This window comes from Phoenix dactylifera, chromosome 14 (genome assembly GCF_009389715.1).
Source record: "Phoenix dactylifera cultivar Barhee BC4 chromosome 14, palm_55x_up_171113_PBpolish2nd_filt_p, whole genome shotgun sequence".
NCBI lineage: Eukaryota > Viridiplantae > Streptophyta > Magnoliopsida > Arecales > Arecaceae > Phoenix > Phoenix dactylifera.
The window spans coordinates 4027975-4100063 of record NC_052405.1 but is presented as its reverse complement, the minus strand read 5'-3'; the positions used below and the strand labels follow the sequence as shown (position 1 = coordinate 4100063).

The 72089-nt window shown below is 39.1% G+C and overlaps 4 protein-coding genes across 17 annotated transcripts in view; 2 read left to right on the top strand and 2 right to left on the bottom strand.

The window, feature by feature from the left end:
• Nucleotides 1-5139, bottom strand: part of LOC103718341 (protein LAZY 1) — a 6197-nt gene extending 1058 nt beyond the window's left edge. Inside the window, exons 1-4 of one of the 2 annotated variants that reach the window (XM_039133373.1) lie at nt 4973-5139; nt 4710-4776; nt 3754-4532; nt 4-300 (exon numbers count right to left, since the gene is read on the bottom strand). In XM_039133373.1, coding sequence (XP_038989301.1) covers nt 37-300; nt 3754-4532; nt 4710-4776; nt 4973-4978 — 1116 coding nt within the window. In that variant the 5' untranslated portion in view covers nt 4979-5139 and the 3' untranslated portion in view covers nt 4-36. The remainder of the gene's footprint in view (nt 1-3; nt 301-3753; nt 4533-4709; nt 4777-4972) is intronic. The other variant, XM_008807116.4, reaches the window with a different exon arrangement.
• A 16702-nt stretch (nt 5140-21841) lies between these two features.
• Nucleotides 21842-43183, top strand: LOC103718335 (6-phosphogluconate dehydrogenase, decarboxylating 1, chloroplastic-like). 12 transcript variants are annotated; one of them, XR_005514726.1, is made up of 8 exons: nt 21842-23542; nt 26130-26209; nt 27212-27442; nt 29348-29560; nt 34058-34196; nt 34291-34803; nt 40388-40544; nt 40626-43183. XR_005514726.1 is itself a non-coding variant. In XM_039133369.1 (3 exons), exons 1-2 carry the CDS (start codon nt 22066-22068, stop codon nt 26204-26206), a joined length of 1554 nt encoding a protein of 517 aa, XP_038989297.1. In that variant the 5' UTR covers nt 21842-22065; the 3' UTR covers nt 26207-26209; nt 27212-27615. The 12 variants fall into 12 exon arrangements, 4 of the variants coding, with proteins under 4 accessions (XP_038989297.1, XP_038989298.1, XP_038989300.1 ...); XR_005514731.1 differs by lacking the exons at nt 40388-40544; nt 40626-43183 and adding exons at nt 35362-35444; nt 35547-36060; XR_005514732.1 differs by lacking the exons at nt 40388-40544; nt 40626-43183 and adding an exon at nt 35547-36060.
• A 10092-nt stretch (nt 43184-53275) lies between these two features.
• Nucleotides 53276-55840, top strand: LOC103718332 (cytochrome P450 78A4-like). The gene is made up of 2 exons (XM_008807109.4): nt 53276-54393; nt 54976-55840. Exons 1-2 carry the CDS (start codon nt 53443-53445, stop codon nt 55576-55578), a joined length of 1554 nt encoding a protein of 517 aa, XP_008805331.1. The 5' UTR covers nt 53276-53442; the 3' UTR covers nt 55579-55840.
• Nucleotides 55841-68535: 12695 nt separating this feature from the next.
• On the bottom strand, nt 68536-70259 carry LOC103718331 (F-box protein At1g67340-like). Of its 2 annotated transcripts, none has more exons than XM_008807108.3 (3): nt 69876-70259; nt 69625-69787; nt 68536-69535 (listed from the first exon to the last, which is right to left on the bottom strand). In XM_008807108.3, the coding sequence occupies exons 1-3, from the start codon at nt 70163-70165 to the stop codon at nt 68813-68815; spliced, it is 1176 nt and encodes a 391-aa protein (XP_008805330.1). In that variant the 5' UTR covers nt 70166-70259; the 3' UTR covers nt 68536-68812. The 2 variants fall into 2 exon arrangements, with proteins under 2 accessions (XP_008805330.1, XP_038989296.1); XM_039133368.1 differs by having other exon boundaries at nt 69872-70241.
• Between the last annotated feature and the right edge of the window lie 1830 nt (nt 70260-72089).

The following is a 72089-nucleotide window of genomic DNA, read 5'->3' as shown; positions in this document are numbered from 1 at the left end:
TACCAGGTCATGCATTTTGATCATGCTGTGAGAGGCTCACTTACAGTCTGCATCGGTCTTGATCCAATGCTCGCGGTTGGCATTAGAGCCGCTTCCACTGATGGCGAGAGGTGGAGCATTAGAGCAAGACTTGAAGTTTGGAGTTCCTTCCTTTCTGCAAATGCTCTTGGAAGCAGCTATCGCGGCGCCCCCGCAACCATGGAAGTCATTTCCTCCACCATTCTTCTTGCCTGACCTTGCAGTTTTCTTGGCTGCAACGGAGTTCTCAGGGTGAACTTTCCGGTGGAAGATTTGCAGGATCTGTGACATGAAAAGCTTAATACATGAGGCTGATGAATTCTGAAATTTTGTTTGGAATTTGATTAAAAAGCGAAGCATGTCTTATAATTTGTAGCTGTCAGAAGATTTATCTCAGTTACTTCATTCAGAGTTACATGAAAAGATTACAAAATAACACATTCAGATAAACATGGTTGCAGAATCGCTTAGAAGGTATACATTCTTTTCATCTGTTAAGTTGAAGGTGGTCAGCGTATTTGTTAGCTTCAAGAGAACCACAACTAAGGCTGTAAAAAAGGCCTGAAAATATTCAGGCTGTACTCAGAGTTTAATTACATGGTGAAAAATAAAATGAGACCAACCTGACAAAAGACCATGGACAAACCAAAGGAATAAGGACATAGAACAATTTTATGCCCTTACTAAAAGTTGATGCTAGGTTTTGGACATTTATGTCACCAGGATCTTACCTACTCATCATGTGCATCTATTGCACAGACCATTTTGATCACAGGACTACAGTTGCTTGCTTCCACATTCTAGGGTACATGTTATAACCCAAGATTTCTTTTAAAAAAGCTAACCGGAAGGTATTATTTGAGCTCCTTAGTTTTGTACAAGTATCTAAAATCTACCTAGTGCATAACTAATGTGGAACTAAACATACACACCTGTACGGGTTTTCACATACTCTTTCCATTTAAGTCATGGCATCCTCACCAGGCTAAGAGTCCAAATTCATTTAAATCTAATCATAAGCATCACGATCGGCCTATGACTAGCCCTAATGGGCATGTGTCGTAATATCCTCTAGTTTACATAGGTCATAGGCCGGATCCGCTCTGATACCATTTGTCACAACCCATATTTTTTTCTAAAAAAGGTTAGCCAGAAGATGTGATTTGGGTTTCTTGGTCCTGTACAAATTCTCAAGATTTATTTCATGCATAGTCGATGTGGAACTAAACATACGCCCACATGGTTCCTCACGATACAAATCTAAGGTTTCTAAGCCATAGTATGCTCTTCCTAGGGAACAGGGCTATCTACTAGATTTGGATCTTCATCCATCTTAGCCTTGCAAAACCATCCCACTCACAGGTGCATGGAACTTGAGTTGATAATGATAGCTTCAGATGACTTGAATTAGGAAGCTAGTCTTGTCCATCCCCCAATCAAACATGATGAGCTAATTGCCAAGTACATAACTAGCTAATCCAATCTAATCATGGTTTAGCAGTGTGTTCACTATTTGGACAGGTAACAGAGCCATCTTTGACCATTGATCAAGCAAGGTGCACAGATTATGGATGTGGATGTCTCAATTTTGGGACACCTTGACACATTAAGGCAGATATAACTAGACATTTTATTACTACAACCTAGTCTAACTAATGCAACACGCTGGTCAAGGGCGAGGGATGGCTGGGGATTGAGCGGTTGAGACCACAGATCATACGGTTGAGAATGGACCCATGTGTCTAAGATCTTAAGATATCCGGAGTTTTTCATGTCACCATAACTAACAAAGTGTAGGTCAAAAGACCAACAATGCCCCAAAAAAATATGGGTTAAAAGGCAAAAGAAAGATTCATCTTTTTTTTCTTGTACGAGTATACTATTAAATTATGCAATGGTCACTTCAAAATCTATACTATAAAGTAAAAAAATATATAGAGTACTTTGAAATTTGTGCAAAATGTAACCAGATGATCGACTTCATGAAAGAAAATTCATTGTTCTATCGTATGAAAAGTACAATCCCAAACTCGAGCCTCAGAAAAAAAAACTAAAACAAAAAAAACAAAACTGCTCGTCATTGTCCAAATATAATTAGCACAACTTAAAACTGTTCTTTTAAGAAAACTTTTTTTTTATATATAATTTTGTGTGTCAAAAAGGCAACTTTAAATGCTAAGACAATCTAATAAAAAAAGAAAGTGAAGACATGAAAAGACATTGATAGATGTTTTGCTCACCAAGCATGCAATAGTCAAGTGGCCGGCGCTCTCCTTTGTTTGGAAGGTCATAGGTTTATCTTGCCCAATATCTTTGGGTTATTATGGCTGTAGTATGTTTGAGGCATCTAAATAGTGTATTGGCTGCACCCTCATCTATCGAGATAGAGATTCTGGTTTAATCTTAATAGTTGTTATGTGCAAGTATTTTTCTCAAGTAATTATAAAGCAATTATAGCCGGTAATACTCCCGATCATAATTATTTTCAAAATAATAGAAAAAATGTGTTGGATAAATCTTGGTATGATCTCTACTTAGATTTATTATAGTATAAATTACAGATGAAGCTCCGACTCGGCCTAGTTAGGCATGGATCTTATAGAATTGGACTCCCCGTCGAGTCGAACAGATCCAATAAAATCCAATGACAAACATCTTAATTTATTTCTCAAAGTATATACTTGGAAGTAAGCAAGTTATGCAAGAAATGGATCAGATCTAACCAACTTATGGCCTCACACATGATATCATTGGGCTCTTTAAAAGAAAAGGGGAAAAAATGATTTCATAAAAGGAAAAATAAATGTAGGTTTATGGTGCTATCTTGGGTTGGACCTGGTATTGAGTATCATATACATAAGGTAGATCAAATCCTTTCTATCTAGCCTTAAGGTTAATAATAAAAAACAATAGATTGATATGTCACTACTTAGAAAAAGAAATGTGTGATAGAATATGCTTGTCACAACCTTAATCATATAACACTTTGTTATAAGAGGCTAAATCATAACATACTAGGTAACATATCTTGTAGGTTAGCATAATTCAAAAATAATTTTTATATTTTGTTAAAAGATATTATGACCAGTAGCACATCTATAGTTACAACTACTGCGATAATTATTCTTGACAAAATGAATTGTTAGCCATCTGGTTGTAAATATTTTTCAACATCTTGAATCAAAAAATTAGAGACATGCTTGTTAAGAGATTTGATCATTTGACATAACTACAAATCAAGTAAGATCAATAATATCCAATTTGAATTGATTCTTTATCTTGTAAAAATAAATGACATTCATCTCGTAGACTTAAATCAAACAAATTTCAATTTTAACACCTATGGCAATTTCAACGTGTTTCTCTTTTTTTTTAGTTTTTCTTTTTTTGGGGGGGTGTTATTGGCATGGTTTGATATGATTGAAAGTCATATAGATTAATTCACTCTTCTTTAGATTTACCCAGTGCACTTGCATCAATATTTAGCTTTTTTTTGTACTCTATATAAAATTAATATATCTGAACAATATAATCTAATTAGGAGGTGAAGGGTGACACAGCAAACAGCCTTCCACGGATGACACGTACAAGGAAGGCCAGTGTTTGGTAATATGTGTCCAACAATGTATACACCGAGAAGGCTGTCTGCTGTTCGGAGAACAGACAAGAATCAGAGAGGAAAGAAGAGTTTATGCGATCCACCAGATGGACGGTGGTGATGCACATGATCCTCACCTTCTGGAACGGGGTCTCCGCCGCCGAGGCCTCCCCGGGCCCGCCGCCGAGGCCTCTAGATCCGCGACGCTTCAGCTTCTTCATCAGGTGCATCCCGGCCGTCGACCTCCCGTCCCCATCGCCGATGGCGGTGACGCCGCCTCCGGCTGCCGTCGTTTCCTCCCTCTTCCCACCGCCCTCCTCCGCCATCCGGCTCCTCATGAACAGCTCTCCAAGCGAGGCCCTCCGCTCCCTCCGCCCGGCGGCCGCCGGCGCCGTCTCCGCGATCTCGATCGGAGACCCGAAGAGGAATCCTTGGAGGGGGCACGCCGACGATCCGGCGCTGACGTGGCTGGGCCTGGCGGAAGAGAGGCGGTCGCCGCCGCCGCCAGCGGCGGCGGTGGCTTTCTCCGTCTCCGCCGCCAGCACCTTCTCCAGCTCCGCGCTCACCACCATCAGATCCGTCTCCGTCGTCGCCTCCGCCTGCTTCTCCGTGATCGCCTCCACCGTCGCCCCCGCACCGAACCCCGGCGTCGCCGCCTCCTCCTCCTCCTCCACCGCCGTCTCCTCCTCCTCGATCGGTCCCGTCCCGATCCCTAGAGTCCCGATGGCGAGCAGCCCTCCGAAAAGGTCCTCCACTGCCTGTTCCCTTCCCCCTCCTCCGCCGCCTCCCTCTTCGACAAACTCCACCGCAGCCGGCAGGCGGAGGCTCCGCGACGGGAAAGCGTTTAACTGGTGTCGCCGGCGGTTGTGCTCCTCCTCAAGCGACGGCCGCCCCGAGAGGCAATTGCACGTGCCGCCTGGGACCCGAATCGGCTCAATTTAGCAAACTACAATATATCATACTAACGTACGCAGACAACGGTCCGCGCGTGCATGTGTTGTAAGATGTGCCTTAGGGTACACTTTTAGTCCGCTTAAACCCCAATACGACAGCTTACAGGAAACGAAGGAGACGATAGAACTAGAATGCTTACCTCCCGGAAGGTCTTTGAACCCATCGCCGCTATTCTGCCGGAGCTTGCGGTGCATCCAACCCAGCAGCTAATACAGTAGCAAAGGACCAGTTAATTATGATTAGCTTTCCATCAAAACTTAACTAATAGAGTACCCACCAAATAAATAATGATGATATTAATCTCTCTCTCTCTCTCTCTCTCTCACACACACACACACAGTGAGAGAGAGAGAGAGAGAGAGAGAGTTGGAAATAGGTGGAGCAGGCACCAAAGGCACTAACCTTCATCTTTGAGAGACTTCACTCCAAGAGAGAATGGGGGAGGGTGAAGAGAGTATTAGAGGGACATGGATGGGGATAATAGTACGTAAAGGGGAGAATAGGAGTGGAAGTGGGGGGAGGGACCAAGAGAGAATAGTTTGTTTAAAGGGAGGGGGTGGGTAGAGGGAAACAGAGAGAAGAGTACAAAGAGTGGGGGAATAGCACCGGGCTCAAGATCAAATCATAAGTGCAAACTGGAGGAGGTGGTTGTGGGTTCCATGTTGAGGGAGTCCGGGCAGTGCGACATGGGTCCCTGCATGCATTGTACCCTTTCTTTGTACACGTGTGAATGAACGGCAAGGTATGGGCTTAGCATGGTGAGGATAAGGCAAGATAAATTATTATATGTAAGGTAGTTCATGGTTACAACCATGTTGGGTTTTTTTTTTAACTCGAGACATGCCAAAAGATCAACAGTCTCTTAGCTTTAAGGAGATATTCCTTTTGAGTCTACAGTTCGAGCTTTTCATGACATGAAGTGTGAGTGTTCGAAGAAAACAGCCATCTACTGCCTTCGAGTGATATGAGATCTACATAGTTCTTAATACTTACAAGTAGCCAACTCGTTATGACTTCGATGATTCATCAGAGACACTGCATGTTATTTGTAACAAGAATATTGCAAGAGAGCTTTGGAGGAGCTTGCATTATATATTCTGAATAGATATAATGTAATAAGTGGTCTTCTCTTCGTAGAATAGCAAGCTAGCAATTGCATTTAGAGCAGTCTTATGCCACATGACCAACATATAGTGCATGCCTCGACTAAATCCATGCGCCCATATGAATCATGCACATGTCGCATGATATATATTCAGATGACGCTATCTTTTCAAATGCAAACAATAGATCACCTCGGATTAGAATGTCACATGATGCATGGCTTGCATGGTTATACATGAGCCACCATCGCGCATGGCTTGACTGAGCTGGTGGACCTTCATAACTCACATGCAACACGTACCTCACATGCAACATGACAAGCACTCAGTTGAAACTTTTTTGCGTGAATGTTGGATCCAGAAGCAACGTTGTCTTCCACAAGAGCTACGTATCCAGTTCAGCATGGCGTCATACCTGAGGAAAAGCTACAGTCGTACATGGACAGATCATGGTTTGATGCACATAGTAAACAATAGATTTAGTTTCTATATTACATTCTTTATGCAAGCATACAGAAAACAGCATTATTGCTGCTGTGCAGGGCAATAATGCCTATATCGATCCTAAGTAAGAGCTCGGTTTCCACTATTATATGTCATATATCGTGCATCACTTTTGAAAGCTATTCATCTTTTAATGACGATCATCGAATACTACACAGCATTCTGCGGTGCAAACAGTATACACAGAAGATCCTACACAGCAACTCAGTATACAAATAGTTGTAAGCACCGAGCACAGCACTCTGTAGTCTTTTTCCCTTGCTGCAAGAAAGCTCATGCATCTCTGCAGATGATACATGAACACTTATGATGTACTCTTGGCATTAGCTAGTGTCAATCTGAGTGGAGCAGCATGCACCAAAGTACAGTTGGCTTCATGAATTGTATAGTCCTTTTCCATATGTGAATAGCATTATTGGAACTTCTTCACCCATCATAAATACATGTATATTCCATGTGGATTTCATCATAGTTTGTGTACATGTCGAGCACTAGCTAATTATTGGATTTGATATCCAAGATGATAGTGGATTAATCAATGTACAGGCTATGTTCACCTTTTTTTTTTTTTTTAATTAGAATATAGATGGTTTACATATCTGTTTGCTATTACTTTTGGAGGGCTAAAAAGTATTTTTTAGAGAGCCAAAAACTCTTTTGAATTTGAGATGTTTGGTAAAAAAATAGAAACAACTTTCTAGCTCTTTCAAAAGCTAAAAAAAGATCTAGTAGGACGAAAGATCCAAAGTTTGAGTCAATGCAATAAATTATTTCAAAAAACTAAAAATAGTTATAAGTTAACAATACTTTATAATAATAAATCTACATAATTAAGAGGTAAATAATTAAGCCTAATATTGATTGCTGACCCATTTCCAGTCAACTTAAGCTTTTGAGGTTTATTAGCTAGCTACTATAGTTTCATAGCTCAATTTGCTAGAGATCATGAGTCCAAATTCCTTCTTAATCAGATGTTTATATAATTAATCTTATTATTTTATGGACTTATTTCATTTTTCTTTTTGATTTATTTATCCCTTCATGTAAATGGTTTAGAGTACACGGTGGAATAGATATTGCCGATATATTTTATCCTATTAGTTTAGGCTTTTGAAGTCAATTACTTAGCTATCATAAACATCATAATTACTACATTATTTAATTTAATCAAAAAAAAGAAAGAGATAACAAATCAAGAATATATTTCAAAATTTATATTTCATCCACCATACAAGAGAAAAATTGTTTTTCTTAAAAAAAAGTGCAAAATTGGCTCTCGAACCTTTACTTAATATTGATGTGATTTTGCAACAACTTGATATTACATGCAATCCACTTTTCCACATAGTCAAGTTCAAACAAATAGAGAAGATAAATAGGATCAATCAAACATTGAATCATTTCTTTTGCTACCAATTGCATATCCACATTGAAATTTCATTTCACCATGCATGTATATAATAACACTCATTTTTTAACAATAGACTAAGTCAACCCCCACCCCCTCTTCCCTCTCTCACCCACACACATAGCTCCTACCCTTGAAATGTTAGGTTTTGTGATGAAAACCTTTAAGGTTATCAAATTATTATTTTCCTTTCTTTATGTTTTAGTCTTAAAAAACCTTCCTAGAGATCAAAAAAATATTGCAGCAAATAGTCAATTTAAATGATAACCCTCCAAAGCATGAGGAATCTTAATAAAATGCAAGCTTCAAGAGATTTAGGTAGACAACATTGCTTGCGTGCATCAGTGACCAGCACTCGTATATGACTTGTATCACACAGTCAATTTTCCTTTATATAATTGATCAAAACATGGTCTCAAAAAATGGGTTCTGGAAGTCTTGCTATGATAAATTGTACCTATACAAAACCGATGTGCGTCGATGAGTATTATCCATTCTTCCACTCCAAAATAATTATCTTCTATGAGAATTTTTCATGAAAAAATTTCCCCTTTGCATGCTCACTTATAGACATTCAGTAAAGCAAGCAGACAAGTTGCACCCCCACACAATTCTAAACCATTTTTTTCCCTTAGAAAGGAACAGGAGGATCCCCTTGGAGAAGCAAACAAAAGCTACAAAACATGGGAAACAAAAGGATCCTGCCCGAACTCCACAAAGGAAACATGAGAAAGGAGAGAGATATGAGAAAGGAAAAGCCACTAGCGAGCACCTCAATCAAAACTACCAAACAATAACAAAATAAGCAAGAAGATAAGATTTAGTTTTGGACCAATGCTTAACAATTGGAGGGAGGTTTTGCCTGATTTGGATGGCTCAGTGGCACCATTGCTTACATGGCATTGCGGTCCAACTTGTTGGTCTTTATCATTGCAATAGTGCCATGTACGCATACTATAGAGACTACTTGACTTGTGGGCACAATCATTGATTTGTTAACCATCTTCTCGAAGGCCTCTTAATTATTGATAAAGATGATAATGGACCCTGTATTGGTTCACTATTGATAGATCCTCCGTAGAGTAGTAGGTATCTATTAGTGTGCAAGTATTTAGAAGAAAATATTCTAAATTCTTTTCGACATTTTATGTTATGTACAAAAAAGGATGTACATTATGGAAAACAATAAGCGACAAAATGCGCACCATTAAACCCTCAAAATGGAGTTGGAGCCACTCTTGTCTAGCCAGATCATTTAGAATAGATCGAAAATGCATAAAGTTGTTGGCATATCAACCATCTATACAGCAGAACTGATGTATCACAAGTTAGATGATTTTTGCAATGCTATGTCTCGATATTGTATTAGAACGAAAAAGTCCAAATACATTGGAACTAAAAAAAAAAAAAAAAGAAGGGAATCAAGTCATTTAACTCTCAATTATAAGCTTTCCAATCATGACCCCTCACACACACCTCTTTTTCTTTCTCTTTATCTATTAGGGTCAGGGCCGGCTAACCCACCCCGAAATTTCTTTCTCAGGCTCTGGTTTGAGCTTAGACCTGAAAATTTTAGAAAATCTAGGCTCGAGCCATATCTGAAACTTAGCACATTTGGACCAAAAACTGGACTGACTCGATTTGGCCCAACTGAGATTAATTATCCGAATTCCATGCCAGTGAAAGAAAGCTTAGGATCAAAGTAGATAGATGACGTAACTGTTAAAATAGACAGAAATGTTAAAATGTAACGATCTTGGAGAATAAAAATCTGTTTAATCTTGAAGATGCTTAGAGCATGTCTAGACAATATTTCTTCAGATTCAAACAAATAGCAACTGCAATTTCTGACCATCCCCGTGTGGGTGAGGAACTTCGGGAGTCTTTTGTTTAAGACTAACTATATTAATTAGTGGAATGAAATCTCGATCTACTCTTCCATCTATCCACCATATATTACAATCACAATTTGTAGCATCTTAATCATTTAATTTTCCTCGACTTCATGTTACCTCTCCTTATACAAAAATTCTGGCAAATATAATCCATTGAAAAAAAAGATAATTTTAAAATTAGAGAATATTTCCCATTGATTCTGTTGAAATATTTGGGGAAGAAGAGAAAAATAAGAGAAGAGAGAGAGAGAGAGAGAGAGAGAAACGTAAATTTATTTCTCTGTTGTTTCTTCCTATGCATTCGGTACAACTCAGGAGTTATATATACTCGTATACAGACTCCATACATAAAAAATAATATAAGTGATACAGGTTATCGTGTGATCCCTAAAATCACTCTAATAAGATTATGCTAAAAAGGAAATTAATATATGTTGACACAGAATTATGCTAATAGAGAAAAATATTATGAGTGATGCTTTTATGTGATCCCTAAAGTTATTCTAACAGATTCTATTCATCAATTTTGTAGAAGATGCTCTTACACCTTTTTTTGTAATACTGTTGACTTCATAAACTTAAATACCTGATCATCAATCTCTATGTTTCTTTGTTAGTTTAAGTTTGTTCTTGTACTTGAAGACATCAAGTGTGATTCAACCCAAAGAAAGGAAGAGGAGGATGTGAATGAGCCAACGTCATTACAAAGCTCATAAGTGGTATGCCAATGATTACTAAAATTCTAATACCCAAATTTATAATTAAGAAGAACATGAGAATTGGATAGTATGTTAAATGTTTGTGTTAAAATTAATGTCGCTATTCCATTCAAAAAGACATGTTCAGGCAGTTTGTTGATGGGGGATGAAAAATCCCTTGTTTTGAGATTTATGATAAGTTAAATAGTTTATGTTGAAATATCTTCAAATCCAAGTAAACAAGGATTAGCAGCATCTTATACACTTGAACTTTTAAGTATAAGCCATGAAAGAATGTGCCAAGGTGACAACCATTTTAAGGCTTGTTCAGAAGTTAGAACAAATTATCCGGGATAAATTTCACAAGCAATGAAAAGTCTGGAATGGAGCAATGATGTATCAAAAGTATTTCAGTTAATTGGTAAGCCCTTGGATTGTGCATTTCTTAAATATTAGGATGTCTAATTCCTCCAATCGTCCTAAAGGGTGATTTATTTATGCTAGAATTTTAAAAATCAAAATTTTCCATATTGGTAACTTCTCTCTCTCTCTCTCTGCACGATTAACTTCTCCTCGAATATATGATTTATTCCACGAACAAGCTGTTGAGCATCCAAACAACCTCTTAATGTTGAGCATTGCTTTATAATGGCTACACTTTATATTTGTTCTCAGTGGTTTAATGTTTCTATCTTTAGTGTCTATTTTTGGTTCACTTATGTTTTCTATTGTAATCTACAGACTCTGTAATACTTTTCTCTATAAACAAGCTGCAGCTCCTCTTTCTACCCCCCCCCCCCCCCCCCCCCCCAAAAAAAAAAAAAGAATATAAATGTATGGGATGCAAACTCTTAAATCTATCCAACTGTTATAAATCTATGGTATATATTTCTCATATATACCTAGAGGCCAAGCAACTAATTGATTCATTACTTAAGCATGGGGTTTTTAATGCAAAGTAGAATAGCTTCCTTGCACAGCCTCTGAATGAGCTTTTGATTAACGTCAATAGTTTAGTCTCTTGCACTTTGTTTGAGTTGGGATCAAAGGCGGTTTATCCTTAGAATGGCAAGCAAAACAAGTTATTGGGCAGATAAGTTTAGCCTATGTATTCAGTCAAACTCTCATGCTTACGCCTACACCAGGTTAATTTGTGCCTATGGTCCCATGTTGCAAGTTTAAACATGATATAACTTGGTTTTAACACTCCCCCTTATCCCCTCTATTATTAGAAAAATTGGCCAATATAGAACCCCAAAATATCAATATAATATTATAATTTATAAAATATTTTTTAAATACTTTTATTATAATAAAATACCATAAAACCATATAATAGTATAAGATTATTATATAATATAAAACTACATAATTATCATAATATTATATTACAATAACATTATAATGTAATGTAATATTATAGTATAATATTCTAATGTATAACATATTATATAATAACTTTATCATGTTGTTATATTATATAATAACATCCAAGCAGCATTTGTCATCTCCCATCAGCGTCCAAATACACAAACAAAAAAACTACAATTATTGCTTGGTATAATACTATATTTTCCTAAATAAAAAGTAAAATTTATACTTAATCGATGATGGGAAAAATATGAGACATCTCGACTTTAGGCTAGACCGACCTTCCTGACCTCGGACATGAAGCGAGATGAACGATTTTAGCTCCAACCAAGGAGTCGCCAGTCGAGGAGAACCATCAGCATGCGTCGACTGGAGTTTATAGCCCTGGTAGTCCGCAGTTGTGGCAGCCCCACGTCCCGCATCAGACTTGTGCCACACTTTGCCCACACAGACTGACCTCCGTGCCATGTCCATACCACCGGCCGCTGTCTCGCATTATTGCACGTCACATCAGCCTAGGTAACGACAAGACTAGCTCCCTTATATAAAGAGAGCAACCTGGGGAACGTGAGGTATGCGCATAATAAGCACTCACCATCACTCACAGAGACCATCCTCTGTTGAAATCTCTTCCTTCCACACTGTTGTCTCATTATTCCGACTTAAGCATCGAAGGGTCCCCCATCGGAAACTCTCCAACAAGTGGATTTCTTGCAGGCTAGCCAGCAAAGGAAACTAATGCCCGATGCCTCAATCGGCCTACTTAACTCACCTCCAGCCGACCTCAGGGTCGTTCGAGCTGCACTTCCACCTCAGTTCGAATTCGGCGACATAAGGAAGGACCCAGCCTCCAGCTATATCAACTTCATTCAGAGGGAGGGACAACTAGCATAAGGGTGCGAGGAGCCCGCGGTGCATCATGTGCTTTGCAATACCGCGCCCCGACCTCCCGAGGGTTGTTGCAGAGCCCCAAACCTGCTCCACCAGAATGGCCCGCCGCGCTTGTAGACAAGGAGCAGTTCGACTTGGTCACTCAATAGGTGCAAGCATTGATCGTAGCGGTCCAAGGCCTGCAGCAGGCGGTAGTGCGATCGGAGCTAGCCCGACCAGAATCCGACAAGCCTAGCCCCCCGCTCAATCGTCGGTGCACTGCATGCGCTTGGTCAGCCACCACTCTCAAAATTGGGATCTCAAGCGATCACATCAGAGTCGACGCACTCAGCGGAGAGCCCCCGGCCAAACTAGAAAATAACGCACTCCAAATCCTCATTCCGGTAGGGATTCTATCTAGTGCCTCTTGCTTGTTCGCCTTGTGGAGCCCCCGCCTTAACAGGAAGCCGACCTCGATAGGAGAATCGAGAAAATGGGCTAGCAAATTCAGGCCCTCAAAGGGTAGGCTCCAAAGGCAAGCAACGACCTCAACTTCTCTTCAAAGCCCCCCATTTTTTGGCAGATCATGAAGAAATTGATCCCACCTCAGTTCAAGATGTCGTAAGTAGAGACATACGACAGCACCTCGGATCTCTTGGATCACCTTAAGAGCTTTAAGGCTCTCATGATGCTACACGAAGCCACTTAGGCCAGTCGGTAGCGATGTCTGCAATGAAGAGCGGCCTGCAGCCGTCAAGTTTTCTATTCTCTCTAGAAAAGTGCTTCCCTGACGACTTCGCTGAAATATTGGCGTAAGCCAACAAATATGCCCATGCCGAGGAAACCATGGTCTCCCGTTGCGAGTTTGCCGGCAAGAGACCCCCCCCCCCAAGGAAGCAAGAGGGGACACAAGGAGCAGAGGAGTATCTCACCTCGGCTAGAGAGGGGCCCGCGACTGCCTAAGAGCCCTTCTCAGAAGTTTGAGAGGTATACCCCTCTCACCGCCCTAAGGGCCCAAATCCCTATAAAGATTGAGGGTCGAGGCTACTTGTGCCCTCCGTATCTAATGAAGGGCCTAGTGACCAAGAGAGGCCAGAAGAAGCAATGCCACTTCCACCAAGACTGCGACCGTGACACCTAGGAGTGCGCTCAGCTAAAGGACAAAATTGAAGCACTCATCCGACGTGGGCGGCTAGATCGGTACGTGCACGCCCAGCGGGACCAAGGAGCACCCACCTTGGCCTCTAATCCACTGCCTCAAGAGCAAATCGACAATCGTCCAACAGCCGACGTCATCAACACCATTGTTGGCAGTGCCTCAGGGGACCGAACCCTTCAATAGGAAGACCACAGAGCAACCACAAGTCATGCACATAGATGGGTCCTTGGGTTCGGGGGGTAGCGGGGTCAATCCCACGCTTACCAGCCCTAGCGAAGAAATCATTAAGTACGAGGCGCTTTGTATCAGATCTCGAAATCCAACAACTAGAGGCCTTTGGCGTATAAGATAAGGACCTCGACGGTGCCCCGATCCTGCGGGCTTGGAGTTGTGGCAACCTTCGCGCTTGTCGTCAATAAGGTTTATTGTAGTCCGAACTCATTACTAATAAAAATTCTCTTGTTTTGTTTGTCTTTCAAATCGGATGACCGTGACAATTGAGTTCAACTTGGGACACCTCGGAGACGCCTGGGCACCAACAAAGGAGACACCTCGGGGACGCCCGAGGCTTGTTCAAGATCGAGCCCAATCGAATTTTCTCTGGGAGCCAATCCCAAGAGATGCCTCCGGAAGCATATTCCGAAGATAAAACGAGGCGCCGACCTCCTCAAGACCGAGCCCACTCGGATTTTCTCTAAGAGCCAATCTCAATAGATGCCTCTAGAAAAATATTCCAAAAATAAAAGGAGGCGTCGGCCTTCTCAAGACTGAGCCCACTCGAATTTTCTCTGAAAGCCAATCTCAAGAATGACTCGATGAGCATACTCACAAGGAATCCCACTCAATTTTTTTCCAGCTTATTTCTTGGTTGTGCTATTTAGGGGCAGCCCAATGCATTTGAGAGCCTAAGGCGAACTCACTAAAAAAAGCCTTTTTCTGAAAAATAAAAAAAAATTAATGAATATAAAATACTTTAAAATTTTATTTAAAATAATTCGTTTTGCTTTTTGAGATGCAAATTACTAATTAAATTTTTGCACTCAAGATTCATTAAAATACTATTTTCAATCGATAATATAACTAATCCATTTAATCTTTCTTGTGACATAGTTGACCGCAAAGAAAATTTTATCAACTTTAAATTTGAAAACTTCTTTCAACAGAAGTAACTGTTATAGGTATTGTTAACAATATCTTATAAGCAATGCATGCATTTCGAAAAAATCTATTTTTTTATAAAACTTAAAGTATCAATAGGAGTACTAGTTTCTGTTTGTAAAACTTCTTTTAAAACTTTTAACTCAGAAAACAAATCAAGATCATTAATATCAGAATATTCACCATGCTTTAAAAAATTTTCAAGATTAAGACAACACTTTTTCAAATCCTCTTCATTCAAAGATTTTAATTTTCTAAAATTAAATAAAAAACCAAAAATATCTTCATATATGATGCATTGTTCAAACCTATTTTGAATTAAAAAAACAGCTTGATCTACTATATATTCAAAGCAATCAATTCTAAAAGATTCTTCAGCTGATCTTGTTGTCTCATCATCACTATTTTTATCAAATTATTTTTTCTATGGATCACACATTTTTCACGAAATGTAAGTTTTATTTTCATTTCATTTGTAATTTTTTTAGACGAAATCAAAGCAGTCATGAATTCATTTTCTTTATAACTTTTCAAATAAGAAAGAAGACATTTTAATTGATTTATAGCAACATCAATATGCATGTTTTCAAAGTGTAAGTTCTTACTAACTGAGTTAACAGCAAACAATATATCATACCAAATATTCATGCCCAATAAGAATTCAAAATTCTCAATCTTATATGTAGCTAAGCATATTGCTTTACTCTTTATTTTAGAATCTTCACTTGTTTCCACTAATTGAACTAAGGCATCTCTTATTTTAGAAGCTTGGTTTTTAATTGCTTTGACACTTTCAATACGACTTTTCCAAGGTGTCTGTGACAAGAGATTAAGAGTCAGTGTGGATACATTATTTTGTAAAATTTTTCATCATTTTGTAGAAGAACAAAATAGGGTATAAATTCGTTGTATCACTCCAAAAAAAATATAGCCTTAGAACATGAGTTAGCAGTATCACATAATACTAAATTCAAGTTATGACATCCACATAGTATATAAAACGCTCTAGGATTTATATCCAATAATCTCCTTTGTACGTCTTGATTTTTTTTTTTATATTAGACCCATTGTCATACTCTTGTTCTCTTATATCATTAATCTCAAGTTTATGTTTTTCTATTATATTTATAAGTTTACTAAAAAGATCTTTTCCAGAGGTATCATCTATTTGTAAAAATTTTAAAAAATATTTTTCTACTTTTACTGGACTTGTTGAAGTATCTACACATCTTAAAACTAGGATCATTTGTTCTTGATGGTTTGCATCAGGAGTGCAATCAAGTATTATTGAAAAGTATTTTACTTCTTTTATTTTTTTAATTATTATAGCTTTAATTTCAAATGTTAACATTTGAATCAATTTATTTTGAATTTTATGATCTAAATAATGATTGTGAATTTCATCATATTGAATGCGTCAAACATGTTCTTGCATTACTAGTTTAAATTCTGCAATCATTTCAATAGGACTTAGAAAATTTTCGTTATTGCTTTGGTAGATATTTTTATTCTTTCTCCGAAATGCTAAATTATTTTTTCGCAAATTTTTTCACGACAACAATAATTCTCAATAGTACTTATTTTCAATGATCTCTCTTGGTTTATTTGCTCTTGGAGACTTTTATCAATTGTCTTGTTTTTCAACAATCTCACTTCTAAATCAATCCACTTATTTATACTAGTAATATGTTAATTAGTTGTTTCATGACTTTTGAGCTTAATACCTAGATTTTTCTAATCCCCAGTTTCTTCATTGACTAAATGACTCCTACTAGGCGTTGAATCAAATAATTTACAACAAAAACAATATATCCTATCCAAATCTTTTGAATACACTAACCATCTTCTATCATATTTTTCACCATTAGGTAACTTACGAATGTATTGTATCGTAGAGAAGTGTCTATTGTTTTCATCCCTAGAAAAATAAAGATCGTAATCTCTAATTGAACCTCTTTCCACTAATACATCTTTCAACTTTTTATCAATCTGTTTTCATTGATCAGGATCATATATATTTGTAGAAATAGAACGAGTTTCATTAAGCTCTACACTATCCTTGTTTATCCTATCTTCATTTAATTCTTCATTGTGTTCTTAACTAGAGACTGTTTCAGTATATATTTGAATACTACTATGAATCTGGTTGTCAATCTCATTTTGTTTGGTTCTTTTCATGTCATCTTCTAACTCTATTTCGGGTGCTTGTTCTGTTGCTAATTCCTAAGTTGAATTTGATGTAATATTTTATTTGTTTATGACAACAAATCTATCTAAAGCTCCTTTTTTTTAGATTGAATGAGTTTTTCGTTTTTTTTTCTTTTTGAGTTTTTCATACCCACATTCATATTTTCTATTAGATATTTGAATCTAAAAATAATATTATCAAACAAAGCAATTAAGACAATCACCATGAACAAATCAAAATATAAAAGAGTTGAAAATGATAAACTTGATAATGTCTAGAGAAACGAACTCAAGTTCCGACATGTGGTGCCGAACTCAACAACGAGAAGCGGTGCCGGAGACTGACATGTGGAGTTAGAGAAGAGGCCAAAGATGCAACCGTCGAGATTTGAGAACGCCCAGGATGCAAACTATTCAAAAGCGGTAAAACTAAAATTTATTCAAAAAGCTGGCATTTCTAGGGTAAATTAGTAAGCATAAATAAATTCAAACAAAACATGAATTGAACTAACTTGCAATACATGGAAAAATCAAACTAGAAAATAAAATATTCAGGCACCATAGCAGTCACAAGCTAAAGGATGTAACACTTGGATGGATGGACAAGGCATCCTATTAAATGATGTACACCTCTCGACACTGTGTGGTGAATAATTAGTGGGCTGAAAACAATTAAAGATCTACACAGAGTTACAGACTGACGTACTCCCTTGAAGAAGATTACTAATGCATAAACAGGGATGAAATGGTGGTAATCAATTATTAATCATGATAACAGTGTTACTGGTTGAAGCACTTAAGCAAGCCCCCATCTGCATCTATAACATGCTACGTAGCTCCAGTGGAAAAAAAAAAAAAATCAAATCCCAGTTGCAAACTAGAACTATATTGTTTTCTTTAGTAGACACAATAGATGTTCAAAACCACAAAAGACCATTAAAAGTTAATGTCGGCAAATTGGAGCATGTAAAAATCAAAATAAAAGCCAGTTTTAGCACAATTACGCGTCCCACTTCTACAAACTTCCATCGGATGTATTCTCTCGTTTATTGTGAGACCCAAATCATCAGGTTCTGAATCCAACCCAACTATCTAACCTTCTCTGAACCAAGAAAAGGAAAAGAACTAATCTCAACTTCTTTATACAGGGGCATCCCACCTAGCGGAAAAAACACACAAAAAAAAAAAAGAAAATCAAATACAAAAGGGAAAGAATAGGGAAAAATAGGATAAAAATGTCAGTTTAAAACAATAAGCCATCCCACGCTTCATACTGTGCAACTCAATGGCATTCTCGCTCCCGATCATTCTTCTATTAAACGTAGTGATTCATACACCCAGAAGAACCAGAAAACCAAAGACCTGGAGATTATAATAGAAAAAGGAAAAAAAAGAACGATTTCTAAAGATTTTCTCATATCTAAGCATACCATCGTGTCGAGAGAAAAAGCGCGGAAAAGAAGAGACAAGATTTCCAGGGTTTCTCAAGGCCAAAAGAGACGGACGAGCCGATTCGGGATTTGGGATTCTGGGACTGGGAACCAGGGAACGACGAAGGGAGCTACGGCGAACGGGCGAAGGCAAGGAGCCAAGGACAAGGTCAAGAGGTTCCTGCCTTAATTACAGCGGAAGGAATAGGATTATAGAATCAATAGGTTTACTGTTTACAGCTCTACAGGTTACAGCGAAGGAATAGCCGAATAGGTTCCTCGGATTCCTCCGTTCCTTTCTGGCTGCGATGGCCGATGGGCGATGGGATTGAGACGGCGACTCACACTCAGTTTTTCCACGTCTTATCGAGGTAGCCGGTGGCTCCATGAACTGCGACTCACTGTAGCTCTACGGAGTCACGGACTGCGGTGGGCGTGGGCCTTTTTTTGGGCTGGAGTCTTGGGCGACCGCCTCAGGCTTGGGCCGGCTCGTTGACATCGTGCTCTCTCTCTATTTTCGTTTCTCCAACGAATTAGGAGGATGCCTTCGACTGTGGCCGAACGGCCCAACTCATAAATGACACCTACACGATACCACGAGCGCCCCTTCGCTGCCTCGATGGGTCCGTCATCTCCAGCCACAAGGAAAATATTAATCTCGCTCAAGCTTGAGGCCTCCGAACAGGACTCCTAATCCCGTACTCGAACCCCCTGGCCGGCGTCGCTCGGAAAGGAGAAAAAAATTACAAACACGTCCCTTAAATATTAGAACTGTATCAATAAAGGCCTTCATCTTATTTTTTTTATTTTTTATTTTTTTCGCTGAAAACGAAAGTCTCATACATAACATGTACAAATACAACCAAGAAAATCAAAAAACAATACATCACGGAGAGCTGTAGGCAACTCTGCCTCTTCCTCCTATAGGTGGTCCTCCAAATGGTTAGCAATAAAAGAAGCTACCCAATCAGCTGCCCCATTAGCCTTTCTAAACACATGCTTCGCTTGAAGCACCAGCTCGTCGGAAACCATGGCTCGAATGTCTCTCACCAACGGATGGTAGTTGCCGAGCCCCCCAGAAGTCTGTCGAATCCATTTAATAGCCATCGCAGAGTCACCCTCCAGGAGGACGTCTCACCCCCGCAGGGCACGCCAAACATAGCACAAGGCCGACCAGGCCGCTCTCAACTCCGCTCCCGGCACTGATGTGTCAAACAAGTGGCAACCCCCTGCCGCAATCACCTTGGATTCCGGGCCCCTAACAACGAAGCTCGCACCTCCCCTCCTACCGCCTTACAAAACGCATCCATCGAAGTTGACCTTGAGGAAACTCGGAGGTGAGGGCTCTCAGGTGAAAAACACCAAACGGGGCGCTCCACGAGCAGATGTGGAGCCTCAAATGTCCCGAGCTGTCAAAGGTCTATCCGACTAGATTGCCTGAGAGGCCTCTAGTGCCAGCAACCGCGCCCTCTCCGTCACCACCTCCGATGGGGGCACCTCTCCCCAAATGTCCATGCATTCCTCGCAAGCCAGATCTGGTAAGCAGTATAGGTCGCCTGCACTGCCTCCGGTCTAGACTGCGAGGCTCCGGCCAACTGTCAAAGAACCTGAAGGAAGGACGCTGCATGACACCAGAGGTTCGTGGGGAACCCCGCCTGCCTCCAAGCCCTCCTCGCACGGTGGCACAGGAAGATTAAGGGTGGCAAAATATGATCCGACCCGCCAACCCAATCTGTGTTCGACCTGCTATAAACAGGTTTGGGTTTGGCCTAAACATGTTCGAGTAATAAATTAGGTTAAATTATTAATTGGGTCGGATACAGGTTTAAAATGTCTGACCCGTTTAACCTGTATAACCCGTTTAATAATCTGTTTAATATATGGGTCAGGTTGGATAAGGGCCATAGCCCATAGCCCACAAGGATCGTCACCCATTTAAAATCCTCTCTCCAAGTTCACCCGGGCACCGCTGCCCTTTTCTTTCGGTTTGACCTCTCTGGCTCTCTCTAGTCCACCTCCTCCCCCATCCTCAAGCCGGCCGCCTTCGACCCCTCCGACGGCGCCGCCGACCCCTCCTACCTCCTCGACCGCTTCTTTCGCCCCCGCAAGCCGGCCCCCTCCCTCCCCTCCCACCGATTCGTCGGCACCCACAAGTACGTCGCCCATGAGGTTGCCACCGGCCGCTCCCACAATCCCTTAAAAGCGTCGCGTCCGCCTCTACGAGCTTCTCTACGGCCGGACCCCCTTCACCGGGCCCAGCAACGAGGCCACCCTCCAAACATCGTCAAGCAGCCCCTCGCCTTCCCCCAAGCTGGTGGCCCGGCCGACGTCAAGGCCCACCCCTTCTTCAAACGCTTGAACCTAGCTCTCCTCCGCTCCTACCGCCCCCCGGTCATCCCTCCACTCTCCGGTTCGGATCCGAAGACTGAGAGGTATGAAACTCTAACTCTAGATCTCCTCCAAGGATTCGGATCATCCCTTGGTCTGTGATCTTTGCGAAGCCATGGCATCTGGGTTTCCAGGGCGCGATTTCCACAGGGGCTTCTGGTTCGGAGCCGGATCCGCGATCTAGATGTCGCCGTTGCCGAACCGATCGGAGCCTGTCGGCGGCGAAGGAGGAGCCGCAGCGGCTGGAGGTCTACTAAAGCGGTCGCTCAACGAGATGGAGAGGCAGCAGTGGTTGCAGCTTCAACACGCTCTTTTTCTCCGATCGGTGAAGTAGAGGACCCATCTCGCCTCTCCCATCTTCTCCAACGACGGGCGGTACATGAGGCTCGACAACGCATCCTCCGAGACTTCGATCTGTTGAAATTTGTCAAGCTGCCGAGGTCCCCGAGGACAATTGTTAAACGGGTCGGGTAGGTGGGGACGGGTTGGGCAATTTATTAAACAGGTTAAATGGGTCGAGTCGGATTACCTGTTTAATAAACAGGTCGGGTTCAGGTTGTAATTTCTGACCTGTTTAATAAACAGGTCGGGTTCAGATTTATGATTTTCTGATCCGACCCGTTTATGTCTGACCCGAACCGATTGCCACCCCTAAAGAAGATAGCATGGTCCAGCGACTCATCAGCCTAGCACGTAGGGCACTAGAGGTGAATATTCATGCCCCTCCCATGTAACAGAAGTAAGGCCTCCATCTTGTCCAACCCTCCCATTCCCAACAAACCCTGACGGCGTGTCTGAGGGAGAAGGGGCGGGAGGAGGTGGAGCACCCGCTTCTGGGCGACATTTGTCGGATGCTACAGAAGTGCCGGGTTCTCCAGAGGCATGTCCTGCGAGAGGCGAACCAGGCGGTTGACTGGGTCACCTCATTCGTTGCGCACTACTTCAAAGATCTTCTCTAGACGCAGCAATCATTTGTTCCTTTGGCTTTATGTTGTTTGCTTGATGCTGAGGTAGCTGGTTGTGCTCATGCTAGGTTAGTGTGGGTAGTCGTTTTCATCCCAAAAAAAAAAAAAAAAAACCCGACAGTCATGTGACAAGAAGTTATAAATAAAATAATATTTTAAGAGGGATTTTTGTGAAAAGGTAAAAGATATGGGCCTAAAAGTCCCTAATTTAACGCTAAAACCCCTCGGAGACGGCAGCTCCCGGCTCCACCAAACCCCGTCTCTTCGTTTTCTCCGCAGGCTCCTTCCTCTCCTCCTCCTCCTCCTCCTCCTCCTCCTCCTCATCCGGTTGCCGAAACCTTAGCTCGATCTATCGATCGATGGAGGCGGCTGCGCTGTCGCGCATCGGGCTCGCCGGACTGGCGGTTATGGGCCAAAATCTAGCCCTCAACATCGCCGACAAGGGTTTCCCGATCTCCGTCTACAACCGCACCGCTTCCAAGGTCGACGAGACCGTCGGCCGCGCGGCGGTTGAGGGCGGCCTCCCCCTTTCCGGCCACCACTCCCCCCGCGATTTCGTCCTCTCCATCGCTCGCCCCCGCTCCGTTATCATCCTCGTCAAGGCCGGCGCCCCCGTCGACCAGACCATCGCCTCCCTCTCCCAGTTCATGGACCCCGGTGACTCCATCATCGACGGAGGCAACGAGTGGTACGAGAACACGGAGCGCCGCCTCCGCGAGGCCGCCGCCCGCGGCCTCCTCTACCTCGGCATGGGCGTCTCTGGCGGGGAGGACGGCGCCCGCCACGGCCCCTCCCTCATGCCCGGCGGCCACCTCCAGGCCTACCACAACGTCCAGGACGTCCTCGCCCGCGTTGCCGCCCAGGTCGACGACGGCCCCTGCGTCACCTTCGTCGGCGAGGGTGGCGCCGGCAACTTCGTCAAGATGGTCCACAACGGCATCGAGTACGGCGACATGCAGCTCATCTCCGAGGCCTACGACGTCCTCCGCACTGTCGGCGGCCTCTCCAACCGCGAGCTCGCCGAGATCTTCGCCGAATGGAACAGCGGTGAGCTCGAGAGCTTCCTCATCGAGATTACCGCCGACATCTTCAGGGTCCCCGACGAGCACGGCGAGGGCGAGCTGGTGGACAAGATCCTTGACAAGACCGGGATGAAGGGGACTGGGAAGTGGACGGTCCAGCAGGCGGCGGAGCTTTCGGTCGCGGCCCCCACAATCGCCTCCTCCCTCGACTCCCGATACCTCAGTGGGCTCAAGGAGGAGAGGGAGGCCGCTGCGAGAGTTCTTGACGAGGCCGGGATCGGCGGCGAGGTCTCGGGGCCGTTGTTGGGACGAACGATCGACAAGAAGCGTCTGATAGACGATGTCCGGCAGGCTCTGTATGCCTCCAAGATCTGTAGCTATGCCCAAGGGATGAACTTGCTCCGGGCCAAGAGCGAGGAGAAGGGGTGGAACCTCAATCTCGGGGAGCTGGCGAGGATCTGGAAGGGGGGTTGCATCATAAGGGCGAGGTTTTTGGACAGGATCAAAAAGGCGTACGAGAGGAACCGGAGGCTTGCGAACCTAATTGTGGACCCAGAGTTCGCGAGGGAGATGGTGCAGCGACAGGGTGCTTGGAGGAGGGTCGTGGGGCTGGCAATTGAGGCTGGAATCAGCACGCCGGGGATGTGCTCCAGTTTGGCATACTTTGACACATATCGCCGCGCTCGGCTGCCTGCAAACTTGGTGCAGGCGCAGAGAGACTACTTTGGGGCGCACACCTATGAACGTGTCGACCGCCCTGGGTCGTTCCACACTGAGTGGTCCAAGATTGCTAGGCAGAGCAATGCCGGTGCAGGTATCCTTAATTGAGGGCTTTGATGGTAATGCAGTGAATTGGAAGAAGGTTTTCTTGATATTGTTGTCTTTTCTAATTTCTACTTCTAGGTAGTTTTCTGCTTTTAATAAATGGTGCATCTATTTTGAGACCTGCCTGCTAAGAACAACTTTTTTCTGTTACAGTTATTTAAACAATTGTTCTGGGAGTTGCTGATATCTTGTTGCTCAATTTCATCTTCCCTTACCGTTTACATGCAATGGTTTCAGTTTACTCAAATGGTTTTCCATGTTATACATATCTGTTGAATGTTATGTTTCTAGCCCCTTTTGGTCAGAATTCTCCTTATACAAGACCTAAGGCATGCTAATGTTTTTTTTTTGCTTATAACCATGTAAAATGATTATATGGTCATATTCTGGAATGCCATTTTATTTGCAAAAATTTTAACTAGTTTGTGCATTATGTATGTTGAACTACCATGCTGTGTTCTTATTTTACAAAAGATCTGTCTATGATGGCTTGATAATTTCACTTAGTGTTATCCATTTGATGAGATATTGGGAATACAAAGTGTTTAATTTGTGCTTATTTGGATGGGTAGGGTCAAGAGCTAGCACCATCAGGACTTGATTTGAACTGGGTTTTAGGTTGAAATGTGGGACAGATGAACCATTATTTGCATTTGTTTATGAATTTGGATTCTAATAAATTTCTTGCTTAATGAGGATGAGCAGTTTGTGAAGCAAATGAATCATCAAGCATTGAGTGGAGATCATCTTTTGATCGCCCTTTTAGGGAGATTGCACATTGTTTCCCTCTTATTTCAGAAAAAAATCAAGTTCTTGCTTTTACTAGTTTAATGATAATAATTGTTAAAGGTTTTCTCATCCACTTTTTATGTTGTCTTTTGTAGGTGGATTGTAATGTGAGTTTGTAATCAAGTTCTCGCTTATAACCATGTAAAATGATTATATGGTCATATTCTGGAATGCCTTTTTATTTGCAAAAATCTTAACTAGTTTGTGCATTATGCATGTTGAACTACCATGCTGTATTCTTATTTTACAAAAGATCTGTCTATGATGGTTTGATAATTTTACTTAGTGTTATCCATTTGATGGGATATTGGTAATACAAAGTGGTTAATTTGTGCTCATTTGGATGGGTAGGGTCAAGAGCTAGCACCATCAGGACTTGATTTGAACTGGGTTTTAGGTTGAAATGTGGGACAGATGAACCATTATTTGCATTTGTTTATGAATTTGGATTCTAATAAATTTCTAGCTTATTGAGGATGAGCAGTTTGTGAAGCAAATGTATCATCAAGCATTGAGTGGAGATCATCTTTTGATCGCCCTTTCAGGGAGATTGCACATTGTTTCCCTCTTATTTCAGAAAAAAAATCAAGTTCTTGCTTTTATTAGCTTAATGATAATAATTGTTAAAGGTTTTCTCATCCACTTTTTATGTTGTCTTTTGTAGGTGGATTGTAATGTGAGTCTGTATTTATGATGTAATTATGCAGATTGGGGAATCCTTGAGTAGGACTAATGTTTTAATGTTCTACTTCCAGCTGTGGTTTTGTTGAATTTCAAAAATCATTTGCTTTGAGCTTCAAAATAGTTTAGCTGTCCTTATATATAGAGGAACCAAGATGTGATATTATGACTTCATTTATGTGTCGGACTAGGAAAGGACAACCAAATTTACGTAGCTTACACAATTTGGATCTGGAAAAAAATCGAGGTTTTCTCGTCTTTCAGGGTGATGCCATTTTCTTCTTCCCTAGGTGATAAATCCATGGTAAACAATTGGGCAATGGCTCTTTACAAACTTGATAGTGGTGAGGCCACTGTTGTTATTTATCCTTGTAGGTTGTCCTTTTAATTGTTTATATTCATTAAGGTTCTTGATCTGCTCCATCACTCATTGCTGTCTTCTCATCATGTAGTACCAATTTCTCCACTTCTTTTTGGCTTTAAAGTTCAAAGGAAATTCATTTATAAATAGTTCAAATAGGTACGTGTTGCAATTTGCCAAAACTTCCAGCAACTTTTAGCTTATTTTGTGGCTCAGATACCACGTACAAACTTTTGATAATCCTTCAAAATTTGGTCCCCAAGTTAGTACTCCAAAAAACTAGCAAATCAATTCCTCTTCTGCATCAATTTTTTTATATTGAAGCTATCTGAAATATTTTACCTAGATCAGAAGCATTTTTGAATCTTAATAAGTCTGTTGATTTCATTGTAGCAGAAATAGTGTTGTAGTATGGGTTCAAATATTTTGGAAGGTTCTCGAATAAATGTCTGCTAACATCGAATTATTGGTTCTTATACATTCCTTTGTGAATGATTTACATATTCGTGATTATCCTGTCCAAGTCTCGCGATTACACGAGTTAACGTTCTTCTAATAGGTTTTATGAAATCAAAACATTGTAATATTTACTTTTTCTATTTAAATAATACATATTGCAGGATACTATTTTTATTGTGCGAATGAAGGGATGAGATATGCAGAATGATAAGCTTTAGATTTCATTTGTTACGCGGTTAAAAATCTGCATGAGACCTCGAAGCATGTAACATTAAAGATCTTGCAGGATCATATCGAGAATATGCCTGGAGGTTATGCGAGGATGGTATTTTAATCATAAACGGGTACATGGGAAAACCATAAAAGGTAGGTTTACCAGATTCTTTTTATGTACTTCTGCATGGAGCCATCTATAAGTGCAAGTATATATGTTTTCAATGAGTGTTAGCTAACATTCTGATTTATATAGCTCTTTTTAGGCAATTCAATACTTTTTTGTTTGTCTTTATGAAAAGCCCTAATTTTACTGCATTTAGTGATCCACATAGGGCATCATTGGTTTGATATGATTTTGAGGAGCCTTTATGCAAGTTTTAGTACTTGGGACACTAAGGCCTTGCTCAGTGCTGATAAAGCGAGAAAAATTTGCTAGGGGAGCCTTTTCCTCCAATGTATGTTAGCGAGAGGAAATCCAAAAGGAAATTTTTCATGAGATGACATAGTGCATAAATTTGCTCGCCAAGGTACTATTTTTTGGAAAAGTAACCAAATCTCATTCCTCTTCTGGAATTTTATATAAGATAACAACAAACTAACCCATGCAAAACCACCTCTAACACAACCAAATAATAATTTTCCAAAACCTTTTTCTTCTTTTTTTAAAATACTTTTCGGTTGCCAAAAAAGTGAAGAAAACTTCCATTGCTTGGTACTGAAAAGAAAGTCAGGAAGAGAATAAAAGGAGAAATAATGGTCAAGAGTTTCTCCTACAACTGTAAAGTTTCTTCTTCTCCAAAAGTTAGCGGTTTTGGGAAAAAATTAACAAATAACTTAACAAATTTTTAACTATTTTCTCTGCAATTTTCTCAGTTCAAACATGAGAAATTTCCCAATTTATTTCTTTTCTTTTTTCTGCTGCTATTTTTCTTTTCTTTCTTATTTTTAAAATGACAGTCAAGCAGAGCCTTTGTGCAATCAAACGATGGAAAATCCCCATTTTTTCCTTTTTCCATCGGATGAAAGTTTTATTTCTCTTTCATTTTCTAGTAGATACAAAGGGCCTAGGAAAATAACAATTAAGAGTATATGGTTAAAGACTCTGGACACTTGGTCTGACCAAGATTCAAGCTTTGGGCCTTGGTTTTGCAGGTGGAAGATGTTTGGCACCTGTTCTCACTCGATGACTTCAGCATCTACCTAGCGTTAGAATTATTAATGAGAAAGGATGCTAAGACAAGAAGATTTGAGAGAAGTATGAAAGAAAAAGATAAGAGGGAGTTAAGAAATTCTTATCAAATGTGCAGCAGCCCAGAGCTATCTTTCAAGATGCGAACCTTGATGTAATATGTGCTTACTGCTAGATATAGGAAGTAGAATGAGGTAAGATAAGCTACTTTTACATCCTACATTTGGGTAAGGGATTTTCATGATGTTAGTGATGATGGATAATAGTTCCTTTAGCTTTATGGTGATGGTAAAGATCGTGACAGAGGTGTTCCTTGGTTTAGGGAACTAAAATTTCCCACTAAGCCGATGATGCATTTGGTCTAGAAGGGCTGTCTCTCCTTACCTTTGGTATTCACCTTTTAGGCCCTATTTGGAAAAGCTGTTGGCAGTAGAGCTGTTAAAAGTAGAGATTTTATAAAAAATTATTTGCTGTTTGGTAACTATATTTCTAAAGTGCTGTGGCACTTGAACATGTGTTTGGTAAACAAACTGAGAAAGTACTTTTATATGACAAAATTACCATAAAAGACATTGTATAGTATTATACAACAAAGCATAATAAAATATAACATATATTAATATATAAATATACAATATAGTATAATATTACTATAATATATATAATATTATTATAATATAGTAATATAACATTGTATGCTATAGCATAATAATTTAATATAATATTAAATTATTTAACATAACATATCAATATATTATGATATAATGCAATATAATATTATATTTATAGTATAATATAATAATAAAGATACAAAATATTATAATAATTAGCGTACATTAATTTTTCTATTAAATTATTTAACATAACATATTAATGTATTATGATATAATGTAATATAATATTGTATTTATGGTATAACACAATAATAAAGGTATAAAATATTATAATTATTAGCGTAAATTAATTTGTATAATATAACATAATATTAAATTATTTAACATAACATATTAATGTATTATAAAATAATGTAATATAATATTATATTTATAGTATAATACAATAATAAAGGTATAAAATAATTATAATAAGGTACAATGGAACCTTCTCCATGCTTTTGCAATTCCCCAATCAAAATCAACTATAGCATGGTTTAAGTGCCAATACACATAGATATGTGTCCTGCAGATATGTGAGTTCAAGATATTTGTAGAGTATACCAAAGACATCAATAACATCCAAGGCATGAGCAAGTACACGCTTCTTCCCTTCTATCTCATGGTATGCTTGCTTCTTAAGGTGCAGTTGTTGGCCATTCTAAAAGATTATTTTACTCCTCAAAAACCACAATCCACTTTCTACCATGTTGTGTTCGAAACTGGGGAGATTGACTGCCACACAACTGAAAAACATGTATGTAAAAATAAATAAAAAGAACAAGAAGAAGCAATATTAACAACTACTAGAACTATGGCAATAATAATTCTGACAATAAGGGTACCAACTGTCCAAGTCAGTAAAAATCTCTTGTTTTGGTACAGCAGACCTGAGTTTGTTCCTGCCCTCATTTTGATATTCAGCTTGGTTTCCATCCGTCCTAGTTCTCAAAAAAGTTGTAATAGTCGTGACAGTAACAATAAAACAAGTGGTAAAGAAGAATGCAATCTGTGACAAGATCATAACTGTAACACGTCTTACTAGTGAATCATCTAGGGATCAAAATTAGATGGAGTGAACCCATACAAATAGGCCGCATTGCTTGTGAGCCCATAATCTAGCTTGAAAAGATTCTCTGTTGAAGAGACCTATTGTTTCCTCTTGTTAGGATGGTCAACTAATATATGTTGCGGAGTGAACATATTGGCAGGCAAGGTGGAGAAGCATGTATCTGCTCATTTCTCAAAGGCTATGATGTCTTTGAATCACTGCATGCATGGCAAGAAACAATGGAGAAAAATTGGCACTAAGGCCATTTGGCTATACTGATGTTGATTATGATGAGCCGTTTGTGGAATATGGAATGGGTTGATTCTACTATTTTTTTGATTCTTATCTAGCCAGCAGTGATAAGCCAGATAAGTTGTCTTAATCTTCAATGACAGGAGGCCCGTTCTTCAAGAAGACTTAGCCAGAAGTGTCAGAAACTCCTCTATCGACGATTACCTCTAGTGCAGACGAAAGCAGGCCGAGGCACACTCCCATAACGAAGCCACCCTCTGACAACCAAAAAGGGCATGGAAAATAGTCTCCTCTATCTCCTGACAGGCCAGCATCTCGGGGTGATGTGCATTCCTCGTCGGGCTAGGACTCCCCTGGTAGGTAGATACCCCCAGCCTCCTTCCTTACAAGTATTATATATCCACAAAAGTATAAACTTACCTCATTGTGAAAAAATATAAGCATTCATGTAAAAAGTATCTTCAAACATACCTCGTTTTGAAAAATATATGCATCCACGTAAATGCATGCACCATCCAAATGTGTTCACTTGCCCTTATTTACTCAAACATATTATTTGAGCGTATCTATTAGAGCTAAGGGGCCAAAGCTTCCAAATATTTCAAAACTCAATCATTCTTTGAAAATAAATAAATAAATGTGATCAAAAGTTGTATGATAAAACAGTCAAGTCATTTGTGCATAATTTCCTCTATTTTATACAAAAATTCAATTAAATAGCAATTTGAGAAAGCATGCCATTAGAAAAGGACATAAAAGTCTATTTCTAGAAATCGGTCTTTTTTTTTTGATATATCGGCAACTCGCACATAACGGGTGTGAGTATTGCCCAAAAAGTCAGAAAGTAAAATAGACTGCAAGGCAGACAGGACAGAAGCCTGATCCACCCAGATGAAGTCGCCTGAATGATGAGCCATATAGGAGGCTATCCAATCCGTCTTTGAAGTGCAATTGTCTACACAAGTTGTAATATTCTATTCTACAAAGTAAGGTTTTTAAATTTTGATTTAGAGAATGGACGTTGGATTTTGTTCAAAACATTTGACACTTTCAAGAACATTATAATACAATTAAAAAATTTATTATTTTATTGATTCTTAAAAGAAATTTAGTACTAACAAACTGTAGTAATTTAATTGGATGATAATATCAACAATTTTCATAAAACAAAGTCGTTGATTTGGATTGGATCTTGTTGATTGTTATCTATATTTAACACATCCAAATAAATGAATATAATTTGTCTTTTTATAACTGGATTTAGCTGTGTTATCTGAGCTGAGATGAATTTGATCATAAATGGGCAGGTTCAGGCTTGCCCTTAAGCTTGATAGGCCACCATAGCTCAAGATTATGTACAAGTAGGAGTATCTACTAAATTTAAATTATGATCTACACCCCAAGCATTAAGACCAGCGTATGCCGAACCGGCCGGTACGGGCCGGTACAAACCGGTCCGGCCAGCTACCGGTACGGCGGAGCCGTGGAAACCGGTACAGGCCGGTTTCTTGCCGGAGACGAAGAAGACGAGGAGAAAAAAAGGGAGCGCAGGGAAGAGAGGGAGGGAGCCCACCTTCGGCCGCCATCGGACAGCCGCGGAGGGGCGTCGGAGGCCGGTGGGGGGCGGCGGAGGCCGGCGGGGCACGGGGGAGCCCGTGGGGGCGCTGCGTATATCCACATTTATTTTATCAAATAAATCAATCGGCAAAATTTAATAAAAACTAATATTAATCATATAATCATAAAGATGGTAACATAAGTCACTGTACAAATTGCATGTAATACAAAATAATTAAAGATTTAAATTATAGTTATTAAATCTACATATTAATCGACTAAGTCAAGAGTTTAAGTTACTAGTTCAACTTAATCTATATTAAAATATTTAAAATTAAAATCCTGTATATATATGATATAAAGATTATTAATAGTTTGTTAATCCAATATCATCGTTTCTTTTTAAATAAAAGATCATAAATTATCTATTTTTAGAGAGTGAAGTTTATAAATACATAGAAGTTATAATATTTATAAATACTTTTAGTCAATAAAGTTATGAAATTATCTAAAATTAAAATTTTCATTTTTACTAAAAAAATACTTATTTTCATAGAAAATAATAATTATATATGAAATAATTTATTAATGATCTTAATACTTTTAATAAATAAAAAAATAATCCATATAAATCAGATGCAACGTTTTGCTATGGTCGGATACATATCCGATATATGTATATGCTAAATATCCAGATTTGTATATAGATCGGAGTGGACAAAAAAAAGAAGAATAAGAAGTTAGCATTAGAATCCAAATCAGATACGGAAATAGATAAGGCCGGATTTTTTTTTTCTTCGTATATATAGTTTCGGATACGATATATATAGCACCCTATCTATATTTATAGAAACTATATATATAGATATAGTACGCATATATATGAAAATAAACCTTTTAGTGGGATTTCGGATAAGCCTTTCCATATATAACCCCCCCTCTTACGTGAATAGTACGCATAAGTGCTTTCGTAAACTAGCTCCCATCCTTGTTCACTGCGAGCGAGCGAGCGAGAGAGATATAGAGGGCGACGATGGCGCGATCGGCGGGGCGAAATCAGGGTCACGGGCCTTCATTTCGCCTCCAATGGCTGCCTTTCATTCTTCGCAAGGTGTAACCTTGATCTCTCGAAGAATTTTGCTGCTCTAATTTCCTCCTGTAAGTTTTCTTCGTCCAAACCCCTCAGAATTTTAGCTTTCTTCTTGCTTTTTGTTTTCTTTGACTGTTTTGATTCTTGCTGGATTATCATGTGATGGTCTTTTCAAGTTCCCCCGAATAAAAAAGTTCCGATTTGGGGATTTATTTGATTTTTTTTTTCCAGCATCATCTGAATAGGAAGACATTCTGATGACAGTTTTTGGTCATCCTAACTGCAAGACTGTGCTTTCATTCGATTTCTCCCCTAGAAAGTTGAAATCAATTCCCTATTAGCAGAAAATTTGGATTTTCTTCAATTTCCTGGGATCTCATATGCTGGGTATTGGGATGGTGTCAGAAGTGTTCCTGTGTTATGTCCTCAAATTTCTTTTGTGAAGGACAGAAGGCTTCCACAGGTTCTCTGAATGTTGCCTATGCAGCAAATGGGAAGCAAAAAGGTCGAGATATGAGGAATGTTAAATGCTACGGTTGTAAGGAATTTGGCCACATTGCAACTCACTGTCAGAAGAAATTTTGCAATTACTGCAAGGAGAAAGGGCACATCATCACAACATGTCAGACGCGACCATAAAATCGCAATCAAAGAGCATTTCAAGCTATTGTTAGTACTCCAGCTTCTGATTTCTTAGATTTTCTCTCTAAAGCAACGATTTCTTCGCAAACTTCTTCAACTACAGTTGCTACCCCAGGTTCTCTAACACCTGAAATGGTTCAACAAATGATCTTGTCTGCTTTTTCAGCACTTGGACTCACTGGTAATGGTAAATCTCCTTCAAACCTTTGCTCTTTGATTCTACAACCTCGAATCATATGTCCTATTTCTCCAAGAATCTTTCTAATGTCAAAAACTATAATGGGAATATGCAAATTCATACTGCAAATGTGGATTTGCTACCCATTACAGCCATTGGTGAAATCTCTTCCTCTTTGAAAGATGTTTTCTTTCTCCTGGCTTATCTTGTAATCTTATCTCCATTGGACAATTGGTTGACAATAAATGTGAAGTTCTTTTTTCTCGACCTGGTTGTACTGTGCAAGATCAGGTGTCGGGAAAGTTGATTGCATAGGGGCCTAAATGTGGACGACTCTTTCCTTTACACATGCCTATACCAGTTGTTGTTCATGATTTCAAGTTGTTTTCCTTTGCTTGTATTGCTGTCAAAAATAAGAGTAAGATATCGTCTAGGCCATCCAAACTCTAAAGTTTTGCTTCATGTATTGAATTCTGGTTTACTTGCTAATAAAACTCAATGTTCTTCGATAGATGTTGAGTTTGATTGTTCTAGCTATAAATTGGGCAAAAGCAAAGTTCTGCCTTTTCCAACTCATAATACTCTTTCCACCAACTATTTTGATCAGATTCATATTGATGTCTGGGGTATTGCACCTGTTGTTTCTCATGCTCAATAAAAATACTTTGTGACATTCATTGATGACCACAGTAGATTCACATGGATCGACTTTCTTCGGTCAAAATCTGAAGTCTTTGAAGTGTTTAAGAATTTCTTAGCATTCATTGAAAATCAATTTTCCACCTGCATCAAGACCTTAAGATCAGATTCTGGTGGAGAATACATGTCTCATGAATTCCAGGATTTTCTCCAACAAAAGGGAATCGTATCTCAACGATCTTGCCCATCCACTCCACAACAGAATGGTGTTGTTAAAAGAAAGCACCGTCATTTTCTTGATGTGGTTCGAACTTTGCTTCTTGAGTCATCTGTTCCATCTAGATTTTGGGTTGAGGCTTTTAGTACTGCAGTTTACTTAATTAATCGACTTCCGGCTTCTAAATTAAGGTATGAATCTCCATATTTTCGACTATACCATTGTCATCCAAGGTACTCTGATCTCCATACTTTTGGATGTGTCTGTTTTGTCCATCTACCTCCTCATGAACGAAATAAACTTTCTACCCAGTCTATTAGATGTGCTTTTCTTGGCTATGCTCCTCACCAAAATGGTTTCATGTGCTATGATCCTTCTGCTAAGAAGATTCGTGTCTCAAGAAATGTTATATTTTTTGAGAATCAACATTTTTTTTACATCTCACATTGAGTCTCCATCCTTACCTTCCATATCCTTCTTACCTGATTTTTCTGTTGACAATTCTACATTAATTGTTTCTCCTTTTGCAGCAAGGTTTAAACCAGGTTTTGTGTATGAAAGGCGTGTTCGTCATGCTGGCCCACAGCAAGATCCTGCCCCACCACCTGAATCTGCACCTATTCCTCAACCTCTTCGCAAGTCAACCCGCGCATCTTGTCCTCCAAATAGGTATGGATACCCAGGTACATCTTTAGTTGCTACTTTGTCTACTATTCCTATCCCATCTTGTTATACCCAGGCTATGAAACATGATTGTTGGCAGAAAGCAATGCAAGAAGAACTCGATGCTCTAGAACTGAATGATACTTGGGAGATAGTTCTATGTCCATCTTCTGTAACACCCATAGGCTGCCAGTGGGTTTATTCAATTAAACTCCAATCAGATGGATCCTTGGACAGGCGTAAGGCGAGACTTGTGGGCCTTGGCAACCGTCAAGGATATGGTATAAACTATGAAGAAATGTTTGCTCCAGTGGCCAAAATGACTACAATTCGCACAGTTCTTGCTATAGCTGCATCACAAGCTTGGCATCTTCATCAAATGGATGTAAAGAATGCATTTCTTCATGGGGACCTTAAGGAAGAAATTTATATGCGTCTTTCTCCTGGTTTGACGAGTACTTCTCCTACTGATGTGTGTTGCTCGAAAGGGTCTCGTTATGGTTTAAAAGAAGTCCAAGGGCTTGGTTTGAAAAGTTCCGAGAGACTCTTTTGGCACTTTCCTTTATGCAAAGCCAATATGATTCATCTATGTTTCTACACAAGACTTCTACGGGTATTGTTGTCCTTCTTGTCTATGTTAATGATATCATTATAACTGGCAGTGATTCATCTTTGATTGATCAGCTTCGAGAGTCTCTTAATGCTAGTTTTCATATGAAGGATCTTGGTTTCCTCACCTATTTCTTGGTCTTGGAGGTGCATACTTCTCCTGAAGGTCTTTTCATAAACCAACATAAGTACACTAAAGACCTCATTGCTTTGGTTGGATTAGAAGATTCTTCTTTGGTTGATACACCCTTGGAGGTTAATGCTAAATATCGAAAAGATGAAGGCGACCCTCTTCCTGATCCCACACTGTATCGCAAAATTGTTGGTAGCCTTATCTATTTAACTGTAACTTGGCCAGACATTTCTTTTGCAGTTAATCATGTCAGTCAGTTCATGTTCTCTCCTCGAAATCTTCATATGGTTGTTGTCCGTCGAATAATCAGATATCTTCTGGGTTCTCCTACACTTGGCTTATTTTTTTCTACTAGATCTAATATTCAACTTGCTGTCTATAGTGAATCAGATTGGGCTGGGTGCCCTGATGCACGTCGCTCTATGACAGGGTGGTGCATGTACCTTGGCAATGCTTTGATTTCATGGAAGTGCAAGAAACAAGATCGGGTCGCTAAATCATCTACTGAAGCCGTATATCGTGCCATGTCCTCTGCTTGTTCAAAAATTATTTAGTTGCGTGGACTGCTTTCTGAACTTAGATTTCCTTAATCTGTTCTGATTCTCTGCATGCAGACAATATGAGTGCCATTCAAATTGCAGCAAATCCAGTTTATCATGAACATACCAAACATATCGAAGTCGATTACCACTCGATTCGTGAAGCTTTCGATGCACAAGTTATTTTCCTGCCACATGTCTCAAGTAATCTCCAAATTGCAGATGTCTTTACAAAGGCTTTGCGTAAGCAACGACATGATTTTCTCGTAAACAAATTGCTACTAGTTTCTACACCAGCATCAATTTGAAGGGAGGTGTCAAAGCCAGCTGTCGATGACAACCTATCTCCAGTATATATTGCTGTAAATAGAGATTTGATTTTGAAATGTCAAAGCCAGCTGTCGATGACAACCTATCTCCAGTATATATTACTGTAAATAGAGATTTGATTTTGAAATGTACTTTCCATAGTTAGGTTGTATTATATTTATTACATGCTTAGATTAAGGAGTCTTAATTGCTGTAATTAATCTCTTTATTCTATATAATGAGAAATGACTCAAAGGAGAGGGCATCCTTTTCCAGCAAACCCTTGTTTTGACACCTGCTAGATGCAAGTCCCTACTCATTTGGTAGTCCCATGCCGCTCAATGATGCCGATGTACTCCTAGGCACAGGTTGGATCTACCTCCATGATCTAAGCCTTTGCCCTCTCCATCATGTGATACAGAAAACTTATCTGTAGGTACCTTTTGCTATCTATGTCTCGAAGTACTTAATACAATGGTCTGATAGCCTTCACTATCACAGTGGCCTGCTGCCAGAATATCTGCCTCATCACCAAATCTTCGACACTGCTCCCTTCAGTGCTGTGCTGGCATTTCTACTTTCTTGCCACTCGGAACTAACAAACATCTGACGTAGGGTTGCTTTCTTCTCAAAAAAACTATCAAGTGCAACATAGTTGGTAGCAAATCATGTGACTTCTGATCTCAAATCTCTCTTCCTGCATACCTCCTCATCAGTGAAAGGACCTAAGTATGGTTATAAATATACCCGGTGATCGTTTGGGCTGTCTCCACTGTCTGCTGCATCCTACGAATCTTTGCAATGTCCATCAATATGAGGTCTATACAATGTGCAGCATGTGGGGTCCAGAAAATATGTTGTCGCCGCTCCATCAAGATCTCCACGACGGCCTTATATTGTGGCCTATTATCAGTGATGATTTGCACAACATTCTCCTCAGCTACCTGATCAATCACCTCTTCCATAAGTTTGAGGATGTATGCGGTGTTGTGCATCTGATCAGAAGCATCAACCGACTTGTGGAAAAAAAATTTTGTATTATAGTATGTCAGAAAGTTGATGCTCCATCTGATTGGATCGATCATACATCACAGTCCATATATGAACCACTTACTCTTGTAGGAGGCAATCCATTTCTCTAGCTTCTTCTTATTACTGTTAAGAAGCTCACTGTAGATGTCCTTCAGGCCTTGAGGATCTATACTGGGACCGGCAGCCTGTATGACAGAAATGGCAGACTTGTAGTGTCTGCCATATTTGCTGGGATATGGCTAAAGTGGAATCAGGATCCAATAGCTCGCCATATATCTTTCTTCTTATTCTTCTTCAGTATTGAGTCAACCCTCTGCCGTTTCAAATTTCTGCTGTAGAAGGTATGTAGATCTAATCATAGATTGCTTCTTCTAGTGGAATCTCTCTCGATGACTTCTTTTTGCTAGCAAAAGCTCCCAATATAGCTGCAATCCGGCCACCGCCTCTGCTGACGGCCTCTCTGACTGAGGAGGTCCTCCTGAACTCTGGATCTGCCTACTGCTTGCAGAATCGAAGCCCGACTCATAGTACAAGGGCCTAAATCGAGCTCTATGCCACGCTACCTCATCCTACTGCCATTGATCATCCAGACTCGCCTGCATGGCAGTTTGAATCTGTGCCTTTTCGTTATCTGAGCGGACGCCTCCTCTGACTCCCTAGAGTGATAGGAAGGTGCCTCTACTGCTCGGCTGTTCACCTCCGTCTTCTTCTTTGCAACCCTCTCTTTCGCTGCTCTGAAATCAACAAAGTGCTTTTTCATTAGCTGTCGAACCTCCTATGGGCATTTCCGGTACATAGATACGTCAGGATAAACATTAGTTAAGTATTGCTTCAACTTGGTTACCCCTTCTCCTTTGAACTCTATGTTGCACTAGTTGCACTGCCAATGGTACCGATCCGAGAGCATTTGCTCATGCTCCCAGCCACTATCACGCTCTAGGTCCTTTTTCCTTGATGGCCCCATTCTTGCAGATTTATCAAATACGACAATTTATCAATTATTTAAAATTAACAAAATATTAATATGACGATGATAATTTTTTCTATTTTCGAAAATACATCTGATTTATTTAATACATAACATTAATTTTTTATATTTTTAATTTATTTATATATTTTTAATAATTTTTAATTTTTTAAAAATATTTATATATCATAAATTCAGAAAAATATTTCTATCTCAAAAATTACTTCTGAATTATGTAATACTTAGTACTAATTTTTCATATTTTTTGGTAATAATTGTATATTTTAAATTATTTTTTGTATTTAAAATTAATTTTTAATTATTAATATTCTAAAAAATTAATTTCAGCTTAGATCCATGTAGAACCCAACAATGGATGCTATATATACTTTTTAGACCCTTGGGCATGCATAAAAGGCTACTTATTTCTCAATCTTTTTCAAAGTTAGGCCTAAGCTACTGTGCACATGATCACATCAAAATTTGAATGAATGGGCACTAAATTTTTATATAGAGTATCTTGCATTTTCTTAAATACGTTTCTGATTTTATACTTTTTTATTTATTTTTAAAAAATTTAACTTTTTTAATCCAAAAATATATTTTTAATTTTTAAAAATTATATATAATCCAAAAATTAAAATTTTTTATGTTAACGTGTACATCATTCATAGATCTACAACATATAAAAAATCAAGCCAAATCAAAAATTTTGGAATGATCTCCTGATTCTTCTTTTATTTTGTAATTTTTGAGCTATATTTTCAAGTCTCCCCCCCAAAATAAGGAAGGAGATAGGGAAGAGGAATCATACCTTATTTAGCCTTGGCTCTTCCTTCTGATAGCCTGAATCGGTGGTGTTTGTGGATTTTTTGGAAAGGAAAAGCGGCGAAGAATGTGTCAAATTCCGTTGGGAAGGCCTTCTCGGGCCTTCCCAACGCCTTCAGTGCCTTTTAAAGACATCATGTGGACTGTGGCATTATTATTACCATCCGAAAAGGATCGGTACCGGCCGGTCCCTTTGTGGTTCTAAACCGTAAGGGCCGGAACCAAATTGAAATGGCAAACCGACCCAGTTTCGCACCAGGTCGGCTCGGTACTACCTGAACCGGGTGGTTTGGCCTGATTCGTCAAACCTTGATCCTAAGTGTCATGGCATTGGTTAACCAATGTTGCAATTTAATGCATATCTTGATGGAGGTGGATAAAAACACGAGAATGGCCCAAATTTCTTCTGTCACTTATTCTATAAAATGATGTTGTGAACACAACTAGGAAGGACGGAAATTTCTTACCTCACTTATTTAGTTAATTTTAACACTTTGGAACTGCCTCGCATAAAGATTATCATAGTGATTTTTTGATTATCTGCAACTGATTTATAGCCTATCAATTTTCCTTTGGTTAATAGAAATGATATTGAAGTATTGGCTCCTTGAGTTTTTGAGCCACATGAGTGCAATTAGGATTTCTTTTATCAGTTTTCATAATGTAAGCTTTTGATGCCTGAACCATGAAAAATTTATGAAACTTTTGCTCTCTCTGTAATTGCATGATGTATGTACACTATATAGCATAGTTTCCGGTGATCAATTTGCGACAATACACTACTTGTCGGACCTGAAAAGGATATTATTTTTCTGAATGATTAAAATTAACTGAGCAAGAACAATGACCTTTATGAATTTAAAGGATGGGTATATTGTGATCATATTTTTAACCAGGGGCTATCTAGGTTCTGAAAGATAGACAGGTTATTTTGCTTAATGATGATACAGTTAACCTAGATGTTGTCACAAGAATGGATCCTCGACTCGACTTCACATTTCCTTGAATGGGTTGAACCATTTCTATAGTTCATTGCATCACGATCATCATCAAACCAACCTAACCTGAGCTCTCACAGATCTAGTTCAGCACAAGTGGTCCTTCTGAATGGTCTTTCAGGGAGGGCGAAAAAAGAAAAATCATAATAAGTTTCATCTATGATCAGAATGACCTGGAGTTAGAGTGGTTGTCAGAGGATTTGATTATCCAAAAAATAACTTATAAACCTGATGGGACACTGGTGCTATCTTGTTAGTAATTTAATCATGAACAAAGAAGTATTGGAATTCAACTGCACATATAAGCATTGAGACCACCAATGACATGACATTGTCGTTTCTTACTTTAGCATTGTTTCTTGTACCTTGAGCCTTGGCTGATCATCATGTTTCATATCAATTTCAACATAACCTCATCTTGAATTCTAACATTTATTCTATCCTTAAATTTGTGAATATTTTTCCAACTTAGTCTCCACCAAGTCATTAATTCTCCAGACCGATGATTTTGTTTTTTAGTTCGTATAGTCCACTTGTTGCATCTTTCGACATTGTATTAGTATTTAATTGCTTAGTCTATACCCAGTATAAGTACTTATATTAATAACTTTGTTTGCCATATTATTATGTTGTTCTATTTGGTGGGCATTCAAATAACCAAGATGTTATCACTATATGGATGTTCAACTCTTAAGCTTTATTACAACTTTGGCACCAACTCTAATTGTAATAATTCTTAATTTGACAGCTTTATTAATACTCTGTTGTTTATGTTCCTCAAGACCTTGGTTGGGTGCTGGAAGCCACAATCTATCTGCTAGGGAACAATGAGGAGGAAATACAGTGCAGAGCGGCCAAAGAAAGTAGTTGTAAAGGTAAAGATGGCTTGCTCTTTCCCTCCATCTTGATTCTTCAGAGATTACAGATTCCACCTGCAAGGTGATTTTACCTTATCCCAAAAAATACGGATTTTGAATGCGGTTGGTGTCCTGATTCTCTCTAACTCCTCCCTTCCATCAGCCCTTTACAGCAGAAACTCTTGCCAGCAGGATGTACGAGGTCTTCCATCGGCCAGAGAGGCCATAAAGGTATGGTTAGTTTATCACCAACTATCATGTTACATGAGTGGAAGCATTTTAATTTTGACAAAGTCACTACGTAGAACCATCTACCTCAAGAGATCATTAATCAATATGCCCCAATATTATGAATGCAATATATTACTTATGAACAGAAAAAAAGAAAAAAAATGTAAGATTTGGTATCTAGTAGAAGTTGTTTCTTTGATTTTATTATGTTGAATGGAGTTAATCTAGTGTAAAACATTTTTTAGGTGTTGTTTATTGAAAATGGCAGCGCATATCATATTGGAATTCATAGTTAATGATGTATTTATTAGAGTCAACATGTGTTGGAAGCTACTCCTGCAATCAGGACTTTTTTTAAGTGGAAATCCATAATGTTTCCTTTGGGATGCTTTGCTTATTGAGTTGGAATTGTGAATAGCCATACTTTTCCTTTAGAGATATGATTCACAGTGTGATAAAATAAAATACTTAAAAGAGACCCTTTTTTCTGTGAATTCATATATACATATACGAAAATTTTGAACCAGTCCAGTGCATAAGTTATTTTAAATCTGACTTGTGATAGCAATAATGATGAAGAAATGTCCTATTTAAACTAAGGTTCCAAAAGTTCTCGCTGCCTTTCCATAGGTACTTATGCAAAAAACAAATCTTTATTGAAAGACGCACATATTTTCATTGTGGTTAATACAAATAGACGCATATTATCTTCTAAACCAATTATTTTTTCAAAAACTTTGTATTGTTAACAACTATTTTGCATGTTATCATGCTTAAGTGTAACCTCATTAAGATTTACAAGCTACATGGCAGGATTCTGCTGCTAGTTAGGTTCAGATCTGACGAATCCTGAGCTATATCTATTCAGTATTCACTATTTTTTTATTGCAATAAACCAATTATCTAACAACAGATTTGATCTCTGATCTTAATCATCTGATTCGCGGTGAGAAATTTTCTGTTAGCAGCAGTACTTTAGCACAGAACATAGAGAAAGTAAAGTGGAAGAGAGAAGAGAGGACAAAATAAGAGAACAGTAGAAGATAAAGAAGAAAGGAAACACGGACCTGTGGCATTCATATTTGTATGAATATTAAATCTCATACAACTTTATATCCTACCTTAACTTAGGAGGACTCTTTGAAAGAGAATGAAATAAAACTGAATCAGTCAGCCAAAAGCCCAAAACCTTTCTGATGTCCTATTAATCAATAAGAAATAAGCGGTTAATAGTGGCTGACCAATTCCTAACAATATATGTGCTGACCAGACCCCAATTTGACTGACAATAGAGACTCAACAACTAAAAAGTTATATGAAAACAGTGAAAAATAGAAAAATAAAAGCCCAAAAACTGAAAGTAAATTCAGCTATCTAAATTCATGAACTTTTGAGTTGCTATTGCTTCACTTTCTTCAGAAAATGTAACGGGTTCCAATAAGTAATGTGGATTTGGTGCTTCTATTCAATGTAGTTGCTGCAGGTGCAGCAGTTAATGAATTGTTATTTTACATATTTTAGGCTTACCTTCATCCCTGTTTATAACATAGTATATCTCCCAGAATGCTATTTTTAGGTCAGTTTAGAATAATATTGGACTATTACTCCCATGCATGGTCGCTTCTGCCATTTCTATATGATGTTTACTACTACCTGTTTTACTTAGACATGTCATTGTATTTCGGTGTCAGATATTGTATAAAAATATTAATAATAATAACTATTTTTTATTATCTATTCTGAGCATCCAAAAAGAAAAAAATCATGATATGAAATTTGAGATGCTTCAATAGGTAGATCTTGCAGTAGGCATTTGTTGCATGGGCCGGTACAGCAAAATCTCATGTCCCTCCATAACTTCCTAGGTGAGATAACTAGCTGCTTTTTCCACTCTTATAATTAAGTTGTGTGAATCAAATTTCAACTGCAAGTGTTAATAAAATTATAAAAAGGATTTTAGTCTATGGAAAACTAGCCCTTCTTATTATCACTTAGTAGAATCCGGTAGTTACATCCTTTATAGACCAAATAGGGTATGTTGTGGGAAGAGTTCTAGGTGATGCCTTTCCCCTCTGATCACAAAGTTTCATTTGATTAAGAATAGGCGTTTATTATGTTTCATACTTTAGGTAAAGCACATTGTTCTGACTTGGCTTTTTATTTTTACTGGGGTGGCTAAACCTAAACAAATGAGGGGTGCTGCCTGATCTGAATGATCTAGCTTTCTCAATGTACATTAATTTTAAGAATTACAACTTTCTTTAGGCTATGATCTCATTTTCATTTTGATTGCAGGTCTGAATGGCCAAACGTGTTATTCTTATCTCAGCTTATATATCTTTGGTAAATATCTGATGTCTTAACTAATACCACCCACAACAACTAAAGGTTCATATGGTATAACATGATGTTATGCTTGTTAATGTTTTACCTCCATCATATCTTTATAATAAGCATTAGAATGCTTGTCTTGCTTGGCTTACCAGAAAATAACAAAAGGGCTTGGTTTATGCAATGCTTTTCTTAACAACCTATCTTTTGGCAGAAGGAAGAGTGGTTTCTTATGCCCTGTTCCGTGAGAAGATGATTCCTTTTCTTTTTGGTTTGCCATCATATTAAAATGTGCAGAAGAAATGCTTGAGTACTCAGTGTGAGGTTTAAGAAATTCTGGCCTCAATAGCACCAAGACTGTGACATACATATAGAACCTTAGCTGGACAGGCTGTGGATGTATCATCAATTGACTTGTTGGGAAATTGATAGTGAGAATAAGAATTTTGGTTCAGAGAGAATACTAAAGTCCTGCATGCACAATTTGCAGGGTTTTGAGAGAATAACTAAAGTAACCTGAATTTGAGAGCATTCTTGTAGGTTTGCGCTTTGACTATGGGACCCGATCATATGCATGCTTGTCTGATTATGTACTTCTATCAAAATTGGCATGCCATACTTTAAAAGATTGCATGGCAAGGAATAAATTTTAGCTACTTCAGTTCAAATAAAAAAAACAATCTGTAATTTAGTATTGATGGGAAATGTGTAGCAGTCTAGTCTCCCTCGAAGCCTTCTGTGCATGTGAATCATGGTGAGTACATGATTGCCCAATTATAGTGGAATTGAGCAGCGGAACTTGTGCAATTGATCACAAAAGTAGAGATCAATAACTAAGTTGCTTGTTGTTTGAGCCATGGTCTGCCGTACCGGCCCGTACGGGCCGGTACGTACCGGTCCGGCCTGGGACCGGTACCGGATCAGCGTGGAATCCGGTACCGGTAGTTTACTGTTGAAAAACTGGTACGGGACCGGTTCGGACCGGTACGGGACCGGTTCGGACCGATACGAGACCGATTTCGTACCGGTCCGGGCCGCCACCGGTACGCCGACCGGTACCGGTACGGCGGACCTTGGTTTGAGCAATTGAAATCTTTGATTCACAAAAGAGAAATTGTGGTCCACCCCCTGTATTGACTGCCATTTTATGTTTTCTCCCTGTCGACCAAATGCTTATTCCTAGTCCTTGAAAGTGATGACCATTTTATGCGTAATCCTTGGCCTGTGTTCGTATGGTCTAACTAGGTATAACTATGTACTTAAACAGGCATTACTGTTGACTGTGTGCAAAAAACAAGTCAAACTGTGCACAAGGGACTAGACATAAGTAATGACTTAAAGAATAATGGCAATCAAATAAAAGACTAGGTGTTAAGTTCCCCATTTATGAAAGGGCGGGTAAGTCTCTTTGGTCTGTATGACATTTCTGATGCACTAATGTTCATGCCCCATGGTTCCATTTTCCCCTTTATAGTAAGATTTTATAGATTCTGAAGTGACAGCAAGTTCGATTTGATGTATTAAAACACTTTAAAATGGTTGTCTTCACAAAATAGTAAAGATGATAAATAATAGTAACTAGAATATCGTGTAAGATATATCATCATTTAGAAATGCAGTTATGAAAGGAATGAAAAATGTAAATGTGTTGGAATGCTAGAATTTTAAAGTAAAATCAGATGAACCCAACAAGGAAGAAAGGAAAATACCTTTAGAGAAGAAAAGACATTGGAAGACATGTTATTCAAATTGTTACTTCAACATCATCCAATTGTTGTAGACAAAATATGTGAGGTCATAACCTAAAACATGATGGGTTGGCTCTTGCTTGAAGTGTAGACTTAGAAAAAGTCTCTTCTTTATACATGCTCCAATATGCTAATTAATTTGCACTAAAGCTCTAATATATTAGGGTTTTGTGATGGACTTTCTCCTCCTTTCTTACCTTCTCCTAATCAGGATGGAACCAAAGGAATTTGTATTAGCTGATAAACTCATTCTAGCACATTAACACTCTTTGTGCATGTTCTTCTCATCATGTATGAGGAAAATAGTTCCTTAAGGATGTGCCACACCTTCTTGGGTGCTACAAGTGTGAACATTTTGACATGTTGGCCATTTTCTGAAGTTTATCAGGTATGCAGGGAACAACTTTTTTTATTTTTATTGTGATAACCTTAAATTTATGTGGTGGTGCATTATGCAAAAGGAATGGATAATCTGCTAAATGGAATCTGACTCACTGTTATATCTTTCATCAAGATGCTTTAAAATATGGTGAGGAAAAAGGATTATTCTTGCAAGAGAAAATAGCATGGTCCGTGGAGAGAAGAATTTTCAGATAAAATATTTAAGTATAACTTGTCATACCCATGCTGGTCAGAAAATAAGAAAGTAAGGTGCCATGCCATGCTGTGTTAATTACATGTCAGAGCCTGTTTCAGAAAAAACATGGGTCCATGCTAGTTGCTACCGACAGGCACAGACCAATGCATGCTAGTGTGTTATAGACCCCCTGAAACATGCCCTTATATGGTCAATATGGCCATGCCAACACCTAATTCCTTGCTCTAAACTCCTAAATTTCGGGCTTCTAGTATTGGTACCATGGCTGTACATAGTGTGTGTCAATTTTATAAGAAAATATATTATGTACTGATATTGACTACAAAGAGAGAGAGAAATAAAGGGTGTTGGTGGACATAGAGAAATAAAGGGGGTTGGTGGAATTTGAAGCCACTAAATATTATCTTTCTCCTTTTCAGAAAGGTATTCCAAAGATGGAGAATATTTGGAAGGTAGATTCTAAGTGAGAAACATGGACTAAAACTTCTACGGGACTACTGGTTTAATCATCCAAGCATTTGAGAGACCTTATTTGAAACTGCTGGAAGGTGGCAGTCATACATTCCTTCATATGAAGTTGAAAATTTGTGGGCCCAGAGTCTTTAGGTTTGTTTTTGTCATAAGCATTCGTAAACGCCCTAAATGGTGCTAATCGCACTCACAATAAGTATTCTTTTGGTAAAGCACAATGAATGGTCGATTTAGTTTTTCTAGTCAACCAACTATTTGAAGAAATGAATTGTTGTTGATTGGGGAAAGCTAAATTCACGTGAACTCTATGGCCGCCAGTAATTGATCTATAGTAAAAAGAGGAGATGGCAAACTATCACTACTTCCGTGTTATTGTGTTATGGATGATATCTAATTCCTATAAAATGATTGGTAGCATTGGATTGTTCTGTGCTACCTTACGGAGGTGTTACCATGAGATAGTGACTAAATTGGAGGTTTTATAGATAAAGAGAAAACATGATCAGTTGTGCAGTGGTGTGGAGTATGTTAAACAACCATTTGGAAGTTCTAGAAGATACATCTAGGATAAATGAATTAATCACTGAGATAAACTAACAGACTGTCATTTTGCCAAGATGTTGTTTTAAGAATGCAGAATAATATTACAATATTTGAGGTGGTGATTAGAAGAACCTGTCCAATCTATAATTTGCTTATATTAGTGCTGAGCCATGATGAATATCTCTGCTGAAATTTGTCAAGCTGAAAGCTCATGCCTGATCCATTAATTGTTCAGTCCTGCCTAAGAAGGTGCCTCTTTTACTCACATCAGACTTCAAAAGACTACCTCTTTTACTCACACATCAGACTTCAAAAGACTATCTGTGAAAATGTTATCTATTTGTATGTACAGATGGGATGTATGGCTGGATGGATGGGTGGATGGATGGATGTATGGGTGGATGGAGACCCTATCAAGGATTGAATCTTCACCTTGTCCAGAAAGACTTGAAAAGAGAGGGGTAAGGGCTAGGTAAACATGATGGAAAGATGTTTTTACTGGCATTAGATGTTGCCCTTCATACAGATAAATGGTGGAAAAAGATCCATAAATCCTGCATAATATATGGAATAAGGTTTGTTGATTTTGCTTATATTTGCCATAAAAACGAGCCAAAAAAAAAAGTTGAGCTTGACTGGGCTTAGGTTATTCAACATAGCCTAGTGCTGATATTGTTTTTTTTTTCTTTGCTGAAAAGTGCTGATATTGTTTCAAGATGCACTAATAGAATTGGTTTGGTGTCTGGCCATCTGGTAAAGCAAAGATGTGAAAGAATGAAACTAATGTTACTTCTAGTTTTGCTTATGTTAAAATGTTCTCACCAAGTAATATAAGCGTTGTATTCTCAGTGCATCTTAGCATTGAGAGGAACAAACGACAAACTCCATTAAACATGTGGGAGACAGAGCTGTTTTTTATCATCATGGTTAGAATTTCTAGTTCTGTTTGGTCTTATTACTGAGACTACGCGTTAAATTCTAGGACATATGGATATCCCTTGATTCTTTTAAAATTCAAGTCTGCAGTGAATCATAGTTTTGTGCCTGTTAATTACAGGGATCCCTTGTCACATGTGAAATGGCTGTTACAAGTAGAATTAGTGTTCTGAGAGTTGACAAGTTAGCAGTAGTTCCTTGATATGCTTTATTGTCAAAATTGTATTATTTTATCATAATATTAACTGCAACTTTAACTTCCTAGTAGAAAGTGTCTTGCTACCGACACTCGGTTTGTGGCTTAAATTTATATGTTATGGATGAGATAAACATCTTTATCTTTGGACACCTGTACAATATGGATCATTCTGTGCGGATGCAATAAAATTACCATCTTTAACATGATTGTGCCTTTTGCCTCGTTTAATGACCTATTTCGGGCTCATTAGTGTGCTCCATGTTCAAGTCGTGCTCTGATGATGCATTGTGGTCAAAATCTGTTTCATTATATTTGGGTTCCATGCCCACCAACATGTTTGTGCTGCTATTTTTGCATGTATGTTTCTGGTTCTTGTAACAAGCAGATGGATACGGCTGCAAAGTATTTTACAGTATATTAGGTATCCTCATCCAACTTGTATCAGGTTGGCTCAGATAATGTTTTCATTTTAAAGATTCGAATCATCTAGATCTTTGGGTTATCTAATGGGAGCCACTGTTATCCTGTTTTGGTCCTGTTTCTGGTCCCACATCCTTTTGCCTTGAACAAATGGTTCGTCCATTTTCCCTCCATCTTGTCATTGCTTAGATCATAATCTACCACTACAGATAGCTACCATACTAAAAGAGCAGAGATATGCAGCCCATTGAGAGGAAAGTGGTGGCCATTGCATCTAGGCTGCATTTATATGGTCCTGACTTTGGTGGAGGTGCTTCTTTCCCTTTTCAATATAACATGTGCACCCTTCATCAATCAAGGACTCGTCGAAATCATTAGTGACTAGAGGTCCCCATGGTTAGATCCTTCCTGAAAAAGTAAAGTAGGCCTCATCTCCATGCAGTGCTAGCATCATTGGATATTTTTATCCTTGCTTATCTGTTCTCAGATAATTTCTCTCTTCTGATTCTATGCTTAAGGGATTCAACTGTGGACTTGAAGGCATTTATAAGAGATTGGTAAGTTAAACTAACTGATAAAAGTACTGCTTTAAAATATTAAGGAAGCTTTTCTTCCTCCCTGCTGATCTGTTTTAGGATTTTTTATTGCAGTGATACTTGATCTTGCCAATTAGAGGAGGCATCGAGCATTTATTATTGCCCCACTATCATCAGCTGCTTTCTTTAATTAGAATGAGGTGGTGGACAAATAGTAACCACGTCGGGCGACACCGTGCTATTGGTGGAAATGAATCTCATCAGATCTATGAGTAATATCACATGTTGTGCAGGTATACTACTTTAAAGACTTTGGTTAAACACATCAGCACCCACCCAAAACTTTCATGTTCTTGATATCTGTGGCAAAAGGTTCTCTTTGATAATTTAATCTGCTGCAAAGACAACATGCTTTATCTGTTTAAGGAGAAACACCTCCAATGAGTCCCACTTAACAGCAGCACGATGATGATCGGTTAAAGGCCCTTTTTTTTTTTTGCTACGATTTGTGATCCATGTCGTGCATTCATTTATATGCTTTGCATTAGCTTTAATTATATTTTTTTTTGTGGCATGAAAGGAAGATGTGTGAAGGCAAGTGTCCTGGAGGTGAACTTTTTGGAAAAAATTGTGCAGATAGAAAACGAAACTCCACCTCCCCATTCTCCCTTTCTTCATATGAGCAATAATGAGGTACTGCTAATATGGTCTACAAAGCGTATCATGTCAGGAATCCTTCATATAGGCTTTGTGTCAGCTTTCAATTCATCCTCTTATGGTTTTCAAGGTATGCTTCGCCACTCTACCGCTTGTTTGCTTCCTGCTGGTTTAATGATTCATGATGGTCTTGTTTATTGCTAAGGTTCTTTATCGCCACCTAAAACAAGGACATAATATATGGGGCTGTTGTGGTCCCCTTATTTATGATGGTGATAGTATTTATATTTAGAACTGGCTGGGCAAATTTGATTTGCGCAATGGCCAACATCCTTTTCTTCAATCAAATTCTTGAAGAAACAAAGTGACCCAATCTTTTAATTACCTAGGTCCGAGTACTCGGGGATACACTATCCAGGGCTCGGATCAGGAACCTCCACTTGTTAGGTGGAGTGTGATCACTGAGGCAACACACTGTTCACATCAATTATTCATTATAATTCTGTTCGGTCGAAAGATAGATTAGGTGGAAGAATCATGTCCATATCTCTTTGTTTTGCTTTAAATTATAGGCTCCAGGTTTGGAGGAGACAAAGGAGTACAGGGGGCTAAAGGGGATTGGTAAGAAAAAGCACTCTGGAAGCATGGACAGTGAAAGAGAACATCAGAATTCTGGAGGAAGCAACTGGTCATGCTTTGTCTCCATGCATTCTATTTTCTGGAGCAATCTAGCACTCTGGTGCCTGGCCTTTTTTACTACAGAAGACATAAGGTTTTGGTTAAGTGGCTGTTGGTCTGTGGCTTCAGGACACTAGACTGGAAGCTTTTGCACATGATCCAAAAGCCAACTACTAGATGGAGACCAATCTATGTGTTACAATCCATCTTAAAGCAAACTCCTTTGTCCTGAAGCCTTAGAAGCTAATGGTGTAAATGATGCTGTAAATGGGACCAATTTTGCTTGAACCATGGCTGAGTAACTCACCCACTTTGTGGACTCACTAGTCTAGTTTAGGCACCAAACTGGGTTGGGTTTGGGTTTGCATGACCCACTATTACCCCTGTGTGTTGTGACTCCTTGGATTTGAGAGCAATTTTGTTACCCATCCATAGAATTTTATTTTCTTCTTTAATAAGGTTCAGTAACTAATATCTCTGTGGCATTTAGAAATTGGAGAGTATCTTTGGTTATGCTTATGGGACCCCTGGATATTTTTGTACAGGAATAAGTGTTTTCAGAACTTATGTAGTCGCCATCTAGAGAGGAAATAAGTGGGAGGAGAGAGGTCTATTACTTTGTGACTGGCACTTGGCACTTTACTCAAGTTAGGATGGGGAATAAGGGCCATTATATGCACCTAACAATGGTTAATTTCTATGACACTTGGAGACTGTTTGCAATGGCCGACCAGACAAATCTGCTGAGAAATTTAGGAGTAATCCAAGGATCAACTGGTTGTCGGATATTTGTCTGTGATGGCTGTTCTCTGGATCGATCCGGTCGCATCGGCTGGATGGTCTGGATTTCGGATTCCAAATCTCTTTTCAAAAAGCTTTCGCATTTTTCCTCTTTGTAATTGTGGGATGCACCAAGCTCTAATCCACCAAGCTAGATACATCTTCATCTTCTATGCTTTCAATGTGTGTTCATTTAGGAACTTAGCGGTTCCCGGCAAATTCAAATATTTGGTATGTTGGTTTAAAAGCTTATTGAGGTTGATCTAGATTGTCACCAACCCAAATAGAATCAACTTAATACATAATATACAATGCATTTCAAAATGTACCATTACATTTACACCAAAAAAAAGGGGTACAGTTATGTGTAAATGATATCTAATGAGCACTGTGAATGTAGTTATAAAATTGCATATCATATTCTGTGTGCATTCTGTGCATGGATTTAAATTCTTTTAGGCTGTCCTTTGTTGCTATCACAAAAAAAAATCAAATGGCATTAGAAATTCATTTCTAGGCAAGGCTAGAATAATATTTTTTTTATATTTTTTCTTCTATTTACATTTCAATTCTTTCATTTTCACAACAACTGGCTGCAACTATATGTCATAGCCGCAATACTGATCATATTGTTGATCATGATCTATAGTATCTAAGTCATTTAAAATTTTAAAAATGATGCAAATCATGTCATCAGACTATAAGTAGTTTGATTGCCCTAATATTTTTAGTGTATATATACATATATATACTAATATGTATGAAATATAAAATTGATTATATTAATTTTATTTTAGGTGACATATCATATATGTGTGTGTATATATTGATACCATAGAAAATAATTAGGCCTATATGTATAAGTGTTGCGTCACATGAAGATTAAAATTTTATTTGAAGATCCAGGATCATGGAGTGGAGTTGACTGCTAATTAATTAATGGATGCATATGTTCTTTAATCCAAGGTGTTGGATGAAGATACGTTTAATTAGGGTTGGAGCCCGTGCCGCGTCACGGATAGGTGAGTATAAATGTCGTGTTGCCGCAGGAGGACGGTGTACACCAGGGCTTACAGTTGTTGGGACAGAGTTGTGGGCTACCTGGGAGGATTTATCCTATGCCAGGCAGGTAATTGGCGTCGAGCGGGTGCATCTTGAGGGAGACTCTATGGTGGTGATCGACTGGATCCGGGGGGGGCGGATAGGTATGGTGATGGTCACCCCCTTATTCGGAAGCCTCACAGGATGGCTCAGCTGATGAGCGGATTTCAGGCAGACCGTGTGTTTAGGGAGGCGAACAGGGTCACAGATTGGGTCGCCTCGTTCGTGGTCCGACATTCCGGAAATTTTTTGTGGACGTCTGCTTCATATGCTTCTTTTTCTTTTTTGGCTTTTCTTTTCTATAACTTGGCGGGTTGTACTTATGTTAGATCTATATGGATGAACAGCCGTTAAATAAAAAAAAAAAGAAGAAGAAGAAAAAAGAAGGGAGAAAAAAAAAAAAAAAAAAAAAAAAAAAAAAAAAAAAAGAAAAGAAGAAGAAGAAGAAGAAGAAGAAGAAGAAGAAGTAGTAGTAGGGTCGCGACCGCCAGGTTTATGGTACTTTTACGATATAGCCCCTCTCTTTTGGGGAAATACTGAAAAATAGTCCGTTGATAAGGTTGAGGGGCTTAAGGACGAATACGAGGAGGTCGGTCCGCTTTCCTCAGCTTTGTGTTTTATTTCACCAACACCGAATCTAAACAAAGTTTGCAAGAAAATACTTTCTACCGTAATGAGTTAGAGAACCATATTATTTACCATACCAATAGAATGAATTGATGTTGTTTCAGTTTGCTACTAACTGGAAATTTAGTTCCTACATTGGGCTAGCTTGCACTTTAAGATGTGTTTTCTATAACATGTTTAAGAGTTGTAGCAAAATTTGCCCCCCCCCCCCCTAAAAACCACAAAACCAACTCTCCAATCATCTTATATTCCAGAGTTTTGCAGAGTTGTAAATCTTTGGTGTTGTTTATAATTAAGAATGATTTGGTTGGGTATGATATCATCATAAATGGTCGACCATGAGAACTTTTGTTCATTTAGATACCCTTGTATTATGAGATTTTGCGAGGATCCTATTTCTTGCATGCATCTGGGAGTAGCATTCATGGAAAGATTCGACAACTTTCTTTTTGGCCAAACACTAGAGAGGGCCTAATCAAAGGGTGAAGTGCCACATCATGTAGGGATGTGACTCTAGAGTCCGACAACCATTCTGCTAGCTTTTGTACGGTCTCTATTATTATAGCAAGAAATTTAGTTTGCATGATGAGGATTTATTAAGAATTATTTGATGGTGCTAGTTACAATCCGAATACTTGTTTTATAAGTACAATTATTACAAAAGATTTTGGTTCCAAAATACATGATTTTTTTTTTTTGATAAAATTAGATATATCATACTATTTTTTGAGCAAATTTATCCATGTTAAATGTTCAAGAGCTTATATATTTTGTGGCCAATTATTTTGTGAGAACTTGGGGAGCTATTGTGTCCGTGGGTGTGATTGTCCTTCACGCGAGAAAAGGTCTTGGCCCACTTGAAATAAAAATATATTTTAAGATCATCTTTAGTTTCGGGAACCTACTACCAGATCACAGGAGAGAAAAAAAAATTAGAATACAAGCTCTTGGCTCTGGTTTTTGTCCAACCAAAACACTCTCCTCTCAGCTATAAATAGGAGGGCCATCGCCTGCCACTCTCCACATTTAGACATTAAAGAACTCCAAACCAATCCTGTCCTCCTTCCAATAGTAAGAAGAGCAGTAGTATCCGCTCTCTCTCTCTCTCTCTCTCTCTTCCTCCAATGAGAACCCAGTTGATGACCAGCCTCTTCTTACTCATCTTGTGCCTTGCAGCTCATAACCATGCCCCATGGCCCTTCCTCTTCCTCCTCTCCACTCTCTCTCTCACTCTACCGCTCTTCTTCGCCGCCTGGCTCGTCCCTGGTGGCTTTGCATGGCACAAGTACTCGGGGAATGCTCCGGTAGCCCCCGGCCCGATCGGGTGGCCGTTGCTCGGCAGCCTTCCTCTCCTGGGGCCGCTCGCGCACCGCAAGCTGGCGAGCCTATCGAAATCCCACCGTGCGAGCCGCCTCATGGCGCTCAGCTTCGGTGCAACGCCGGTGGTCGTCAGCAGCCACCCCGACACCGCTCGGGAGATCTTGTGCGGCGCGGCATTCTCGGACCGGCCGACCAAGGTGTCGGCCCGGCTGCTCATGTTCGAGCGGGCCATCGGGTTTGCTCCCTCCGGTGAGTACTGGCGGCACCTCCGTCGCATCGCCGCCGGCAGCATGTTCTCCCCCCGGAGGATCGCAGCCTCAGAGACCCTGAGGAGTGCAGTGGCTGATGGCATGATAGATAGAGTGCGCAGAGAGATGGAAGAGACGGGGATGGTGGTGTTGAGGGGAGTGTTGCAGAAGGGCTCCTTGGAGAGCATGGTGGGGAGCGTATTTGGAAGGAGGTCGCTTGGGGAAGTGGAGGGCAAGGAGTTGGCTGACATGGTTAAGGAAGGGTATGAGTTGATTGGGAGCTTTAACTTGGGAGATTATTTTTCCTTGGGTGGCCTCTTGGACTTGTATGGGGTGGGAAGGAGGTGCAAGCATCTGGCTTTGAGGGTTAAGGCTCTTATGGGTAAACTTATAGAGGAGAGAAGAACCCATGGTGAATTCTCCAAGCAAGATGACTTCCTAAGCTTGCTGCTTGCTTTGCCAAAGGAAGAGAGTCTTAGTGATTCAGATATAATCGCAGTGCTTTGGGTGAGTCCTCTCTTTCTCTCTCTCTCTCACTCACTCTCTCACACACACACACAAGCACATACCTCTTTGATTTGTTCTCCCTGTAGTTCTTCTTTATGGAATATTTGTGTGCTGATTTTTTTTTCTAGCGAGTACCATGATACTTCTGCCTTTCGGCCGAGACAAAGACCTCAGACAATCTAGTTCGGAAGTAGCCAAAAATGCTCACGATAACCTTCTGACTCAGGAAGACAGAAAGCTCCCTCCACTTTGTTAGAAAAGGAATTTGATAAGTGATGTTTGAAGCTGACAGGGCAATTTTCTTCTACCTAATCCTATGTTAGTTAATTATTTAATCATTAGGATGCAAAAGGGTTGGATAATCCTTTGGTCTTGATCCTAAATGGTCGGATAGTAAATTAACCTAGATACTAATCATAAAACAGGTTCCAACTTGGACCTGATTTGGAATAGTGTTAAGACCTGGTCCCTTACAAACTTAATTGAATCTTGCCTCATTTAGTGTTTGAGCAATTCAGTGTTTGAACTTTGCCTGACTCATTATCTTCTCATTGATTGTTTGGATGTTATTGTGTTGAGTAGGAAATGATATTCCGGGGAACGGATGTTGTTGCCATCCTCTTGGAATGGATCATGGCAAGAATGGTTTTGCACCCGAACATCCAAGCCAAGGCCCGGGAGGAGCTCGACACCTTCGTCGGCGATCGATCTGTGCAAGATTCAGACGTGCCGAAGCTCCGGTATCTTCGGGCCATTGTCAAGGAGGCCCTAAGGTTGCACCCACCTGGCCCACTTCTCTCATGGGCCAGGCTAGCCATCCAGGATGTCCATGTGGACAAGTTCTTGATTCCAGCAGGGACCACAGCCATGGTGAACATGTGGGCCATCACCCATGATGGCTCCATATGGAAAGATCCATGGGCCTTTCAGCCCGAAAGGTTTTTCGAAGAGGATGTGAGCATACTAGGTTCTGACCTGAGGCTCTCGCCATTCGGTTCCGGCCGGAGGGTCTGCCCTGGGAGGGTCTTGGGCTTGACCACGGTCCACTTGTGGCTAGCAAGACTTATACAACAGTGCAATTGGACTGCTAATCATCCTGTCCAACTGTCGGAGTGCTTGCGCCTTTCGCTCGAGATGAAGAAGCCATTGGTTTGTCAAGCTGTCCGACGAGATCGCTCAAGATGAAGAAGCCATTGGTTTGTCAAGTTGTCTGGCGAGATTGTGTAGTGAAGTAAAGCATGCTTGATTGCTTGTCGTAATGTATCGATAACACAGGAGGATGTGAATGTGAGAGTGAGGGTGGTGTATGTTGTTGTATTTATTGTCCAATGTGGTATTTGAACTAGTTTACTTATGAGTCTTCAACTTGAACAATGTTAGACTCCTATGGTAACCTTTCAAAGACATGGGAAATCAATAGCTAAGATGCACCATTCTCTTGTTTATATTTACTGCAGTGTAGCTCTCTCTCTTTTTACGAAATTAAGCACTTAACTACTAAGGCTACTAAGATGCGTAAATTAACTAGGGTAATCTTTCTAGGGATAAAAGATGATTTTGGTAAGAAAAACGCTCAAGTAACATGATAGCAGATGTACAATGTGAAAAAAGTCAGCATCCACATCTACTTAAGGTGTAAAGAAGTGCATGGCCATGGGTGGTAGGTTCTCCTATAAGGCTATAAGCAGAAGCTTTTGTGCCCTAACCTTGATATTTTTAGGGTTACTCGTCTGTTTTCTTGTTGGTTTAGCATTGGTCTTTTCATCATACTTGTAAGAGAGGCCTCCTTCTTGGTGAGGGTACTTGACCATGAATATGTTTGTGGCATCAGTGACTGGTTCATAGACAAAATTTTCTGAGGTTGGAGCTTCAAGCATGACAGTATAAACTTCATGAATTGATGGTATGCAAGAGCCTCATTTTGGACTATTGTTTTCCCCTCATATCAGAAGATAAACCTAACACAAAAAGGTACGAAAAATATATAAGTGTTCATGAACTAAAATAGCCCCCACAGTGATTGGATGAAGATCACCAAGTGGCAGCAAAACACTACTCATAACCTCAATATGTAGCTTTTTTCACCTTTTCCTTCTCTTGGTACAATCTCAACTTGTGGCTTACTCCAGAACATTCTCCCTTTAAATTTCCCTCATTTCCATTGGTGGGCTTCACTCTTCCCAAGTTCTTAATCCACCAACTTCTATAGTTAATGATTAGCCTTGGCAGGCTTATGACATTTGCCCCCAAAATTCTTGGCTTTAATAGATTTAATTCCTTGCTTTTTGCACTCCAAATCCACATTATTAAACGAGACTTAACTTTATTGCCTATTTGATGCCTTGACACATTTAGCCAGTCACTACCAATTCATGTCCTGTGTCCGCCTCTAAAGCTAACTTTAAACCCTAACACCTATCCAGGTGTTTGTAATCATAATCTATGGTTCTTAGGCGTAAAATGGCCAGGTTGGATTCTTGTATGTAGATTGATTGAGTCTAGGATCTGCACCCAAAACAAACTAATTGCTCGATGGATTTGGCTACATCCGTTTTAAATTTGTGGCACCCTTCCAAACGTTTTTGTATTATTTTTGTTTTGGTTATAATTTGATCCAAGCTTACCAAATCCACACTCAATCCTAGAGGAGGTATTATTATAGACCAGGCTCTCCAGCCTAATTAAATAATGTGTATCTCTATCTAGGCCTACCACCCAGTGAACTTGGTAAATTGCCATTCCTTGGAAGTAATCAAAAAGATCTTCCACAATTCAGATAACCATGGTTGTGTGTAGATCAGGCATTTAAGAAATTAAGAGCATGTTTGGTTGGGGGTATTTGGACTCTGAAATGGGCATGAAAATGAGTGACTCCCATTTCAGCTATTTGGTTGGAGAGAGCCCCATTCCAGGGAGGAATTGGAATGCCCCAATCCCTAAAAATGCATTCATTGCTCTCCCTTAGTATTCAAGTCCTATTCGATTCTAATTCTGATTTTGGTCACAAACCAAAATGAGGGATGTAGCTATTCCGATTCCAATTCTAATCCATTCTGATTCCAATTCTGGATGCTAACCAAGCGCAATATAAAATTTGCCAAACTGTGGCAACTCATTTAAATTAGACCAAACTTAACAACCAACATCGTGGACTTAACTAGTCTAAGGTTCATTATGTTACAACTTTGAAGAACCAAGAGCAACAAGTTTGAATCTGAAGCCAGGTTGTAATTGATTTGAAAAGCTTGAGCTTGGTTTTAAAATAAGGTTGATCAGGTTCATCTCAAAGTTGATTGAGAAAGGTTAAGAAAAACTTGCTTCAATCAAAATAGCAAGATAAGGCTCAAAATGAGGTGCATAATGTATATATATCAATAGATAGGATCATCATATACAAAAGTTGAGTGAAAATCAAGAACTTAAGTCTTTGCAGGACAAGGGGCATTTAAGGCATCCTGACTATCTTATCCCATTTCTTTGAGAAAATGGAACCAGGATGGGGGCTAGACTTTGAAACCCTTCCACGATGAAAAAATTGAAAAAAGAGGAAAGAAAGAAGAAGAAAAGGCAAAAAAAGGGAAATGAAAGAAAGAAGAAAATTGAAAGAAATAATGGAAAGGAGAAGAAAAATAAAGAAAGCAATGTAAGAATAAAGAAAGGAAAGAATGCAAGGAAGAGAGAGAAAAAAAAGGAAAGGAAGAAAGGAAATAAGAAAATAAGGAAAGAAAGTAGAAAGAAAAGAACGTACAAAAAGGAAAGGAAGAAAGAAAAAAGAATAAAAAGCAAGATAATAGTGTGGAAGGAAAGAAATGAAAAAGAAACAAATAAAAAAGAAAGAAAGAAAGAAAAGAAGAAGAGAAAGAAATGGAGGGCAACTATTATGATGCTCGATTGGGACAGGGTGAAATAGCATGTTCCATAGAGAAACTAGGACACTTTTTGTCTCACAAGGTTTAAAACCTTTGATAATAGTCGTATGTCTAATAGTTTTAACATTCTAATTTTAACGGATTATTTTATATGTTAGAAGTCACATTTTAAAGTCAAATTTGGACTGAGCTTTTATCAAGCTTAGATTGATTCCGGTTCAATTTAACTATCAAAATAAACATGGGTAAGCTAGATTCGGAATTATAACAATAAAATAATAAATGATCAGTTCTTGATATCAAACTTTGAGTTTGAAACCTAGTTTAATTAAGCTCAACTTGATTACACTCCTAATTTTAAACACACTGCATCTGAATATAAGATTTTGTAGGAAACTATTTCAAGTACATCAATGTACCATATCTCAACATCATCTTAGGGGACCTTGGTTTTGTAATCTTGCATCAAAAGAGGCCTGCAATTTAAACATCCCAGCCCACCAGCCCACAAGCTAAGACCTGTTTCTTGGTCACCCCCACAACCTGGTTATATTAAAATTAATTTTGATGGATTTGTTCGTCCTCAAGCAGCAGGAGCAGGTTTTATTATCAGAAATGAGGATGGGCAAGCCCTTCTAGCTGCATCGATTCCTATCTCGTTGACTTCAGTTCCTAGTACAGAGTTTTTGGCGGCTTGGTATGGATTGAGAACTGCTGTGATGAATTTTCAGAATGATAGAATCATCTTAGAAGGAGACATAAAGACTGTGATGTCTTGGATTAATGGTCATGATTCTTATTCTTCTCAACATCCAGCACTTGGAAATATTAGGACTCTTTGTGCTACATTGCTTGTAACAGCTTAGGACTGATTTTTTTGTCCTATATAAGTACTCAAGATCTTTTCGGCGAATAACTGATGTGGAACTAAATATACGTCCGTATGGATCCTCACATACTCCTCTCGTTTAAACTCCGACGTCCTCATCAGGCTAAGAATCCAAATCCATTCAAATCTAATCACAAGCACCATGATCGGCCCATGGCCAACCTCAATGAGCTCGTGCTGCAGTGTTTTCTAGTCCATATGGGCCATAGGTTGAGTCTGCTCTTATATCATTTGTAATAACCTAGGACCTCATCCAAAAAGACAAACCAAAAGATATTTTTTGGGTTTTTGATCCTATATAAGTACCCAAGATCTCTCCGACGAATAACCGATGTAAAACTAAACACAAGCCTATATGGATCTTCACATTACCTAACTTCTCTTGTCACAACACTGTGGGAAGCAAACCATGCAACTGATTTTTTGGCTATGCAAGTGTGGAGCACTCAAAAGTAGCTTGGAATGACGGTTTTTCTATTGTTTTTGCTTCTTTGATTAGAGCAGATGATACTAATTGAGTTGCTTTCATAAGATTGTAGTGAAGCCCTTACACTCTCTTTTAAGCATCGTCCTCTTTTTCAAACTGCCGATGCTCATTAGAAGTGTCGGCAAAATTTGGCGCGAAAGCCAAACTTACCGATACATCTCCCTAGCTTCGGCGTTTTTCTCCTTTCATGCAGTGGATCTTTGGTTAAATAGGATTAGATGGAACCTTCTCCATAAGTTCTTCATGGAGCTAGAGAATTGAAACTTGCTAAAAGCATAGCAAAAGAGATGAAAGAAAACACTGACCCAACATTCTTATTCCCCTCTCAACCTGAATGTGCACACAGCCTTTGACCATGGCTAAAGAAAAGATGCTTGACACCCCATGACATTCTTTGTCCTATAACACTCCTCTAGGGCTGAGCTCTTTCTTTAGCTTGGAAATGGCTTTGTCTCGGCACTAGTGGATCATTGGCCATGTAATATAAGGAATCCCATTGCTTAGTAGTACTTTCTTAGCAACTCTTGACATTATTTATAGCAATATAGCATCATCATAATAATACTTGATGTTGTGGACTAAAAGTAACCGTGTTTCTCCCTAGAAGTATTGTCCGCTTTGAGAGGTTCGTAGATCGTAGCCTGTGGGGGTTCGCATAGGTACTACCCCTTTTCTGACAGGAGCCACCTGCCCCCCCTCACGGTTTTGTCCCCAAAAGGGCCCTCTGAAGAGAAAGAGGGAAGGCCCCCCACTTAAAGCACAGCACTCTTTGTCACACAAGCAGTATGGGACTAAAGGTCTCCCCATCCCCAACACAGCCCTTCCTGACAGAGAGTGCTGTGATTCCACACTTAAGTTTTACAGGGTATGGGGGAGTCCCTGAAGGCGCCAGCTGTTGTGGACTAAAAGTAACCGTGTTTCTCCCCAGAGGTATTGTCCGTTTTGGGGAGTTCGTGGATTGTAGCCTGCGAGGATCCGCGTAGGTACTACCCTTTTTTGACCGGAGCCACCAGCGCCCCCCCCCCCTCACAGTTTTGTCCCCAAAAGGGCCCTCTGAAGAGAAAGAGGGAAGCTCCCCCACTTAAGGCACAGCACTCTTTGTCACACAAGCAGTATGGGACTAAAGGTCTCCCCATCCCCAACACTTGATATTATGATATCATTTCTTAGCAATACCTTAATGCAATCAACAGATTATAATTAAAAAATTATTTGCATGGGCATATATTTCACCAAAAACAAATATATGGCTGATAACATGCTTCAATGATATATGTTCACACATTCACGCAGGAATTTACGCAAAGTCTTACAAGTATATAGCAAGCATGAAACACCATACAATAGGGTTGCACTTGCTAGAGAAATCAATCAAGTTGGATGTAAAAAAATTTATGTGACTAGAAAAAAAACTTCCGCAATCAACATATTTGTGATAACAAGTATGATGCAAAGAATAACCACAACGAATGGCATGGTGATAATGATGGTGATGACGATGACGTCGGCGATGATAATATCATTATCACCGGAGAAAAGTATAGGTTGCTTCTGTTTTTATTTTTACCACTAAACCCTGGCCTCCAACTTTCATGATGGTAACATTCAATTCCAGATCAATAATCTCTCGCGAATCTGCTAAGACATGGCCTTTTTATCTTTTTTTTTTTTGTTTTTGAGGAAAACGGTGGCTAAGTCATCTTCAAAAGAGAGTGGAATGGTACAAGAAATGGAACCTGAGGGTCAATTCAGGAAAACCAAGCGTAATTACCAAGAGCTGTTTATGTAACCATAAGAAAAATAAAGAATCACTGCAGCTGATAAAATCTCGATTGATCACCCATCAAATGCTTCATTCTATATGTCCAATAAGTGCATGTATCAAGCAAATAAAATTTGGTTTTCTGATCAGAAGAGCTATAAACATATATGCAAATCTCAGTTTATTCTTAAGTTTGAGAAGATGGTTAGTTTTATCCGTCTCTCTATAAAAGTTTTTGGATTCCTTTTATTCGCAAGAAAAAGAAGAGGAACGTAGGGTTAACGAAAAAATGGAGATGCCTCATGTTTGATTGGAGTTTTCAAAGAAAAAAGATGAAAAAGTGGCTTTTTTATGAGAATAAGATTTTCATATTTCATAGAAAAAAATACATGTGGAATATTAAAAAAATCTGGTAATTTTTTTTTCAAAGTATTCTTAAGTTTTTAGATAGAATAGAATAATATTTTTTTCTTTATTAAAGATATAACATGTATTTTACACAATTTTTTTTTAAAAAGTAGATACTCAACCAAACACTAGTCATTCTAAAATGTCATTTTTTTAAACATGCAAAAGCCACTTTTCTAGATACCATATATATTTAGGTATCAACTTTCTAAAAAATTTTAGTAAAAAAATTTCTTTTCATGAACCAAATGAGTCCTTATCTTTTTCTATTGGTTCCATCGTTTAGACTTCCATACCACCTTCGACTGCTTTGTCCATTGGCAACTTACCTAACCTCTCTTACAATAAGGAAGCCCAAGCCCATTGTAAAGAACTATGCCAGCAAGTCATTCATTCATCTACCTACATAGATCTCGAAGCAACTATTGTACGATTCAATGGTGAATTTGTTCATGAGGAATCATTCTTTCGAGTGAAAGATACAACTCCGGTCCCACATAACGGCACAAACCAAATGCAATAAGCAACATCCACCCCCCCCCCCCCCCCCCCCCCCCCCCCCCCAATCCCAACAGTAACTAGTTTAAACCTCAATTCACCCTAGTTTAAAAATTTTCATTTATATTTTTTTTTTTGCTGAAATTTATAATTATTTTTAGCAAACAAGTTAGAGCACAAACCCGGAATATGGAATGAAGGAATTCTAACGAGGAATAAGGAGGAATTATCATTTACGTATCACAGAATCCCCAAATATCCTTCTTGTCTCTATTGGAGCGCTTAAACTGAACCGCTGCGAGTGCCAGATTTTCAACATCTTTATTTCATAAATAGAGTTGAGAATGGTGTTGGCTAGTTTGGATTACGCATAACGTGCTATGCAGATCTGCGTAGTCAAGCTCGAAAGTGACTCGACCATGGTAATCAACTGGATCCAAGAGGGCACAGGGGGCGTGGATAGGTTCCACTCTCTACTTCGGAATATTCGGGCCATGGTGAGAAGTGATGTTATATTGGTATGTTTACAAAAAGGCTAGAGAGGCTAATGAAGCCGCAGTTTAGGTCGATCTTTTCAGAAGACTTTGTAGGTCGGAAAAAAAGGGCTACCAACAACATTTCATGATATATATATATGGATTTTTTTGCATGGATACCCTTCTAAATATCAAATTTTACATGAATATAATCAAAATTGATATTTGCATGTATACTCTCGTAAAACTCTATTATTGTACAAATGACCGTAATATGACGATTGTTCTAATTGTGTTAAGAAAAATCATATTTATATTAATTAAAAATAAATAAAATTTTAAAATTATGTTATTGTCCTTGTCTTCTTCTTCTGCAATCGGGATCACAATCTATTTGCATGCCTATACATTAAGGGTATTTTAGTCATTTTAATTTGAAACCGTTAATTTTTTAACGTCGTTAGATAGCATGGGTATATATGCAAAAACAAAAATAAAAAAAAAAAGTAGAATGACAAAACAAGTGTTTTACGAGGGTATACATGCAAATATCAATTTTAGAAGGGTATTCATACAAATCTGATATTTAGAAGGATATTCATACAAAAAATTATATATATATATATATATATATATATATATATATATATATATATATATATATATATATATATATATATGCATGCATGGGTATGTATGTATGTACGTATGGCGCCCCACCCGAAGCCCGAGTGATGCGGCAGTTTGGACTGTCGGCTTTTCTGCCCATGGAACGGTCCATCCGGCCGGTGCCGGCTGTTTTAGCGACACTCCCCCCACGTGACACGTACCCATCCGCCGGCCACGATTGGCTCCGTGTTGCTGATCTGGAGAACAGCAGCGGTCCCTTGTCCTCCTACCTATCCCTGTCCCTTATCCCCAAGAATAAAAGGAATTAACCAGGTGGTGACACGTCGACTCCCTTACTCAAAAAAAAGCCGCATCGCTTTGTCCTGTTATCCACGTGGCATAACGCCTATGACATTCATGATAGGACTCAAAACAAGTATCTTTTATCACCTAGAAATCTTAGTAGCAGCAGTGGTAGGAGTATAGGTAGCGTATAAGCTTGGGATTGATAGATAAGGACCTGTCATTGAGAGAGCTAGGGAATTGTAGGAGAGGATAGGGAGGTCTTAATCAAGGTGAGAGAATGAACAAGGCAAAATCCAAGAAAAGATCCATGGAAATTGATAGAATGGAGAATAAAGGATTGCATGACTACTGGTCTACGTAGATGGTGGAGGATATAGCCAATGATGGAAAGGTGCCTTGCATCCAAGGAAGGAAGCCACAGCCTTGGTAAGGGACATCAAGTTCTTTAGGTCAACCTCAGAATAAAATGTCAATTTGCCCAGCATTGTGGAATAAGCTAGAGATGACTATGATAGCAGAAAACTTATGGATCAAATTTGATCAAATGCAGTACTTTTGGGTGACACTATCATGTTTAGTTTGGAACATTTTGGACGCAAATTGTAAGATCAAAATTTATTTATGAATGAGATAAATCTTGGTGCAATTTATTTCTACATGGATACTGTACTGAGCCGGTCATGGATCTAGTCATATGGAAAAAATAAAATTTAGCCTTGTATGTTCGATCCTATTTATGTGATGTTTAATTAAAACCATTCTATTTATTCATCTAATGTTACGGTCGAGTTAAAGCAATACCCTACGGGACTTGTCCACACCCATGATTAAAGGTAAGGGAAATGATCCGATAGCTTATTACACTTGGATGTCACCTTATGGAGTTTCAAAAGGAGAGATTTTAGTAGCTTTTCATTCAAACTAACATGGAGCAATTTAAATAATATAACTTTTCTTTTAGAAAAAATGATTCAACTTACTATAATAACCTAGGACTTCACCAAAAAATACTAACCGAGAGGTATTTTTTGGGTTCATTAATCCTATATAAGTACCCAAAATCTTCCTGAAGAATAACCAATATGATTATAATTATCTATGACTGTTTTTGTCTCTAGCATGACCACTTGATGAAACGTGAAGGAAATGGCCGATACTACTGGAGGGATTCCTCTTTGGCTGATAGGTACTGTAAGAATCAATTTATAAAGACATACATAGAAATTTTCGCCTAGTCCTATAGCGACATGCCGTGGTTGGACCCGACACCGGTTGAGCATCGTTTGATCACCTTTTTTTTTTTAATAGGTAAGACATTTGTTTCCAGGACGACACCGACCCTGAAGCTCAATTGGTGCTCGGACCGGGCTTTAGTTTTTGGTTGTCATCCTGGAACCAATGGTTAGAAGGGCCAACTATGTATCAAAATTGTCAAAGTTGGTGATATGGATTGATTCGTAGATTTAGATTTAGAAGTAAGGTTCCATTGAATCAAAGTATCATGCATAGACTTGGGTATGATTGACACTTCAACCTAACTAAACATACACCCACACGGATCCTCGTATACTTCCCCGTTTAAGCCTCGATGTTCTCGTCAGGCTAAAGATCCAAATCTATTACAATCTAATCATAAGTACAACGATAGGCCCTTGGTCAGCTTCAATGATCTAAGATCCCTTTGTCTACATAGGCCATGGGTCGGGTCCGCCCTAATACTATTTTGTAATAACCTAAGATCTTATCCAAAAAGACTAGCTGGAAGATACTTTTTAGGCTTTTTGGTCCCGTATAAATATTTAAGATTTTTCCAACGAATAATCGATGTAGAGTAAATACATGCCCGCACAGATCCTCACACTTACGGTCCTTACACTTAGGGTCCTTAATAAACAACCCATCCACTATGTGAGGAGCAAAAAAAACTGGGTTTACGTTGGGACTGAGGGGAGTTTTGGGATATTTATGTAGTTAAATTTAGAGATGATTGCCTATTGCTCACTCAATCAGTACAATCTTATCAAATTTCTAAGTAAATTTTCTTTTCGAAAATGTGCATTTGAGCAAATTTGATTGATTAACTTATGTAGGGAACACAATTGCTACATATATAACATTTGATAGTCCTCGCATTATGCTTGAAATCACATCCACCAAAAAGAAACAACCAACAGTCAATGGCCCTTTCATGTAAGAGCCCTATATTTAACATCGCCTCTCACTCCTAATGAGCTTTGTGAGAAGAGATATTGTGGGATTTGACAATTTAGATACTTTGCTACGTAAATACCTGCTTGCTCGCAATTGGTTGTCCCTTCTTTCATATATTGAAACAAATTTGCTTGTAGTTTTTAAATTTGAACATTTTTCTTGAGGAAAGTGTTTCTGAATGATGAAATAGCATGAAAGCATTAAACTGGACAGCTGACTGTATGATAAACTAAACTCATTAGCTTGGCTAATTAACCTTCCCCTAGACTTTTTTTCTTTTTTTGAGAAAAAAGGAGTAATGCAATGTCACATTTCCTCTTAGATTTTACTTCAGTATGATTCACATGAGTCCTATACCTTTTTTGGTTTGTTGGAACAGTCTAAATCTATACCGATGATTCCACCCTTCTTCAATTTGAAAGATGTTCTACATATCATTAAATTTTGTTAAGTATTTCCTTGAGTGTTGCACATGGATGAGCAATTCTTGTATCATTTCTGTGTATTTTATTGTTTAGAAAAGTTCTTAATTGTTGATGATGTTTAGATATCTTTCTTAGGTTCCATTTTATTTTATGTTTTAGTCATTAAATCATTACAACTTCAAAAGGAACTTACTTCTTGCTAAGATCCAACACCTTGATTTGTATCATTTGAACTGAGTATGTTACTAATTGATAACATAAGTCAAGCAATACAGATGTAATGGGATACTGAAGGATCCTACTAAACCTATAGTTCATCAAATGTGGTTTGAGTCTACCATGAGATTTTTTTTGTTTTGTTTTTTAAGAATTAGATCAGATATAGCTGGCCAGATACAACTATGGCAAACTCGAACTACCTGCCGAAATTGAAGAACAAGGCCTGTGATTCGAATCAAACCTAACCGATCGTCGTAGCTTCATAACTAGCACTAAATCTAAGCAAGCCCTGCTCAAGTTGGGTCCATATCTACAAATACAGGTAAACTAGCTAATCAAACCTTGTATCCATTTAAATGCATGGTTTCATTCATTCATCTGGTCTTCCTTTCAATTCTTCTTTCATAGACTACCATCTGCCCACCTGCTTAAGACAAATACAGATGGTAGACTTAAACCAATTAAAATGCTTTGTTTCTCTTTATTTGTCATTTACACCAAATCCAAGTAGGTCATGTTCCATTAAATCCATGCCTCCATATTTTGGTAGCCTATCCAATCCAACCAAGGTTGTTCATGCTTTAAATTTTTCTTACATAGACTGCTATCTTGGCACCTACCATCTGCATGCATCTGCCACACCTATGAATCAAAAACAGGGATAAAGGAGACATAAAAATTTCATTACACCAAAATGATCGAAAGGTAATGATGGCAAGAAGCATGCTAATAGTTAGCAATGTGTTCATGAAAGAATATTTGCCCTTCTCCATTTAAAATCTCTCAACTATGGCTACATGACAACCAAAAAGTATTATGGTGACCACTTCCTAATCCAATTGGAGCAATCAAGGTACTGATGCTGCTGGAAATTCTTTTATGGAAGGCTGCAAGGGACAGCAATTCTATCTCATCCACCTACCAATAAATCATCAGAACATGCAAAACCACCATCCATTATAACATTTGAGCTGGTGGGAGTCAGGTATCCTCACCTTGTAAGGGCAAGCACTAAAGAGGGACTTGCAGGATAGATAGGAATAACTACATAAACCCACCCCTCCCTTAAAAATAAAGTCTAAAATTAGCATTGATTCTTGTTTAATTATGATGCTATCTTTTTTTTTTGGCAGTAGTTACTATTCCTAACTTTTAAGGTCTAATTCAAAAATGGGATAAACAGTTCATGGATAAGTTGTTCTCATCCTTGATGAGTGCAACTAACTTTGGATTAAGGTGGGATAAAGCATCTTTTTTTTGGTTTAGATAAATCATTTTCATTCAAATCTCATACTAAAAGACCCCTTTATTTGTAGTTATTTTCTTTACATAACAAATTTAGAGATAAGTTGCTATTATCCTTGATATGTACATGTGCATTTTAGTACAAAATTTGCATTTGAAGTTAGCATTTCTATCATCATATGTTCATTATAAAATGTGGGTTTAGTGGAATTTAGAAGCTCTAGGAAACCCATTTATTTCACCCAATCATTTGGTCTGCTTGGCATTTATGCCAGCAATAAGACAGGATAAATATTTTATACTAAGATAAGAAAGACTTTTTTTTTTTTTTTTTTGCTAAAACGGTTGCCTATCCTATCCTAGTAGTGTAGATACAGCCAACTGAATCAAAAACAAGAATCTGGCACAAAGGAAGAACCTCCTAATGAGTCAGAGGACCTAGATAAATATCTAGATGAGTCTACCCTTCGAAATAGATTATTCAGCAGTTATTCCTGGAATAGATCTAGATAAATATTCCATTCCACAATTTCGCCATTTGGATAGTAGGTACATTGGGGATAACCCATTTTTTAGTAAATAATAATAATAATAATAACTTTTTGTTAGTATTAAGTAATGAGGAGAGAGGACTTTATTCAAGCCAGAGTTATAAGCTTAACCCCAACGCAAAGGCGTTTTAACCTGGTCCACCTCATGTGAGTAAATCAAAAAGTTGCTGAAAAGATGACGATAATATGAATAAAAGTCGTACAAATATTATTAAAAAAATAGAAATAAAAAGTAATAGAAACAAAGAAGAAAGCCGGTCACGAGTCACAAAATATTTCACCAAGACCCAAAAAAAAAAAACTCGAATAAAATAAAAGAACGTCTCTTGAGATTTCGAACAAAAAGATAACATTTTCTCACAACTGTACAGAAAAGATCAAAAAAAAAGATAAAATAAATTTAAAAAACAAATAAAAAACAGGCGGCGCCTCAAACCTTGTACTGCTATGCTTCTCCATGTACTCTAATAATTCATCAGGCCGACGGCGCCGTTCACAAGTGGTGCTCCGGCGACAACGGCGCCACCGGCGGCGTCGAGCCACCCGTCCATGGGTGAGCACTCTGCCTTGTGGGCAAGCTTCCAGTGGAGAGCCTGACACGCCCGGGAGCAGTAGTTTACAGCGCCGCAGACCGAGCACCGACGGAACTCGTGCCGCCGAGTCTCCGACCGGCCGCAACCGCCGTGGGAGCACATCCTCAACCCGTCTCCAGCGGCGCCGCCCCTCATAGCGAACCACTCCACCATGAACCGGTTCGCCGGGTGGGCCTCCGGCGCCGGCACGTTGCAGCCGAAGTCGCTGAGCAGAGAGCAACCGCTGGCCCCCTCCGAGACGCCGTGGTGGCGGTGAGCCTCCCACGCCGCCTCGGCGGTGGAGGAGAGGACGGCAGCGAGCTCCCGCGCATTGGCCTGGACTAGGTAGCGCCGCCCCTCGGCCACGTTCTGGCGCACGCCGTAGCCGTCCTGCAGGCAGTGGCCGAGCTCGCGAAGGGCGTCGACGTGGCCGAGCTTCGCCGCGCGGACGCACAGGGCCACACCGGCCCGGAGGTCCTTGTCGTTCTTCGATCCCCCGCTGCCGTTGAACTGGATCACCGCCAGCGCGTAGAGCGCCGCCGCGTGCGACCCAATCGCCGCCCGCGCCATCAGCGACGCCCCGCTCGCTCTGCTCTCCAAACAATAGAAGCGGATCTTCGAAACCAAAAAAAAAAATCAAATTTTTAGCCTCCAATCCTCCAAAAAATCGCTCCTTTTGTTCAAAAATCTCACAAGGAGATTACCATGCCGAGGATGTAGCAAGCTTCGAGATTTCCAGCATCGGCGCACTGCTTCAGGAATTTGTTAGCGGACTCCGACCAGTTCTTTGCCCTAATGGCAAGGGCCCTTGCCGAGGCCTTCGAGAGAACCAGGGGACTCATCCCCAACTTATTCATCCTCTTGCAACTATAGACCCAACCAAAAAACAAAAATCAGATTTTTACCATAACGATCACCAAAAAAATCAAATTTTTATTGGGTTTGGAGTACCTACGTGATGAGGATGCTGATAAGATCGGAAGGCGACGAGGCGGAGGATCCGATTTTGCAGAGGATGGAGACGATGATTTCATCGGGGAGGACGTCGAAAAGGTCCTCCGCGGTCACTCCTCCTGCCCCATCCCCCTCCGCCGCCGGTGACGCCGAGCGCGGCCTCTTCCGGCGGCCGTACTCCTCTCGTCCCCTGTTCCTCTTCCCTCCGACACTACCAGCCCTCTCCTCCGCCTCCTTCGGCCGGAATTCCGTGCAAGGAAACCGGTAGGAAAGGCCGCGTCTCGTTCGCATAGCTGCGATTCCTCTCCGCAGGCGAGAGCCTCTCTCTTTATATCTCCTCTCTCCCTCTCGGAAGATCTCAGGGCACGCCTCAGGGGAGCAGAGACAAGGCTCCGGGTTCCATTTAAAGTCCTCCGAGATTACAGTGACTATCTTGCCCTCCTAGGGTCGTGGTATTTACGATATAAGAACTGTCAAACACCTTTGACCGGCACCTGGTTTGCCTCCCACCTTGAGCACGCCTTTCAGCTATAGGCTTAAACCTCCCCTATCTTGATACTCATACCCTAGGTTTTATGTCTCCACTTCATGTCATCTTGCCCATGGTAACAACTTTCCAAGGATGGGGAAGAGAAGGTTTTTGTATAAAACAAAAATATATTAATTTTTTTAGACTTTATAACCAAAAAAAAATTAATTCCACTAAAGCGACACAGGTCAAGTCGGTGCGATCGACTTGTCTAGAGAATTAAACAATAATGATTTTTTCTCTAACTATCTATATTGTGTGGTCCTAGATAAATTAATGAGAGCGATCAATAGAGTTAGTAACTATATTAAGATTGTATTACTGTACATGTTTATAGATAAATAAATGACAATGGTCGGTAGATTTGACGATTGTCTAACTTGTTGGATTTATAAAAATAGATAAATAAAAGTAACTAATAGAATTGACAATTGGGCCAAATTTGTGTTGTTATACATGTCCATCAGTGTACCCGTTAGGTATCCATATTATTTGTTCATATATAAATAAATGGTGTTGTTCAATAAAGTTGATAGTTGCGCAAATCACGTGTTCTTATATTCTCGACAAATAAATCAATGAGAATTATTGGTAGAGCTGATAGCTATATAACTTTTCTACTTTTTTTTTCTTTCTGGTTGCTATCTATATATCTTTTTATAATTAAATAAACGATAGTGATTGATAGAACTAATACAGCTTGCATTCTTATCTATATATGTTTCCAGATGTACAATACTGGTACATGATAAAAAAAAATTAAATTAAAATTATGAAAGCTTGTTCGCTATAACTATATGCATTATGTAACCCAACTCTAATAATAATTGAAGAAGAATAAATTAGACAACTATGATCTACATATATTGTATATTCATCTGAAATATTGATTTGACTTGAAATAAAATTTTTAAGTTAAAATCATATAGCATACCTACCATAACTATGTTTATCAATATATATATATATAACCATTCAAGAGATTTTGTATGTTCGCATATTCATATCATTGTAGCTACATATTTTTAACAATAATTTATACAATTATCTATTAATAACATCTCAATTTTATTCATTTTTTAAAAGATTGAAAGTTTTAATGGAAACTCTGAAGGTAAGTGCTTCCTTTAGGCGGTAAAAATATGACAGAGGTGGGTCTGAATATCAAAAAATTTAAATTGGTTGAGACAAATAGCTAAAGTTAAATTCAGAGGAGATGTTTGGTTTCGGAACAAAAGCAGTTAAAATTTCTAGTTTTGGCCAACTAACTACGGTTAGTTTTTTAACCGTTGATAGACCCAGAACGAAACAAAACTACATTAACAAACTCAGGTAGGGCCAGTCAAACTTTTTAACTCAGTCAGTCATCCCCGTTCCGTTTCATTTTACCGCAAATCCTGACCCCAAGCTTCATCAAATGAACGGCTGAGATCATCGTAACTCTTTGACAACTATAGCGGGACCCAGGTGTTTCTTCTTTCTTGGTGGAGATATAAGAGAAAGGGGCCTTGTTTGGATCCTTTTGTTTTCTTAATCATGACAACTCAATTGAGCCCGCCCAAATTGTGAGAAAAAACCAAAGAAGGAAAGGACCGGATTTGTGACAGATTAGCTAATTAGGGAAAGATTTCTTAAGATAATCATAGTATTAGGTAAAAGCAAGCATGGGACAAATTTGAGGTCGTT

What these genes read in the sequence shown, in the direction of transcription:
- LOC103718335 (XM_039133369.1), top strand. Translation starts at nt 22,066, where the DNA reads ATGGAGGCGGCTGCGCTGTCGCGCATCGGGCTCGCCGGACTGGCGGTT. An exon ending in GCAGAGCAATGCCGGTGCAG is followed by an intron (nt 23,543 to 26,129) that starts GTATCCTTAATT and finishes AAGATCTTGCAG; the next exon opens with GATCATATCGAGAATATGCC.
- LOC103718332 (XM_008807109.4), top strand. Translation starts at nt 53,443, where the DNA reads ATGAGAACCCAGTTGATGACCAGCCTCTTCTTACTCATCTTGTGCCTT. An exon ending in ATATAATCGCAGTGCTTTGG is followed by an intron (nt 54,394 to 54,975) that starts GTGAGTCCTCTC and finishes TGTGTTGAGTAG; the next exon opens with GAAATGATATTCCGGGGAAC.
- LOC103718331 (XM_008807108.3), bottom strand. Translation starts at nt 70,165, where the DNA reads ATGCGAACGAGACGCGGCCTTTCCTACCGGTTTCCTTGCACGGAATTC. An exon ending in CTTATCAGCATCCTCATCAC is followed by an intron (nt 69,788 to 69,875) that starts GTAGGTACTCCA and finishes TTGGGTCTATAG; the next exon opens with TTGCAAGAGGATGAATAAGT. An exon ending in CTTGCTACATCCTCGGCATG is followed by an intron (nt 69,536 to 69,624) that starts GTAATCTCCTTG and finishes TTGGTTTCGAAG; the next exon opens with ATCCGCTTCTATTGTTTGGA.